This window comes from Leiobunum rupestre, chromosome 5 (assembly GCF_980474605.1).
Source record: "Leiobunum rupestre chromosome 5, qqLeiRupe1.1.hap1, whole genome shotgun sequence".
NCBI classification, from domain to species: Eukaryota; Metazoa; Arthropoda; class Arachnida; order Opiliones; family Sclerosomatidae; genus Leiobunum; species Leiobunum rupestre.
In genome coordinates this window covers 56,873,063-56,945,151 of record NC_143388.1, presented here as the reverse complement: position 1 = coordinate 56,945,151, position 72,089 = coordinate 56,873,063, and the positions used below count along the sequence as shown (strand labels likewise).

The following is a 72,089-nucleotide window of genomic DNA, read 5'->3' as shown; positions in this document are numbered from 1 at the left end:
CGGATTCGACGGAATGTGGGACGTTCAAAATGTCCCCAGTTCTACACTCTGAGAAATAAGGGAATATATTTATTCCTTTAGGGTATATTCAAAATTTCTCCAAAAACGAAACCCCATAAGTGTATTTTTAAAACCTTTTAGGTGTACTTTTATACTCCTTCTGTGCCAAATGAATGGTCATTAATACCTTAAGGTGTATAAATTAGACCCTTCAAAAAAGATAAGGTACTGAAAGTAAACCACTAAGGGTAACGAATATTCCCTCTTTGGTCGAATCTTATTCCCTTATTGAATAAATAGTATTCCCTTAGTCTATAAATAATATTCCCTCAAGGGTCGAATAGCATCACTTCTTTGGTCGACTGGTATTCCCTTAAGGAACAAATAGTATTCCCGTGTTGTATAAATAATATTCCCTCTTTGGTCGAATCTTATTCCCTTATTGAATAAATAGTATTCCCTTATTGAATAAATAGTCTTCCCTTAGTGTATAAATAGTATTCCCTTAGTGTATAAATAGTATTCCCTTACTGAACAAATAGTATTCCCGTGTTGTATAAATTATATTCCTTTAGTGTATAAATGATATTCCCTTAGAGTATAAAAAATAGTCTCTTACTGTATATATAGTATTCCCTCTTTGGTTTTATAATATTCCCTTACTGTACATATAGTATTCTCTTTTTGGTCTTATAGTATTCCTTTACTGTACATATAGTATTCCTTTACTGTACATATAGTATTCCCTCTTTGGTTTTATAATATACCCTTACCGTACATATAGTATTATCTTTTTGGTCTTATAGTATTCCTTTACTGTACATATAGTATTCCCTCTTTGGTTTTAAAACATCCCCTTACCGTACATATAGTATTCTCTCTTGGGTCTAATAGTATTCCTTTATTGTACATGTATTACTCCCACTTTGGTCGAAAAACATTCCCTTGGTGTGCAAATAATACTCCCTTAGCGTAAAAATAATATTCCCACTTTGGTCGAAAACTATTCCCTTAGTGACTAAATAATATTTCCTCCTTGGTTGAATAGTATTCCCTTGGTGTATAAATAATACTCCTTTAATGATTATATAATATCACCTCTTTGGTCGAAATCGATTCCCTTAGTGTATAAATATTAATCCCTCTTGGTTCATATAGTAATCCCTCTTGGTTCAAATAGCAATCCCTCTTGGGTCGATTAGTATTCCCTTGTTCTATAAAAAAATTTCCCTCTTTGGTCTAATAATATACCCTTGTTGTGTAAATATTATCTTTTTCGGCAAAAATATTTCAACTATCTATATTTCTTAATTTCTTTATTTTTCAATAAATATAATACTTAATCGTCCATATTTTCAATTTTGTCAATTACCTTTTTGACAACTTTTAAACATTTCGATGACGATGGCTTCTCGACTAATCGAAATTCAATAAATGTAAAAGTTTTCATTAAAGCTTTTGGATACTGTACATTAAATATCCAAAAAATTGAAAAATAACAATAAATCGCATCTATAAAAGTTTGTTGTGGAACCAGTTCCAGTAGATCTCTTTCTTTTCTGTACAACCCTAAAAAAACATTTCAGTTAAATGTAAAACAAAATTTGATAATCTTTTTAAATAGCTAAGTCCAATATCAAGAGACTGAGTCAAAGCAGATTTAAGGTTATTAACCCCCAAATATTAGCCCACGTTTCATTGACTACTATTGTTTTTTCACGCCTAGTTTGAAGTTTAATTTATATAGGGAATGGCACTGTGAGGTTGCAAGACAACACCCATGCTTTTTACCTCTCCGAGTGGACTATGTCCCCTAGGAGGGGTTATACAATCACCGTGTCTGTCTGTGGGTCTGTCTGTCTGTCTGTTAGGCCTGCGAACGCGTTCGCATTTTCGGTGCAAAGTGTAATCACTGCGTGCGCAGTTTCTCGAAGGGTTGGCAAAACCACCGTGTGACGGTGAGCGTTAACGGAATCATTTGAGGTTTGGTTTGGATGGCGTTTTTTCGCTCACCGTCGTGACGGTTCGGTGTATTACGTTTTTGTAATGTTTATGCGTAGGTTGTGAGTGTTGAGTTTGTTGTGTTTGTGTTCTGATGGTTGTGCATGTTGAGTCTGTTGTGTTTGTATGGGCGTTTTCTCTCCAACTTCTTCCTAATGACTTTGGGATGGACCGAGTGCTGAGTGTAATGCTACCTCTCAACGTCCAATGGCAGGGTTTCCACCAGTTGTACACGGTATTCGTCTTAGTATTAATTTGCGATCGCATCGGGCGGTATTTGAACCCGGGACCTCCTGCTTGACAGGCGGACGTTCTACCACAGAACCACCGACACTTGTTACACATTATTGAAAATTAGACCTTCAGCTTTATCGGAAGCGTATTTAATAGAGTACGAAATTTTGGTTTAATTGAAATAGAATTGAAATTGAAATTATTGCATCGAAGAAATTCTAATTTAGCGTTTCTCTATTGATTAAAAACAAATGCGCCACCCAGGTTTCGAACCCAGGCTATTCGGCTTGGCAGTCGAGCGCTCTACCACAGAACCACCGATAGCTGCTTAGGTTCATTGAAATTAAGACACGCATCGTAAGCATAATAGGTAATAAAGTCTTTTTTTATTAATGAATTTATGAAGGCCTAATCTGGTTTTTTTACGAATGAAATTTTAAAGGTTAAATCTTGTTTTAGCGCAGTCAGCCGAGATTAGAGGGTTAAAGGGGGACCCTGTGGGTGGTCCACTTTGTTAGTTTTTTATTTACGGGTATTATTAACGACCTATATATAGTTGTGTTAATTCAAAGGAGATAATTTAACGTTAATTTCTTTAAGAGCTGGCTTGGGTATTAGCCTAGCTGATTATTATTATTATTATTATTATTAGTCAAGTGGCTCTCTGTGCTTTGTTGATGGTAAGGTTTTTGCTTCTTGTAAATATATTTGGTGTGGATATTTGGATATCTACGATTTCTAACGCAGTCAATGATTTCCTGGGTGTGCGAATCATTATATGATATTGGAAATTGGACGGCATTGGTCTTTTTCATGCGGTATGTGTCACAACGTCCACTGGAAGTCTAAGAGCGTTGAAATAAAATGAGCGTTAAAGGGTTATGTTCCCTCGTGATTAATTTTACTTCCTCCGTATTAATGGAATGTAAAGGACCCCCCAGTACATGTTCTACAATCGCCTTGGGCCTTTTGAGTCTTAAGTCTGATTCGTGCTCTTTAATTCGAGCTGCTAGACATCGTTTAGTTTGTCCAATGTAACCCATTTGGCATTCACATCGGAGCAGATAAATACCACTTTCTTCAAATTTGGTGGCGCTGTCTTTTCTAGTTGGGAATACATTTAAAATTTTATTTATGGGTTTGAATATGGGTTTTACTCCATAGTTGTAGCAAATATGTCCAATTTTTTCCGTAAGGGTGCTAAACGGTAGTACAATGATATTGTCTTTTTTATCGAAGGGTTTACGTTTTGTATTGTTGAGGGTTTTAGATTTGTTTTGTACATAATTAATGATTTTTGATATAAAATTTAGATCGAAACCTCTGTTTATAGCTAGTTTTTTAATGAAATTAATTTCATAATTGAACTCGTTTTGGTCACTACAATAATTTAGGGCTCTTTCCGTATATGATAAAAAAGCGGGTTTCTTTTGGCAGAAAGCGTGCGCTGATTTATTGTGTGGTGGCGCTGCGATAGAAAATGGTTTTCTAAACACCGCTGTGGATAACACATTGTTGTTTTTGTAAATTAAAATGTCTAGAAAAGGAATTTTTTCCCCCGATTCTATTTCAACTATGAATTTGATATTTATATTAATGGAATTTAGATATTCAAGGAACACATTTATATCGTTGAGGCCGAAACTCCACTTCGCAAAGATGTCATCTACGTACCTTCTCCAAAATTGAATCTCATAAGGGGAATGAGCTAACACTTTAGTTTCCAAATCGTCCATAAACAAATCGCACAAGAATAGCGATTGCTAGTCCATGATTTTGTGTGTAAAATTTTCCGTTTACTTGGAAAAACGTTTTGGATATAGCTACATTCGTCAACATTAAAATTTCGTCTATTTCTAGTTCAGTGGAGTCTAGTTTACAGTTCATAAGAAACGATCCGAGCAAAACAATGTCCATTAGAGGGGAATGCATAAAATTACTAAATAACGCAAAATGTAAGAAGCAAGTCCCCAATCTAACACCAGGGGAGCAACTAGCATTGAAATCTTTAAAAAATGATAAAACCATCATAATCTGCAAAGCAGACAAAGGGGGTTGTACCGTGATCTTAGATAAAATGGAATATGAACTCAAAAAAAATCTTATTAATGGTTTCCACAGTAGAGTAAAAAATACAATAAAAAGTTGCTTACACCTAACCAAAGAAGAAAAATCAGCACTAACCCCGAGCAAATTCTTAGCCCCGAGGTTCTATTTATCACCAAAAATACACAAAGAAACGTTAAAATATAGACCAATAGTCCCTAACATTAACTCATCGACTGAACTCATTGGAAAGTACATTGTGAAGCGCTTCGGGTATCTAGTGCAACAGCACAAATACACAATAAAAAATCCCAAGGGATTTCTAAATGAAATTAGAAATTTAGATTTGAACGCTAATGACATTTTGGTATCTTTTGATGTAGTGTCTTTATTCACGTCGGTCCCAGTAGACCAGGCGTTGGCAGTATTTGAAAAAAGACTCAGGGAGGAGAGGTTAAATGAACTAGAAATAGGCGAAATTTTAATGTTGACGAATGTAGCTATATCCAAAACGTTTTTCCAAGTAAACGGGAAATTTTACACACAAAATCATGGACTAGCAATGGGATCGAGCCTATCACCATTCTTGTGCGATTTGTTTATGGACGATTTGCGAAGTGGAGTTTCGGCCTCAACGATTTAAATGTGTTCCTTGAATATCTAAATCCCATTAATATAAATATCAAATTCACAGTTGAAATAGAATCGGGGGGAAAAATTCCATTTCTAGACATTTTTTTTTAGAAGCTCGTTATGAGCGATTGTAACGGGTGGGACAATTCAGTCCGCTCGTCCATTTGATTAATCAGGTGCGAGATATGTGTTACGGCCATGCGGGGGGATACTTGGGGTTCTAGACATTTTAATTTACAAAAACCACAATGTGTTAACCACAGCGGTGTTTAGAAAACCATTTTCTATCGCAGCGCCACCACACAATAAATCAGCGCACGCTTTATCCCAAAAGAAATCCGCTTTTTTATCATATACGGAAAGAGCCCTAAATTATTGTAGTTACCAAAACGAGTTCAATTATGAAATTAATTTCATTAAACAACTAGCTATAAACAGAGGTTTCGATCTAAATTTTATATCAAAAATCATTAATTATGTAGAAAACAAATCTAAAACCCTCAACAATACAAAACGTAAACCCTTCGATGAAAAAGACAATATCATTGTACTACCGTTTAGCACCCTTAGGGAAAAAATTGGACATATTTGCTACAACTATGGAGTAAAACCCATATTCAAACCCATAAATAAAATTGCAAATGTATTCCCAACTAGAAAGGACATCGCCACCAAATTTGAAGAAAGCGGTATTTATCTGCTCCGATGTGAATGCCAAATGGGTTACATTGGACAAACTAAACGATGTCTAGCAGCTCGAATTAAAGAACACGAATCAGACTTAAGACTCAAAAGGCCAAGGCGATTGTAGAACATGTACTGGGGGGTCCTTTACATTCCATTAATACGGAGCAAGTAAAATTAATCACGAGGGAACATAACCCTTTCAAATTAAATATTAGGGAATCGGTGGAAATCATCAAATTGAAATTAGAAAACAAACTCATTAATAACATATATGGCCCTGCGCACGAATTGGTGTCACAATATAGTATGTTGTTCAATTCCAAACGCTAATATATTCCGTGTGTTGGTTTCTCGTTCTACATCGGTTCTTGTGGTGTTATCCTGACGGTTAACTCACTGCGAGTGTTACTCAAATTGTATTTACTCTGTCTATCGCCTCAGACGAGATCTTGTTATTGTTTAAATTCGTAATTAGCCTGACGACGACGACGCTGGTGTTTGGCGTCGAAACGGCCGTAATTGTTTTTTAATAAAACATTTTAAATTGTACAACAGTGTTTTTTTCTTATTTTTAAATTTCTAGATATTTACCATATTTAGTGAATTAACAATGTTTTTTAGGTTTATTTTTTTCCAATTTTTAGTTATAACGAATTGTTTTATTTTATCTTTGTAACGTTGTTTGAGAAATTCTAGGGGATTTTGGAGTGTGTTGTTGCATAGAGACAGAGAGGATGAAGATAGTTTGGCGGCGATTGTTATTGATCTCTCGTGTGGTCAAGAATCCAATAGTTTTTTTCATTCAGTCGGAAATTTGGGTCAAAGTTACGAATTATTATTTCTATGAAGTTTAAGAATTTTATAGTGGTTGGACAGGTAAAGTATAGTGTAGGAGATTTGCCGTAGTAGAGTTACAAAGGGGACAAATTTGGTAAGATTTTACTATGAGTGTTAACACCAGTAGAGGGCGCAATTTGGTCATATTTATACATTTTGATATTCCGTAGGGTACACGAAGATACAATTATTTATATGTAGACCAAACTAATGAGTTTTTTTATTATATTAAAGAGTGTTTAAAATTTAAACGGATTTTTCATGTGTTTTTTATAGCATTTTTTAGATTTTAGACCAAAGTAGACGAATATAGGGATATATCGAAGGTTTCATAGGTTTTTGACCTACAAAATCGATTTCGACTATGGTGCTTTATCGTTCTGCGGCTTGGTCTCTTTTATATATAACACATTATCCCACGAAACTATGCACCGTCTCTGGGCCTCTAAGCCAAGTGGACATGTTGGCTCTGTTACGCTCTCGAGCGCTTCGACGGCTGTTCTGCTTAGCGGTAAATGTAGTATCTGTCACGTTGCAGAACGCCTCCACAGCCGTTTTGTTAAAGATTATTTCTCTATGTTAAGCTTCTTCTATCAGTTTACTATTGGGTAGATTTTAGCTGGTTAGATTAGGTTAGGCTGGGTTGGGGGGTGGCGCCGCGCGCCCCTGACGGTGCCAATAAGGGGAGCAATTGAAAACATTATTTCAAAATAACATATTTCTAAAATTTTTGAGAAAAACATTTAATACAATATTTTATGTTATTGGCGAGAATATCTCCAACTGGAAGCCATTTGCAATCTTGGTTTTTGCCAAACATGGACAAGTAACAATACTCTGATAAATATTGTGCCACAAATTTGCTATCCTTGGATGAGTTAATATTGGATTTTGCCCAGCGATTGTTAATTTTCGCAGAACAAGCCGCAGAACGATAAGGCACCATAGTCGAAATCGATTTTGTAGGTCAAAAACCAATGAGACCAACGATATCTCCCAATATTCGTCTACTTTGGCCTAAAATCTAGCAAATGACCAAACAATTGCACGTGCATCACGTGCTCTACGTGCTCAAAACGCCAAAAAACAAATTATTGAGGTAATAATAATATAAATATTAATTAAATCTAAAATATTGGTATTCTCGTCAAGTACCCGTTTGTACCCTGAATTTTCGTTTTACAGGAAATTGAGAAACAAAAACGCCATCTAGGGGGGGCGACACTCATAGTAAAATCATACCACAAATTTTGACAAAATTTAGAAAGGCGTGCCTCGCCATACTAGGAGTTAGAATTTTACCAAAGGATAATCTATATATGAAGTTATTTTCTTGGGGGTTGAACGTAGTTGATCAGCAGCTATTCCAAGGTGTATACCTGTTGAGTCCTCACGCTTTACAATGTCAGGGATTTTATCAACAATATATACATGGGTGAAGCAAATAATAATTATTATTATTATTATTTTAAGTTGAGATTATAATACAGTAGATTACATAAATTGAGTTGCAAATACAGTAGATTACATAAATTGAGTTGCAAATACAGTAGATTACATAAATTGAGTTGCAAATACAGTAGATTACATAAATTGAGTAGCAAATACAGTAGAATTTATAAATTGAGGTTAAAATACAGTAGATTACATAAATTGAGTTGCAAATGCAGTAGAATTTATAAATTGAGGTTAAAATACAGTAGATAATATAAATTGATGAAAATTGAGGTACAAAAGAAATTAATAGGAAAATAGGTCAATTATCATTAGGTTAATTATTTAACTTTGAAATTTGTTTTCTAATTTAGGCTATTTGTCAAACTTTTTTAATGAAATTTTGGTTGTTTTACACATTGGCTCGTATAAATTATCCGGGATCAATTTCCTAGAAGTTATTTGTCTTAATTTCATTAAAAATATTCTTAAAATTATTTTTTTCTTTTGTTTTTCAAAGTTTATGTAATTACACATTTTTTCTTTAAAACGATGGTATTGATTTTTTACCTAACGATAGGGAATATAGGGTTAATTTTGCTACAGTTAAGATTAAACATTTGGTACAGTAATAAGGTTTCTTTATGGGGTACAAAAGCCAATAGAATTTACTACAGAATACAAAATCGGGATCCAGTGTTTTGATAAGAGTCTCTATAAACTTCAAAAATTTAATGGTCGTTTTGCATTCGAAATAAATGGACATCCGAGGCTGATATCCGGAATAAAGTCAGGAGTAAAAATTTTGCCGAAAAAAAACCGATACATTAATTTATTTTCATGAGCATTAAAAGTATTAGCCCAACAAAAGGACCAGTAAGGTTTGTCGTCGTGGTCGTTTTGAATAAATTGAGGATTTTTGTCTACAGGGTCGGTGGAACTTGAACAGATTTAACCGATTCGATTTTTACTCAGGGAAGAAAATAAAGTTGGTTGAGAACAGTCAGGAAATTTATAGTACAACCTATTCGAAAAGCCATTTTTTTGACGTTCCGAAGGCCTTGTAACGTAGTTTAGAATTAAAGGGAGGGAAGATATTTAATATTTGAGTGATTAACGAGTGGAGTTGTGATTTAGCGTTACGGAGTCTAGAAAGAGTATTTGTAAAAAGTTTAAGTATAAAATCTAAGACATAGCGTAGACCCTCATCTCGCCAATAGGGTGAAAGATCTACCGGGGGAAAAATGGTTTTCAAGTAGGGGTTCGGATATGATTTCCTGAAAGGTGGGAGGTGGGAAAATTTCAGGGCCGAGGGCGCGCCACGTAGAAAGTAGGGAGATGTATACGTGTTGGGAACTGTTCTTAGTTACGGGCATTTTGTAAATTAGACTTTCAATATAATAGTTTAAAGGCTGGGGTTGTTTAATCTTACAGATAAAAATTGTTTTTCTGTCGTATTATTATTTTCACTTAGAATACGTTTAACGTTTTGAAGTTGAAATTTCCGTTAAAGAACAGAGGGATCGAGCATTCCAATACCACCCTCCCTGGCGGCCTTACAGAGATGGTTAATGGGTAGCCAATGTCTTTTGTCATTCCACACGAATTTCGTGCAAATTGAGAGAACGCGTGTGATCGCGCTATCGGGTAGGTAATTGCTTTTGGTGAAAAGTACCAAAGCATGGTTAACTCGTTATTACATAGAAGGGCTCTACTTTTGTAAGATAAGTTTACGACGAAGAGTGATTTAGCTAATAATTGGATTTGTAAATTTTCGAGTAAAGGGGAAATTAAATCCGATTGCCAGTCACGGTAAGATAGATTATCGACGCCTAGGATTTTAATGTGGTAACTTGACCAAGAGAGGCCCAGTGGAGCGACAAAGTCCCCTAGGAGGGGTTATACAACCACCGTGTCTGTCTGTGGGTCTGTCAGGCCTGCGAACGCGTTCGCTTTTTCGGTGAAAAGTGTAATCACTGCGTACGCAGTTTCTCGAGATCTCTGCGTTCGCAGTTTCTCGAAGGGTTGGCAAAACCACCGTGTGACGGTGAGCGTTAACGGATTCTTTGAGGTTTGGTTTGGATGGCGTTCTTTCGCTCACCGTCGTGACGGTTTGGTGTATTACGTTTTTGTAATGTTTATGCGTAGGTTGTGAGTGTTGAATTTGTTGTGTTTGTGTTCTGATGGTTGTGCATGTTGAGTCTGTTGTGTTTATATGGGCGTTTTCTCTCCAACTTCTTCTTAATGACTTTGGGACGGACCGAGTGCTGAGTGTAATGCTACCTCTCAACGTCCAATGGCAGGGTTTCCACCAGTTGTACACGGTATTCGTCTTAGTATCAATTTGCGATCGCATCGGGCGGGATTTGAACCCGAGACCTTCTGCTTGACAGGCGGACGTTCTACCACAGAACCACCGACACTTGTTACGCCTTATTGAAAATTAGACCTTCAGCTTTATCGGAAGCGTATTTAATAGAGTACGAAATTTTGGTTTAATTGAAATAGAATTGAAATTGAAATTATGGCATCGAAGAAATTCTAATTTAGCGTTTCTCTATTGTTTAAAAACAAATGCGCCACCTAGGTTTCGAACCCAGACCATTCGGCTTGGCAGTCGAGCGCTCTACCACAGAACCACCGATAGCTGCTTAGTTTCACTGAAATTAAGACACGCATCGTAAGCATAATAGGTAATAAAGTCTTTTTTTATTAATGAATTTATGAAGGCCTAATCTGGTTTTTTTACGAATGAAATTTTAAAGGTTAAATCTTGTTTTAGCGCAGTCAGCCGAGATAAGAGGGTTAAAGGGTAGACCTGTGGGTGGTCCACTTTGTTAGTTTTTTGTTATTTATTTACGGGTATTATTAACGACCTATATATAGTTGTGTTAATTCAAAGACGATAATTTAACGTTTATTGCTTTAAGAGCTGGCGGTTAGTCAAGTGGCTCTCTGGGCTTTGTTGACGGTAAGGTTTTTGCTTCTTGTAAATATATTTGGTGTGGATATTTGGATATCTACGATTTCTAACGCAGTCAATGATTTCCTGGGTGTGCGAGTCATTATATGATATTGGAAATTGGACGGCATTGGTCTTTTTCATGCGGTATGTGTCACAACGTCAACTGGAAGTCTACGAGTGTTGAAATAAAATGAGCGTTAAAGATGCGGCAAGTATTTCGTAAGCGAGAAAAATACAATTACCATCTGTAGATATTTCTTTCATTAAAATTTGCTTAGTATTATATTCAACTGATAAACATGTACTGTAAAAAGGGTTAAATTCAATTGTGCATTGTTTTAGTAAGTCTAACTCGCTGTTGTAACTACTTAATTTATAATATTCTGAATAAATTAAACTCGATTGTTTCGTCTCAATTATTTAAATTAAAATTAAAATTTTATACCGGGCAGGGTTTGAACCGAGAATACGTTTTTCGTAAATAACTCTGAATTGCGGAGATATCTTTGGGGGTCGTGTCGAGAAATTAATACCACTAGGGACCATTCTTCCGAGGAGAGGTATATTTTGGCTTGCCAACTTGTTTATTATTAATTTTGTAGATGCCTCCTGGCGAAAGGTGATTTGTGTTTATAATTTACCATTTTTGCGTGGAAATGTGTTACAAAGTAGGTTAGGAAAAACAAGATAGAGTAGGATCGATGTTAGCAGATGATAATAAACTTTTATGCGTTTGTAAGTGTGACAATGTTAAAAAATTGTTAAAAACGCAATCTAAACTAGTTTTACAAGGTTGTTATGTAGTGGATAAATTCTACACGTGACGATTATCAAGGGATGGGTCATGAAATCATTTCTATAAGGTTGTAATGTTGAACCAGTTCTAGAAGTTTGTGACAACCAACATCTGAAGAACACCGCCGTAGCTATTATTCACGAAGTTAAGGATGACAATCAAATGGAAAACACCTCGCAAGATACTTCATCTCACATCAATTGTGTACACTGACACCATACTCCGATTAAAATTATCGCTGCTGCCCTATTCTCTATCCGCTGGTATCTGCAAACAGGGATCATTTTATCCAAGTCTTCAACGTTGGAGGAACACACATCAAAGCATTAATTGATACTGGAGTTTCTTAAAACATGATAAGCTACACCACTTATCAAGTTCTCAAAAGTCAGCCAGTTCTCACACCATCAAGAATTCACGTTAGTCTTTTTGAATCTTTAGAACCACTTACCTTCATTGGTAAATTTTCTTTAGATCTATCTTATCGACGACAATCGTCCCAAACAACGTTTCACGTACTACATCCTGAAAAATTTGAATACAACATCATTGGTGCCTCAAGCATTCAAAGTCTCAACAAACTTCCAACATCATGAATCTCACCGCTTCGTCAATAGGCACTTAAGAAAGCAATTGTACATCCATACTAACCTCGTATGAGCATCTTCTTCACGGGAAAGATAGAATGAATGAATTCAAGGCTCACCTTCAGATAGATCATTAAATACAACCAGTCGCTTTCCATCACCAACGAACGCTATTTAACCTTCGGGGACAAGTCAAGCAGGAAAATGAAGAGCTAGAACGTTTGGACATCATTGATCGAGCAAATTGGCCTACAAAGTGGTTGTCGCCGTTGATCATTGTACCCAAGGAACAAAATTTCAACACACGAACGCGATAAACTACATTTTTAACCGAAAATCATGACCATTAAAACATAGAACCGAATAACGTGATTAACTTGGAAAATAATCCAGGAATTCGATTATGTGTAGATATGCGCCTTCCGAACACGGCGATCAAGAGAGAACGACACATTCCACCGAAAATAGAAGCTCTTATGTACGTTATGAATGGCATGACTATATTTTCCCGGCTTGACTTGAACAAAGGTTACCACCAGATTGAATTGGATGAACAATCACGCGAAATAACAACATTTTCTATTCATATGGGTCCATTTCGTTATAAGAGGCTAGCATTTGGTAGAAATTCAGCAGACGAAATATTTCAAAAATAAATCGAAGTCATCATCATTGGTATTCCGAATACGATCAATACTAGCGACGACATAATAATTGGTGGGTGCGGTGCTGAAGATCACCATGCAGAATTAGAACAAACTTTTAAAAGAATATCATCTGCTGGACTAACATTAAATAGAAATAAATGTGAATTTTCAAAATCGATATTCCCAAATCAAACGTGAAACGCTTGGTATCGTTATTGGGTTTGAGCATTTCGATCTGTATCTAAATGGTGCATTATTTCAAGTCCTCACAGATCATAACCCATTGGTCGCAATATTTAATAATCCACGCACACTTACTTTCAACCCTATTCAGTGCTAGATATTGCGCCTTCAACATAACAATTTTGCGTTACTTATCAACCAGCAGAAAACAACCCAGCTGACTATTTATCCCGTCATCCATTCACAGCCATAAATGAATGCGGCAAAATTACTGCTTCAAACGTTCTAGCGGAAACCGTTAAATATTAATTGCTAAACAAAGTCAAAGAAGCGGTTCTCAATCCCAAAATTAAGGAAACTTACAAAGCCACCGAAAACGAATTGTCAATGTGGAACGCGTACAAAAAAACTCCTTCTTGAAATTTCTGAAGACAACGGCCTAGTCATACGGGGAGATAAAATCATTTTGCCCACATCACTGATTGACAAAGCAATTACCACCGCCCATGAAGGTCATCCTGCAATCGTTCACACAAAACCAATCATCGTTAATTTGGGATTTTACCTGTACCGACCCTCTCGCCCCGTCTTACTGGGCTTCTTCTTCTTCGGCCCCCCTCTGGGCTGCAACCCAGGCTGAAATGAAAAAGAAAACCAAGTATTCTGGCCTCGAGCATCGCTACATTTTTAAACCCGTTGCCGTGGAAACTCTCGTTGCGTTTGGCCGTGACGGCTTAGCCCTGGTACATTCCATTGGTCGCCGGCTTCGCTTAGCAAGTGGCGAGATCCGTTCCGTCGAGTACCTCAAGCAACGGATTGCTATCGACATCCAACGCGGAAACGTGGCTTCGGTGCTGAACACGTTCCCTCCCGGGGCCTCCCTCGAGGACTTTCTATCATCTCTTTAAATTTCTTGTAATCACTTCACTATTTGTACTATGTTAATTAAAAGATATTTGTTTATCATTAGTTAAATCTGGTTTCCTGGCATAAATTACAAAGTACAATCGCGTATTGATGCGTGCCTAGCTTGTCAGGCCACTATACTTAAAGTCCAACACTCAAAAACACTGATGAATTCTCTTCCTGGAAGACCATGGCACGCTACCGCAGTTGAATGTTTCGAGCCTTAGCTGTGGCTGATAAGAACAGTCGTTATCCGGTTGCAGCAACAGTCTCGTCCACTTCCTTAGGTCTGAATATTAAAGCTCTTCGCAACATTTTATCTTTGTAAGGAATACCAGCAATGGTCAAAATATATAATAGTACAATATTAAACAGTGGTGAACTTAAAGCATTTAAGGATGAATATGGTTTTAAACATCACCAATTCACCCCTCGATACCTCAGACTAACGGCTGAATCGAACGCCAAATATTCATGTAAGCTAAAACAATACGCACAGCTATTCTGGAACGCACGAACAGGCAGGACGTGCTACCATATTATTTGGTGAAATTTAGGGCCACAACTCATCCAACTGCTGTAAAATCACCAGCGCTTCTTTTCGTTCATCCAAAATAAACTACCTAAGATTATACCACCTTCTCTACAAGGATGTAAGAAAACATGACCATGAAAAGAAGCTCCAAATGAAAACCTACTCTGATGAGAAACGCAATTCATCCCCTCATGTTATAAGAGTTGGTGACTGTGTGTTGCCAAAACTAATACAACGCAACAAGTGTGATTCTATCTAAACCCCTACCCATCGACAGTATCGCCCTCAACGTAAGAAGTATAACAGCTCAAAACAAAGGGGGAACAGCCCAAGAGAACTGTTCTCTATTAAAAACATTCAACCTCGGACAAGGAAAGGAACGAGAAGTTGGTGTTAAATGAGACAAATGACGATCCATGTGACCATAAAAAGATTTTAACAGTCAACTGTCGCATCTACACCATTAATACCACCCTGCAGGGGAAAAAATCAACAATGCTTTCAGAATCCATACTTAAGTATGCGTCCAAACTTTCGTCCACGTGAAGTCATTCGGTGTCCGTAATCTTTTCAGCCATAACGCCAGGATCAAAGCATAAATGATTATTTGCCCATACTTACTTAAGTGATATATTTGTTTGTTTTTCTTTGTTCATTTTGCAAAGAGAAGAATGTAATATTATCTAGTTATTATGTGTTTATTTATACATTTGCTTGGAAAATACAGTATATGATTTAAATTCAAAATGAATGTGGGACTCGCCAGACAAAAAATAAAAGCGCGTGGAATTAAAAAAGCCAGTAAGGACTTAGCCTCCGGACTGTAATGATATACATAAAAATTCAGTGAACTAAAACTCTTAAACAGCTTTAATAAATTTAAACAAATAACAGTTTAAGTACATCATCTAACAATACAAGTTTCTCAAAGACATGAAACCAACCTTTAATAGCCATCACAAAAAGAGTAAAAACCAAATATGACCATATCTCCATAAATGTAACATTACCCGAGCTACAACTATTGACCCAGAAACCATTGCTTCTACATGAGCCTTAGGGAACCAAAAATGAGCTATAAAAGCAGGTTATTTAACAAAGATAGCAAAAAGATTAATAAAAAAATAATAGAGACAACTTTAACCTTAACTTCTTAACTTTAAACCAAAAAAAAATCCCAACAAATAAAGTTTAAGAACCAGAAATAATATAAAATATTACAGATAGACCAACCCCTTTTTTTCAGGTTGAGCACCATAACCCACAACAATTAGCACTTAAGAAACTAAAGATTCTTCTTAAAATTCAAATTCAAAATTCTTAATTTTTAATTTACGTATAAAATAGGATTATTGGGGATATAAGATATCTATAAATTATTAACGCTTATTCTCAAAAATAAAAACCCATAAGAACTAACCACAAAGAAAAATAACTCTTAAACTTAACAGAATAATCATCACAGTGATATTAAAGAAGAATATTTGGTATTGTCGAAACAAATAGAAATTTAGAATGTACGAATATAGTCTTTGTCGGGGTCGGTCTGGCAGCCCTTTACAACCGGCCTTTATTGTGTATAACCTCAACTTCACTCTGAATTTATACAGCCGAATCTAACGTTTCTTACATCTCTAATAGTACGCTTCACGTCTGAAACGTGTCTCGTGGGCCCGAGAGAGATAAATTTTGGGGGTTGCCTTCTCGAATTTTTTCCTTTAAAAACCTATACCATATTTTTTCAACGTCAGTTTCAGATCCAAGGGAAGAGTTTTGTTCAATAAACGCCCCTTTAGTTGCTGTCTTGACCACTCACTGGCGCTTCCGCCGAAATATTTTCCAAATTTTTATCTCTGGAGTTTGCTCTCCATACTAGCTCTGACGTCACGAAACCCAGACTTTAATACCCGACAGAGGCCCGGAATTTGTCTACTTAGAGAGAAGAATCCACTTATCGTACTAAGACGCGTCCGTTAAGTTTTACCTTGTGAAATTCCTCTAAGAAGCGGCCGGCCAAGTGAATTGGCATTGCACCCAGGGACATTGTTTTTAGCTTCAGCTACCTACTGATACCCCCTTAGTTACATCGGACCCATCCCTTTTTAACATCGGCAAAAGTAACATCCCCATTAGCGATATAATTCAAAGTTACTTCCTCCTTTCTTATATCTGACCTATTTTCATCGTATTTCGGAAATAAAAATTGTGCCATACACCTTGGGTACCATCTTACCTAGAAACATATTGCTTTTTGACAACGTAGTCATAAAATGAGAAATCAAAATCATCTCCATAGCTTTTCTTAATAGTTCTTACGTCCAAAGTTCTGTTAGCTATAGTTAAGTAATAATCAGCTAGGTTACTACATGAGGTACCACCTTAGACCTAAGCCATCGAGCGACTTTCAAAGCCATTAAATTAGGTGGCTCATCAAATTTTTAATAGATGCAAGTTAAACAGAGAACCACATTATATAAAATGCAATTTTCAAGAAGGCAAAGCCTAAGAATCCAAGTCAACTAAATACATATGGGAAAAATATATAGAAAACAAGGCTTGATTATTTTAAGGTCTTTAAAACAGAGATATAATATGAGAAAACCAACCAAATGTAATACAAACCGATTTGTAATAGCACTGTATCCAATATTATAAGAAAAAATATGATTCAGTGCATTATCTAAAACATTGAAGGACATATCGAACGGTGATTTTTGATAAATTCTGATTTGAATAAATCCTACGCCAATGAGATTGAAGAGGGTGCTATTGGCCAACATTCGTGCAATTTATATCGACATTTTGTTCTCCTTTTCTCATTATTAATGAAGCATTTTACCACTTAAATATTTAACTCTAAAATTATTTCTGACTTGACCAAATCGATCCATCAAAGGCAACCAGTCCGAACTTTCGATCAATAACCAGAAAGTAGGCGAATTCAACGGCAATGGCCGCTGCGGAAATTAAAACCCCGCCTAACCACACTTCGAAGATGGGCGCCAGAAAGTGGACCGACGTCTGATGAGGTGGAATATTTGAGTGGTCTCTGTTCAAACATTTAGTGGTATCAAACTCTTCAAATAAATCGTATGGCCGTATCTGTCTGGTCTCCACATAGCTCAAAACTCTGAAAAAAGAGTCATTATTAAATACAACGGACCGATTACGAATAACTTCAGGGGTTTAACAAAAATTACCCTAGTCATCAAATATTTCGATAAAAACCAGAGATTGTAGTAATTCCCGAAATTAAGTATAACCTGATCTTAAAATCAATAAGTTTATAAGGGTAAGCAGATACTCATTTTTCATAATCCGTGCAGGTTTTTAATAACCAGCGGATGGTATTGATAATTATTTTAAAAGATAAAATCAGAATTGATTTTTATGAATAACTGGCATATTGGAAACCAAATAAAGTAAAATATTTCACATTTGAAGTATTATTCTGTATATATTTTCTTCCATTTAAAAGGCTTTAGATAATTAAAATTTTAGAATATACGAATATTTCGTACAAAAATCATTTGCACAAATATAATGGGATGGCATTCATTGTAGCGAATCTTTGTCTGCTTTCCGATTTTTATGACACTCTTTGTTTGCGTATTAAGATTAAAAAACCCGAAAAAATAAATTTTCAAAGTATGCGAAGATATTAACCATTAACAAGGTTTTAACACTCTTGTTTGTACTCACCGAAAGTCAACTGCCTCTTTCAGCCACTGTGGCCGGTTTGCGGAGAGAACCACGAAACTAGGCAATTCAAAATACGTCTTTTGGCCCTTGTAAAAACTCCGACAGCGCTCAGTTTCAACATTTTCAATCCAATAAGGAAATTCTGATTCGGTTGCGAAGATGACCGCCTCACGAGATAAAACATGGTTGTCCTCTCCTATGAGTAGTGGATTTAGAGCTCTCTCAAATAACTGTAATGTTTCTGTGCCCTGTATAAACGGAAAACCATTCTGATCTTCAGTTTTGTCAATCCTAATTTAGTAGTGCCAACACTCAATAAAAATAAAATTTAACTTTAAAAGATATTTGGTATTTTATATTTCGAATATTCGAATATTTCACTTCATAGCTAAATTTTTAGTTGGCCCTTAAAAGTAGTATAAAATGCGCCGAAATAGGGGGTAGTTTTAATATAAAAGGATATGATATCCAATTATCTTAAATTAAAACCAATTGGCCTGCCAAAATATACATCTCCTCGTAAGAGTTTGTCCATGGAGAAATAACAATAGGGCTGACTCAGCCTTTGGAAAATGTAAGTTTATTTCGAAAGGAGATGCTAGCGTCACCTCTCTGTCATACTGTTCTAAATAGAGCGGTCAATTTAACGTATCCTGTTATTCCTCTATGGTTTAATTGTCAATGATATTATTTATTTTTCAATTTGAAGACGTGGAAGTCAATGACTCATCTGTAAGAGATCCACCTGCTAAGAATGTGACCCGGGTTCAAATCCTGGCGAAGACGGTATTTTAAATTAAATAATTTAATTTTTAAATATTAAAATGATATAGAATAAATTGACGTAAATAAGTGTTAAAAAGCGTAACTTTCTCCAAGGCTGTTTGTCTAAATATCGTTGTATCGTATTCTCAACCTTCTTGCGTTAAGGTAAAATAGCCGCTTGCTAAATATATCACTCGTGATCGAGTTCTGGTCACAGCCGTATTTAAAATTTAATCAATTAATTTTAATTAAATCTCTATATAACAAAAATCTTACAGAAAAAATTACCTTTTATAACCTTATTAACATAATTTTTTTATATAATAAATGGACGTTTAGTAAATAAGTTCATAAAAACGTAAATGAAGACTTTCCCCAAGCAGGATGACCCGAGTACAAATCTAGGACATCTTTTTGGTTTTATTTTAAGAGACAAGTAGCAACATTTGAAATACTCAACGAAATAATTTAAATCGAACACGAAATCCCGTTACAAAATGTAAAAATATTTAAACTTTTAATATACGCGTCCGCTTAAACGGAATTTCTAATTTTCAAGCAAGCTTCATATGCGTAGGTGGTTCCTAGGTAGAGCCCTCTCCTGCGAAGTCGGAGGGCCCGCGTTCAAAACCCGCCGGACGCTTTCGCAAATTGGTAATAAGACGTATACCGTAAACATTAGGAGGAAACCCGGCAAATCGGATTCGAAAACGTTTAACTTAACCCTTAGCGCTTGACTCGTCCCATAAGTCAATATCTAGTAGCAGACTGATAATATAAATACGAATACCTCAACTTACATACAGTCTGTTACAAAATACTTTGACAAAGGGAGTTTTTGCATTTATCTTAAATTTTCTCGAAACGTGAAAACGATAGAAAAATGATATCCGAAGCAATTTTTAATACTTTTTTATTTCCTTTCACGTGCAGTTGTATTTTGCTAAGCGATAATAGCTACGGCGGAAACGTCAGATGTCGTTTTTGACAACTTTTCAAATAATGGAGTTTCGCCCCTGAAACCGGCATTTTTGGATTCAGGGTGGTCGATTCAAATTTAAAAGGTGTCACTGTCATTGCTCTACCACCAACGGTTGAGGAGCTATAGCCGGTTGCAATTTTCAATTCCATTTGGGAAAAACTAAAAGACGTCAAATATTACTTGTGGCATTCCCCCGATATTGCAGAGCATTTCAACAACAATTGATATTGTATAGGAAAAGAGACGAGAATGGAAGCAATGAAAGTAGAAAATAAGGGAAGAAAACTCTAATCACTGTTGTAGCAAAAGGTTTCCGCCTTTTAAGCCCTCAACTGATTCTGCCTAATTTGTTTTTACCACAAGTAACATAATCTCTATTAGTATGATACTTGGCATTGTTTCAATGTTAAAACTTTTAGTCATGTGTCTATCAAAGGGTACGTTCAGCAGAGCTCATCGGACTCACCGATTAGTAATCGACTAATCGGTGACATCGGTTTCCTACTGTACGCTTTGTCGTGTTTCCGGTTTTGACGTAACGATAGTCAACGGTTACTCACCGAAGTCATCGGCTGGATTAGTCGGTTTTTCCGATGACTGACGTAATTTCTGACGTAAAACTACTATAAAAGCTACGACATTTTAAAAACACCGATGACTGAATATAAGCGTTCAGCAACTTACGACGTCATTGTGACGAAAAAGCTCATTGGTGGAAAATATCAAATCCATCGGGTTTTTTTCCGTTGACTGCTGCTGAACGTAGCCAAAATATTGTAAAAAAGCCATTCACTCGAGGAAAGGATGCTAAACCAGTAATTACAGTTTTCTATACATATTATCTACTTTAATTGCTTCCATTCTCGTCTCTTTTCCTAAACAATATTAATTGATGTTGAAATGCTCTGCACTATCGGGGGAGTGCCACAACTGATATTTGACGTCTTTTAGTTTTTCCAAAATGAAATCGAAATTTCCAACCGGCTATGGCTCCTCAACCGTAGAAGGTAGAGCAATGACAGTGACATTACTTAATATGAATCGACCACCCTGAATCCAAAAATGCCGGTTTCAGGGGCGTAACTCCATTATTTAAAAAGTGGTCAAAAACGACATCTGGCGTTTCCGCCGTAACTATTATCGCTTTGCCCAATACGACAACTCCTCGTGAAAGGAAATAAAAAAAAGTATTAAACATTGCTTCAGGTTTCATTTTTCTATCGTTTACACGTTTGGGGAAAATTTAAGATAAATGCGAAAACTCCCTTTATCGAAGACTTTTGTAACAAACTGTACACACATGAAGAAACACGGTTTTTCAAAAACTGCAAAACGCCGTAATTCCCTTTGCCTCGAAACTGCGAACGCGTTTGCAGCCCAGGCACACACACACACTCACCCTCACCCTCACCCAAACACACCCAGACGGACACGGTGATTGTAATACCTATCATAGGGAATAGTTCCCTAAAATAGGTAAAACTGGGTTTCAAATTGAGCAAAACCAATTCAAAGCGTCGTCACTGAAATAGCACAAAAATATTTGCTTCATTGCAACCTCCTCTAGTTCAGAATTGCGTAATTAGATAAAAATAGATGGTATTGAAAAGCTGGCGTCTTATTTTTTAAATGGCATGAGATAGTCTTATATCAATAAGTTGTTTATTCTACGCATATTTTTATTAACATTAATTTAGTTTCACGCTTGTTAATGGCCTTATTGTGGGGTACAAATAAATTATATATTATTAAATGTATAAAATAAACTTTAAGACAAACTCTAAACGGGCAGTGCACGAACTACGGAATGAAGGATTAAAGGAGGGGCTTTGTACAAAGCGAAACTAAATATTAGAGGGAAAAAGGAAATGGCTTTCTTAAATGTGACGTCATATATCAAAGTTTATTCCCTAACCTTCTTTACGAATTAATTTAATGTACAAAATAGTTAACAAATTGGTTTTTCAAGGTTAGGGGTTTTGGTGTTTGTACCGAAATCTGGTCCCCGAATCTTTTCATGAAAATCCCGTCGGGGACGGTTATTGTTCGGATATACATTTTTGGACTAAGTAGGGAAGTAGCGGCGCTAATGGTGGGCTGAAGTATGCTTTGGCCCCCCTGCATTTCTGAGAGAGGCCACATATTTATATTAAAGGGACATTTGGGAGGGAATGCCACAAAATTATAAGGTGCCACAATAGAATTACCCCACTTATGAAACAACCTTAGCGCCGCTACTAAACGGAGGAGATTGTTTTGTTCGTTTCGACTAACAACCAAACGTAGTAACGAGTGAATATTTTTTCAGTTCAGTAGACTGTAGAGCTCTGACCTAAAAAAAAATGACCTGAAGAGAATACCTGAAGAGAATAAGAATGGTCTTGAACGCATGTGGCCGATTGTTATATATAAATAGTCATTTTTGCATAATGCTTGAAGTGAGTCAGGGACTCGTTACTATTGTCTCTGGCTATCTGTTAACGAGTAGGTACCTATATTTTTGTAAATATGTTGATATTGACTCATTAATTTAACTTTATCCTAAAAGACTCAAAACATCGATTACTAAGGTATTTATTGTTTCTTTAGATTTTTACAAAATTTTATGTACCCGTGATCGACTTTATTTTAAACCCGTACGCAATTTATTAGAGTGATTTCAATTATTTTGTTCAAATTGGGGTTTTGTTCAACCTAGATATACATGTAAGAAGAAAAACGATATAGGAAAAGTTAGGCTTGGCTTCCGTTTTGCCATGGCAACCAAAAATGTCTGACAACTCCGAATGAAACAAGTTGGTGAACCAAAATAAAAATATCCTCGGCCGAGTTTGCTCTAATGCGTATTAACTACTGGACACAGCACTTATATAATGCAATATAACAAGTATTTGAACAATCACGAACCCTAAAATTTAAATGTGTGATAAACTTTTAAAGACTTTAACAAACCCCGTGTATTATAGGTCTTAAACAATCAAATATATACGAAAAACAGAAGCTAAAGCGAAATCAAAAATGAAAAGTGAAAGCACTAATAAAAACTGTTTGGGCTCAGCATGACCACCCAACGATGCCGGTAAAAATCAATGCAAATAAAAAAATATAGACATGATTTATTCCTCACATTATCAACACTTCCGATAAAGCAAGAAAAATAACAAATAGAAAAATATAATACAAACCAAACCAAGCAACAAGTTAACCCAAATACTTAGGAATCAAGTAAAGGTCAATCCGAATACCCAGAGTATAAAAATTGTAATAGAAATAAGCAATGCAAAATATATAATAATAACCCAATCATACAACAAAGTAATCCAAATACTTAGAAATACAGAAAAAGACAATCCAAGTACCCACAGTTATAAAAATTGCAATAGAAAAAAACCAAAAACAGCCGACCGTTAACAGTTCCCGTCTTATGACGCAAAAAAAACCTTTAACTGTAAAGTGAAGGTTAAACGATAGAACGTATCTCAATATAATAAAACCAACGTAACCTCATTAATGAAAATGTATCACACATTTAAAGTTGAAAAAAAAAACGTAATGCAAATAACATTTAAGGTAAGCAAAACGAAAAGACATAAGAGTGCGTAAATTGTATTCATAAATGACCCATAACAGCTCAAAAGTAAATACCGGTAGACAAACAACTTATTATCTGTACCACCCACGGGTTTTCCATTTTAACCCCTCTCATCTCTGCTGACTACGCTAAAACAAGATTTGACCTTTATCATATAATACGTACAAAATGTAAGACTTTATTTACTATTAATATACTCTTTCGAAAAGCTGAGTTTATAATTTTCAGTGAAACGTAACGTGTATCGATGGTTCTGTGGTAGAACGCTTACTGCTAGCACCAACTTCGCTCGCTCTTCTTTCGCCGGACCCCGGACTTTTCCTGCTCATCTATCTCCCGCCACTCCTCGATTTGTGCGCTCACCCGCACTTCACCCGCCGATCTCGCATCGCCCTCCAAGCTCTTGCCGCCCCTTCCAGCCGACTGGATGTCGCAATTGCGGCACTGGCCACCAGTTTCACCAATACTGCCCTGCTGCACAAGCCACCTGCTACCACTGCCAACGCAAGGGCCACTGGGCCAGCTTTTGTCGTTCCATCGGACGATCTACTCATGAGCTCACCACTGCTTCCACCGACACTCCGTTCTATTTATCTTTGTCCAATCCCCTTGACTACACGCATCATTCCACAACGGATCCTCCGGGTGAGACTCCCTATCCGGACGCCCACTACGCATGGTCCGCCTCTTCCTGCCCTGAATCTTACGCTACTGGACCGGAACCTTATGATCCGCTTGCCAACGGCGGCCTATGACTAGCCTCTTTGACGGCCACCCTCTACTGCAATACCACTGAAACCTCCCTCGTTGCCAGTGAAGAATTTCTTGACACGGTTTATCTCCAGAATCTACCCGTGATGTTCAAATTGGACACGGGTTCCCAGGTTAACATTATTCCGAACAGTATCTACCAGTCTCTGCCCGCTAAGCCGCCCCTGTTCCGACCCTTACATCGCATCTCTTCGTACTCGGTTCATACTGTTCCAATTGTGGGCATGATAACCATACATTGTGCATCTGAACATTGTTACACCACCTGTACATTTTATGTCACCACCCAAGAAACTGTTCCTATTCTCAACGCCAGTGCCACAGTGACACTTGGTTTTCTCATCCGTGTGCGGTCCAAGATTACTTCTTCCCATCCTGTACAACCCACTGACAATCTGACTTTCAAAGAGCCTGTCACAACACACATGGTCCACACCCAAGGGTCGCCATCCACCCAGACCTCGCCGTTAGCAGAATCTGCCAAACAGCTGATCGTCGAATATTCCGATTGTTTTGACGCCATCGGGAAACTTCGCGGGCAGCATCACATCGCACTAAAACCCACCGCCGTTCCTTTCGTCACGGTGGCGCACCAATTACCTCAGGCATACCACGGCCAGGTCTTTGCTGAACTCCAGCGGATGCAGCAAAACAATATAATTACTCCAGTAACAGAACCCACCGATTGGGTGAATGGCATGGTGATAGTAAAAAAACCAGATGGGTCCATCCGACTCTGCTTGGACACGAGAGAACTGAACAAACACATCAAAAAGGAACCACATCGCACGGAAACTGCTCAAGAGATTTTTGCGAACCTACATGGTACGGAATGGTACACTGTACATGATGCCAAAAGTGCCTTCTGCCAAATTGAGTTGGACACTGAGAGCTCGTACCTCTGTACATTTAGCACTCCTTGGGGCACATCACCATCTCCGTGGATGCGAGTCCTACTGGTGTCGGTGCCGTCCTTCTCCAGCACACCAAAGCCGTTGAGTACATATCAACTTCCTTCAACACGACCCAGCAGAAATATGCGCAAATCGAAAAAGAATTGTTAGCAATCGTATACGCATGTGAGCGGTTTCACTATTACGTGGCCGGCACTCAGTTCACAGTGCAAACTGACCACAAACCACTGACTTCCATCATACACAAACCTTTGCAGCTATTATCACCACGTCTACAACGTATGGTATTGCGGCTGATGAGGTACAATCTGCACGTAGTGTACGTCCCAGGAACACACTTGCCGGTAGCTGACACTCTCTCTAGGGCTCCTCGCAGAACAATGGAAATAAACACACAAGATATGGAAGGCCCAAGTGCAGCCGTACTCTCTTTAACGGTGCTGTCATCCCCGAAACAAGACGAATACCGACTTGCCATAACCCAAGACACAACATGTCAGGCGCTAGTAAAATACATACGCCACGGATGACCAACATGCCGGGACAAGCTGCAATTGGCACTCAAACCATTCTGGCCTTACAAGGAAGAGCTGCACGAGTCAGAACATCTTCTATACAGAGGAAATTGCCTATATATATACCAGATTCTATGCGTGCTGAGACTCTTGCTCAGATACACGTGGCTCAGCAAGGTGTCAACGCATGTATTTCCAAGGCGAAACTGAACGTCTTTTGGCCGTCCATGACCACTGACATCACAGAATATATAAGAGTCTGCCACATCTGCCGCCAACGAGATCCAGCAAACCTTCCACTGCCCATTCACCCCCACACAATACCTCAACTGCCATGGGAAGGGGTGGGCACAGACATTTTCCACGCGAACGCCAAGAACCTGATCGTACTCGTCGATTACTACTCCAAGTTTGTCGAAGCAGCGGAACTTCGCACAACCGATGCCGCCGCTGTGATACAGTTCTTAAACCCACACTTTGCTCGACACGGTGCCCCGCAGACATTAATATCTGACAATGGCCCTCCGTACAACTCGCCCGTTTTTCGGAATTTTCTAGCCCAATGGGGTGTTCACCACATTACCCCTAGTCCGCATTACTTAAAATCCAATGGGATGACGGAACGTACCGTCCAAACCATAAAGAATATGGTGATGAAGGCTACCCAAGAAGGGCATGATCTGCAATATATTCTAATGGAGTATCGCTCCACACCGATAGGCAAATTGCCCTCTCCGGCGGAAATGCTAATGGGCCGTCGAATAAGAACACCTTTGGCAACAACAGTGACACCACTACAGCCACATTACCCAACGCAACACATCCGGGAAACCCTTCTAGCCCGTCAACAACACATGATTTCCCAAGCACAGGGACGTCGCCACCTGACACCGGGAATACTCGAGGTAGGCAATAACGTACTGTACTATGTATCACAACGCACTTGGCTTCCGGCAAGCATTATACAACTGGCACCGGAACCACACTCCTATATCATACAAACTGAAGATGGAAAAATATATCGACGCACAAGAGCACATCTCCGATTAGGCCTGCAACAACAGGATCAACATCCATCCGACATAAATCCACAGCCAAGGCTCCCTCAACCATCACAGCCATACAGTCAGGCGACTCAGCAGCAGCTCAGCCATGTCAACACACCACACATACCTGCGACAAACGGTCACCATACTCCTGCCGCACAACCCACACTAGTCACTCAGGGTCCAGTTCCTCACCAATTACCACGCAGCTACTGTCCTGTTCCTGATCAACCCCCGGCCGCCACAAGACCACGCGTACCTCCTCCACCTTTTCCATCCAGACCAACAGCTCCTGCTTGCCCAGTCCCTCTCGCACAACGCAGGTATGGACAAGTCGTCGTTGGTAATTCCCCGCATCCCGACAATCTTCCGCGAAAACTCATGCCTGACCCTGTAGTTCCCGGGAACTCTCCACGACCCACGGATGAATCTCAACCTCCCATTTCAACAACATCTCTAATACCTCGTTGCCCTCCATTCTCGCCAACTGACGGATTACCGGGGACTACACGCTGTTCTTCCAAGGGTCGACCAATTAAACCACCGGCTCGTTATAGATAACAATAATGAAAAAAAAAATTAAAAAATAGAAAGTTGTTATAATACTTGTATAAGACCTCCGCTAGGTGGCGCCACTTAATATAGCGGGAGGACCTGAGAACGCGGAAGGAAACCTCCCGCACTTTTTACCTCTCCGAGGGGACAATCACCGTGTCTGTCTGTCTGTGGGTCTGTCTGTCAGGCATGCGAACGCGTTCGCATTTTCGGGGCAAAGGGTAATCACTGCGTACGCAGTTTCTCGAAGGGTTGGCAAAGCCACCGTGTGACGGTGAGCGTTAACAAACCGATTTGCGGTTAGGTTTGATTAGTCTTTTTTCGTCAACGCTCACCGGATATTTCGTTATTGTTATGTTGTAGGTCATGAATGTTGAGTTCGTGTTGTGACTGTTGTGGGTGTTGAGTTTGTGTTATGACGGTTGTGAGTGTTGAGTTTGTGTTATGATGGTTGTGAATGTTGAGCCTGTTGTGTTTATATGGGCGTTTTCTCTCCAACTTCTTCGTAATGACTTTGGGACGGACCGAGTGCTGAGTGTAATGCTACCTCTCAACGTCCAATGGCAGGGTTTCCACCAGTTGTACACGGTATTCGTCTTAGTATCAATTTGCGAATTATTGGCGCCGGCCGGGAATCGAACCCGGATCTCGTGCAAGAGATGTACTCTAACCACTCAGTCACCAACGCTTGTTAAGTGTCGGGTTTTTTTTAAAAAACCGCTTTGGCGAATGTCCTTTACAAAGTTATAACGTTAGGTACTATAATTTATTCTACATAATTTTAAATATTTATAAATTAAATTAATCTTATATTTAATTAAATATTTATAAAATAAATTAATCTTATATTTAATTAAATATTTATAAATTATATTAATCTTAAATTTAATTAAATATTTATAAATTATATTAATCTTAAATTTAATTAAATATTTATAAATTATATTAATGTTATTTTTAATTAAATTTTTATAAATTATATTAATATTATATTTAATGAAATTTTTATAAATTATATTTATATTATATTTAATTAAATATCTGAGTATTTTAATTTATTTGATCGTGTTCAGGAACTGAACTCGGATCGAATCGTTACAATGCAGATAGTTTACCGCCGAGCCATTCACTTCCTATAGGAGAGTAAAAAGTAAATAAACCATTATGATAAGGCGGGTTTTTTACCTTTTAATAACGCTAAGAAAAAGGATAATTATTCAAAACTCCCGCGGAAACTATATAAAAGTAATAATATAGCGCCACCGTGTGGAGAACTATCAATCAAACCGGGTAAAAAATATAATCTCTTCAATTTTTCGAACTTTAGTCAAATCTCGAAGGGTAAAAAAAACACAAAATAAGGGTATATAAGGCCGTTACCGTCAATTTAGTCTTTCTTAGTTCTTGGCTTTCAGACGAAATACTACAGGACGGGGTCCTGGTGTCGGGGAGAAGTTATGAGGTAACTTTGCGGTTTTAATTAGTATGTTCGGTCTTCGGTCAAGAAAAGAGTTAAATTGTGTTACGCGTTTGGAACGTGAGTGAATGGACTTAAGTGTATGAACAGTGCGTGCTTAAGAGTGAAAGTTTTAAAGTAATTGTGAACTAACTCAAGTCAGCTGTAAGATAAAACTGATTGTTATTTTTTTTAATTGGAATAACCTAATTATACCCTTGAAATTGTCAACTCAACCTGTGAGGCTAATTAAGTAGATTGGATGTAATTAGTAGCGAACAGCTCTCAGCTGTTAATTAAGACAAGAGTTTATAGTTAGGTAGTTTGAATTTAGTTAAAATTACTCAGTATAATTTATAATATTTACTTAAGTGTAAGTGTGTTTTGGTTTATGTTTAAATCACGATGAACTAAGACAAATCTAGTCTTAGACACTTGAGTACCAGTTCTGTACAATTACGTAGAAGGGATATATATTGTTGGGCTATTGATGAAACATAAATCAAGAATAGACTGTTCTGAATAAAAATAAACATTTATAATTTTGTATAATTCTGGTTGCCATTTTATTTTCTAATCACTTGCCCACAACATTACAGTTCTGGCAATACCGAATCAAATACATTTGCGATATAACGGCGACGGGAAATTATTCTCGCAAATTAATCGCGCGGCCTTAGGGAATATTCTTTTAACAAATTTCGATAAACTATCGTTGAATTAAAATTAGCCCGATTCCGTTAAAATTATAAACGAAAAAGCGAACGGTCGTTATAATACCCTCTCTAGATATTTCTTTCATTAAAATTTACTTCGTATTATACATGTATTCAACTTTTGAACTTGTACTGTAAAAAAGGGTTAAATTCAATTGTGCAGTGTTATAGTACGTCTAACTCACTGTTGTAACAACTAACTTATGATATTCTGAATAAATTAAAATTATTATTTTAATTATAATTAAAATATTATACCGGGCGGGATAGAACTGGGATACCATTTTTAACAAATAACTTTAAATTGCGGAGATATCTTAAAGAGCTATCTCGAGCACTTAATACCACTAGGGACTATTCTTCCGAGGAGAAGTACATTTTGGCTGGCCAACTTGTTCTATCCTCAACTAACAGAAGTCACAATAAATGTTACCGCCTTTAACACAGTATTAAGTCTTATAATTAACCAAATAATTAACCTTTACAATAACCAAGTAACAATAAGTTTTGATCATATTTAACATTAATTTTCTGGTTAAATGATGGAATAAGACTGAACTACATAGTGCTAATATTAATTCCTAGTACCACAAGAATAAACCAGTGGAACGAATTGAGGATTGTCAGACATTTCACCTTTAACACCTGCTGGTGTGCGAAACATTCGTTGGTCTCATCAAACTATTTTTATACTTCTGCCCGATTCTATGTTCACATTTTTGGTTTCATTTTGGTGCGATTTATTACCTTAAATTCATTGAAGTATCCTAATTCAGCATAGATATGTTTAATATCTCTCCTGCGCAATAACTGCGGGATGCTGTCGATGAACTTTATTTTATTCGTGACCAATTCTCGTTTCATATTGCACAAATAAATCCGATTTATGAGGAAAGCTGCCCCTAATAACCAGCCGGTCAGCATGAGTCTCCTGGTAGGGTCTCGCCCTCCACATTCATCAATTGCTGTTGGAACAAATGGAAAAACGTTACATTTGAGGGATTTCATTTGCAAAGTCTATAACCATTTCAACCAATTTCGGTCAAAAAATTGTAATATTTCCGTAATTTTTGGTTTAAATATGCACGACAGACAAAAGTCACCCTAATTCTAGTTGAAAACCCCGGGCTTGAACTATAGACCGCAAACCTGGCGCCATCTATAGTTCAAGCCGGGTGTTCTATTCAAGGTCAGGAAAGACCACCTTTGTTTTATCAACCCCTCCCCCCCTTTTTTCTCCTTAATTATATTTTTTAGTCAACGCGGGGGCAGTATATAAAGCCGTCCCGGTGATATTAAATTAAGAGAATCAAGTATTGGAGACGACTCAAGGGGCTGTCGGACTGCCCAGAGGGGCCGGTGAAAAGAGAGCCCGGAGCTAAAGTTCAGTTGAGAGTCAGTGGTGATTATTCGTTCAAAGTGTTCATTATTAACGTTGTTGTGATTACGAGTGTAGTGTTAAGTGCGCGGTCAAGACGACCAGAGGCAGAAGACCCTGAAGAAACGTAAGACTTATTTTTTTTTTATATAAATTGTAATTCTTGTGTTACCTGATCCTTAAGATCAAGAGTCTTGATAAATTTTAGTGTAATATCAATGGTTAAAGTAAGAGAATTATTATAAAAGAGTAAACTGATAGTAAATTGTAATCAAAGTCAAGGTTAACAGACCTAATAAAATCTCTATTGCATTAACTTGAACTGTATTGTTTTCACTCAACTCCTCAATTTATTAGCACGGTTATCCCGAATAATATAAATTTCGATGTAACGGCGGACTAGTGATTCTCGTTAATTTATTTGCGCGGGAGTGGCGAAATTTAAAGAACTGTAGATCCCTCCTACAACAATCGGCACGATTTCCTAAAATTTTCGCCCAAATCGAAAGCAGTCGTTATAAGTCTCGTCGTTTCGTACAAGATGGCGGGATACCTTGGGGAACGAAATGGGTCGAACATGTTTTACTCCATAAATATTTCTTCTGGTCAAATCATTGCGCTTCTTGCCCATCCTGAACGAAGGGCGAAACCTTTAAACCAGGTTCTAAGTACGAACTATGTAAAGATAATGTTATTCTCGCAACTGTTGTATCAAACAATCAACACCTATGTTAACAAACATTATATTTCTGACTTTCTATTGTAAAATCATTGGAAAGCTCGTAACCGACTAATCCAAACCATTTTAATTTATTATTTTTTAAACTAAACGGGAAATAACATTTTAAGTTCATGTGGTAGAATTTTAAAATATCTAGATTCAAAACTTTAAGTTATTGCAGCAAGATGTGGAAAAACTGATGTCCAAATATTTTGTATAAAACCACTTGCAATTTAATTTAATAATAGAATAGACTTAGTAAAATGTTTCACTTAAATTTACGTACGAAGCATTTTCAAGTTGGTCGTGAGAGGAAAGCAGCGAGTAGAGAGTAATTAGACTCGAAATCGTCTTTGTGGGTTTGGGTGTTTAGTCGTGATGCAATTACTACACTCGATTTATCCGTAATATTTAAGATTTAACAAAAATCACAATTGAGGTACCTATAGTTGCTTCTTAGCGTTTGGTGAAATTTTGGTAAATAATTCATTTCTTTTTGCCATCCACATCCACCATTGAAAATTATTCGATTTTTACGATATAACGCTAGATCGCACTAATGGTTGTATCGTCGATACAAGTAAATCTTAACTTTAAGAAAATAGGTTTAAGGGATTAAAATTCTAGTATGAGATCAGCGGGAGTTTTCTTAGTTCTGCGAAACAAAGTGGGTAGTAAATATATTACAGCATATGAAATTTTTTTATTTACGGTTCATAACGAGATGAGAGAAATAAACGAAGCAGCTTTTCCCAATCCTCTCCACAAGAGAGTTCGTTTTTCCATTTCCTTTGAGCTGGAGAACCACAGCTGAAAAGAGGGATATTGCTACGAGGGACACCAGAAGAAGCGTCCAAATTGTGGTTCCCAAGGCTTTTCCGGGCAGCAAAACTTGAAGAGTCTTTCCTTCATCTTCCAGACAACTGAAAATGTGGCGGAATTCGGAATTGTACGCTGGACTGAAATGCTTTTTCCTTTCTTGACCTCCAAGAGAGCGATAGGTCATGTGAATGTTTTCAGCGTTTACTGTCTATGAAAATTAATAAGTCAATTTAAGCAAGGACAAGTGCTTCCCATTAACATATTTTAAACAATTTGTGTATTTGCCTCTCGCACTCTGTTAATATAACAGAATTAAAATAAACTTTTTAGAGATTTTCAAAACCAGTTTTTATATTTTACGCTTAAAAGCTTTACCGAAAGTAATGTCAACCTAACGTTTACTGTCTTTTTTGATATTTCTCTTAAAAAAACTTATAATTTCGTTTAAAAAAAACAAAATTACTTTTAATTTTGGTAACTGTAAAGCTGCTATAGTCAGTTGCAAGCTAAGAAAGACAAAATATAAAGTACAATCGGTGCAGGGATGCCTCAGATCGTTCCAGGTTATTCCACCGCGCGAAATTTGAATTTGGCCATTATACGGTCAAATTCGAATTTTGCTCTTTTCGTCGTCTTTTAGTGCCATCTAGAGACCAAAATTGGAATCTTTATTTTTTAATTTCATAATTGTGGTGATGAGCAAATTTAAAAGATAAATTAAATTTAAAATATTATGAATAATTATTTAATTTTGTAAATTTATTTCTACGTCTTACCAGTTAAATCGGCAGTTTCTTTTAAAATAGTTATCACGCTTTCTTGGGGGTAACGTTGTCTTAATGAGATATAGATGTCTAAAATTATGTTTTTGTCTTTGTTAACAGTAAACCTTCATCATCATTTTTATAGTAACCTCTTGGGCTGTTTAATATATTTGGAGCTTCCATTATCGAACCTTCTTTAGCAAAATAATTTGGCTGCATTCAGTAATTAAACTCATGACAACATGAAATTAAAAACTAGATTCCAATTTCGATTCCTAGATGGCGCGAAAATACGATGAAAATTACGAAATTTTAAATTGACCGTAAAGTGGTCAAATTCAAATTTCGCGCGGTCGACTGGCCGGAAACGGTCTGAGGTATCCTTGCGCCGACTGTACTATATATTTTGTCTTTCTTAGCCTGCAACTGACTATAGATTTTAAATGCATACAGTAAGGAAAATGTTTAACCTGATTGTTATCAGACCAAATAACAGAAAACCTATCTCGGTAAGAAGCACTAATCAGGACATGTTGACTTACCTTGTCCATTTGATCTCGTGGTGCAAACCTAATTCGTAATTGGCACAAAAATATAAAACCTTTGTAGAGAAACAGTAAAGGAACTTTTCCGACAGTTGATTTAGTTCCTTATTTTCATTCTAGAGTATCTGTTGACCGAATTGAGATAATAACACACTTTTTTTTAATTGTGTCATCGCCCTTTGTTTAATAAGTTTTAAAACAACATGGAAGCGAAATATTAGTTTCTCGGTAACGGTTTTTTCTTGTTTGATCTAATGTATGCTGGGTGTTGAACGGTAAAAGCTATACCTCGGTATATTTGACATTTAAGTAAAAAGTCGGCGAAGTAAAAAATATAGAGCTATTTTGGGGATCAAAGCTTAAACATTATATGCCCTTGAAATCCTTTATTGACCATTACGAGTTAGATAAATTAATAGTGTAACCAGGGTTTTGGTTCCCCTGGTGACATACAATTAAAATAATAAAAAACACATACAAATTTAAAAATTAACTCGTTTTTTTTAAACGTTTCTTTGGCGTCCTCAGGTAACACAAAGCTATTGTCATCAGAAATAAGTCGAAAAACAAAAGTGAAAACGAGAAACGGGAGGAAGGAGGATCGCAAACAAAACAAATATCTAAAAAATTCAAAAAAATATTCTATTAAGGCGATCCAAATGTGTTCTGACAAATATCCAGAATTGCGATTCGAAGCGGGCTACTTTTTTTTAAAACAGAGAGATATATATATAGCTTCCTTAATCTTTCTTATACTGTTATAAACATAAGACTTTCAAGGTCACCCTAGGTTTGAAACGAATGGGATTTTAGCGTTAGACAAATGACTGGCCAAACTAGCTACAAGAATACATCTGGTAGTGAGAAATTGAAACTTATGCATAAATCCCCTAATGCAGGCAACCGGCAAGACGAAGTAACGGTGGTACGGGTGGCGTGTTTGGGAGTATCTGCTCTTTTTCTCCGCCTGGTAGCGTAGATCCTAATTTATTTTCCCCCCACACCTGTCATGTGCTGAATTTACGTTATTTTATTTCCAATTCAAACTTAAGGGGCCTTTGTAGTCTCATGGTATTCATCTCATGGCCAGTAATTGTGTCACCTGCCGCAAAACCGTTCCAAAAGTTGGCTTTTTCTACACAAATTTGGCGTTAACTCTTATTACACTGTCCTTGTGCAAGGAACCTTAATTGGTCAGAGTGTGCAATATCTGTTGGCTTAACCAAAGAGTAAGGGTACGGCTCTTGTAACCCCCCGTTGCTGCACCTTCTGCTGGGTTGAGTGGCTTGCGTCAATGGTGCGACCATCAGTAGTCGGGCTCTGCTACCCATTCTCGTTTTGTCACCTATTTGGGCTGTGGACGCTGGCGTAGGGCACTATGATGATAGTCCTCAAGTGATATGGTCTCTGTTACTAGGTGCACCGGGCTTTAAATTCTTACACGTGAACTGTCCTTATCCATGAAACCTAAATGGTCAGGGTGTGCAATATCTGGTGGCTTTACCGGGGAGTCGGGGTACCACTCTTGTAACCCATAAGGGCGGTGGTGCAGTCGGAGATAATAGCTATGATCAAATGGTTCTATCTCCAAAGGGCTTGGCTCTCTACCTTTCTCGGTAGGGTGTCGGCTGGCGTTGCTAGAGCATCCGTTCTCTATCCCACTGCTGTGCGCGAAGTGGCGAGCTGGTCGACCCATTGCTACGCCTTCTGCTGGGATGAGCGGCTTGCGTCGAGGGTGCGACCATCAGTAAGTAGGGATGCTGGTTTTGTCACCTGTCCGGGCTTGTGGACGCTGGTGTAGGACATTCTGATGAGACCACCGGTGTAGTAGGCTGTTTGATCGCTTGGAGCACCGGTATATAAATTTATGACCACGTGTATCCGCTATTGCAAAAACGTCACGATACTTAAAATTTTTGCTGAATAAAATTTTATAAGCTGGAGATTTTTGGTTTATTGGCTTCACTTTAATATCATCCCCATATAAATCAGAAAGTTCCATTGTCGGAATACCCACCGATTTGACTTTACTAAAACTTAGTGGAGTCCGCCCTGGTCGGCCTCTCCCACTAGTTTTGTAACTTGGGGGAGGGGCAATAACTGATAAAATGTCAAAAGCACAGCCGAAAGCAATTAAATAAAGCTCCGGTTCGTTACGAATAAAGTATATTGTTAATAGACGGCAGTGGCGTACACAAGGGGAAGGGACACGGTGCACGGCCCCCTCCAGGAAGAAGAAATTATCATATATGTCAGATTTAGCGACGGACGGAAGAACGTTGAAGTTGACTATCTAAACAAGTTTTGGAACTCATCCCCCCCCCCCCCCCCCCCACTGATAGACGGCGTCACTGCCTAATACGCCAGTTTCCAATCGGCTCGTGGTTAATTGTTCCTCATAACGTCGTTGGTAAAAGTCATTTCATTTCACAGACAGCCACAGTACTATTGCGAAACCGGTCTAATGTTGGATGATCTGGCTTTATACTAATTTTTAATGTCTTTACTCAGAGTTTCGCGCATTGATTTTTAGTTCAAAGACCTATCGGTCCCAATACGTCACATCCTTTTATAATGTTTCCAAATTTGTTAGGATTTAACTTTATAGCCCCCAATTTTGATGGACGTTTTATAATTTTTTTTTTACCAAATAGCAGTCCATCGGTCGTTTGTATCCACTTTTATTCAAATATATATAGGTTTAGTGCGTTGTAGAAATTTTGGGGAGAAGTAACGACGTCTACCAATCGAGTTTGAAATTAAATTTGTAAACGTTTCTGCTCAAAGTTTCAGCCTAGAAATATTAAACTCCAAATGTGGTCGGATATTTTTTCACACATAGTTGACAGGTCAAATAACGATTTAATAATAAAATTGTTGGGTTTGAACTCGTACCTTGACAGAAATGTAAAAAAAAAGTAATTTAATTTAGAAAATGAATAAATATAAATTGGTTAGGCCCTTAACGATGTTCAGCTGAGTCGAGCCATTGATAGACTGAATTTGAAGAACAGTGTTGGTTCAGGGTCCCCAAAGCTAGGACGGGGAGCCGTGAGAGAAAGGCTAGAAATCATCTCGATTTGGTTATTCACCTTAATTTTGAATAAATACATCCTTGATCTTGACAACGTCATCCTCGTATTTATTCTTGAATTTAAATATTTTCCATTTATTACAGATAGATGGCGAGCGTGAAGTTAAGTGATGTATAAATGTTCTAGTATTTGACTGGCAGCTCTGAATTGTTAGTTTACTCTTAAATGTTAGTGCGTTCTTCACGAGTCCCACAGTATTATATATTATATTACGCATTGAAGAAGGAGACAACGCAACAATATTAAAATACTAATAGGTGATTATGGAAAAGAATTGCGCGCAGAGGCTCACGGGAGTTGGTTATTTTTTTGACAAAGCGTCGGCTGCTTAAATTCGTCTGCACCTACCGAGGCCCGCGGTCGTCCGCGTTTTTAAAAAGCACCAACCATGGATTGATTGTTTGAAAAGTTAGTATTTTTCTATAATTTGAGGGGCTAACCACTCTTAGAAAGTCTGTACACCGGATTACGCTTAGATTAGCACTGCCAAAGGCAGGGACTTCAAAGATTACGCGTAATCCCATTAGTACAATCAAAGGTACACCGATTACGCGGAGTGATCTGCCCCTCGCTAAAATTATTAAAAATACATAAAGTTAACAAATTTATTATATATTTTTTTATTTCTTATAGTTCTAGACCAAGTATTGATAAAGAAACAACACAATTTTAGTTAACATTTTAAAGGCTGTAAAATAAATGACCACACTTATAATTAGGATTTAAATCTAGTATTATATTGTACGAACGGTTTAAACATCTTTAAACAAGAACTGGTACTAACGCCTATGGTTGAAAGGAATTAAACCTGAAAATGAATTAAAATCAATTTGGATAGAATTTTAATATATTTCATTTAATAAATCAATTACCTTAATTTAACGACTTTGCAAACTTCTCTCAAAACGAAAAACGAAAAATCCTTTCGATTGAACAATGAAATTAGAGAAATCTCGCTAACCCTTGCCCAACTAGCCAGACGAATTTACAAATGGACCAATTTTGAAACTTTCAACTTGGTAGTACTTAACCAAATCACGTGACCACCGATATTTTTCATAATCACCTATTAATATCTGAGTCGGAGAAAATAGGATCATCAATTTTATTTATAAAGCGTAATAATATAGGAATATCCAGTTAAAGCTAATTTATTATTATCATTAATATTTCTATAAAATCTAAAAAATATTTTATGAATCTTATAAATTGAATAACATAACATTTGGTGTATATATTTTGAAGTTTGTTAAGTTTCTCCTTGTTTGAATATTGTCATAAAAAACCTCCAATTGTACCAATTGTTAATAAACAAAATATATTTTGGAAAAAAAGCTCAAATACAGCGGTGGACACCCGAGGGTGTCAGCCTGCTCGATGACAAGTGGGCCATATTGGCTCCCATGGAATGCCACTTCCTCTTAAACTTGAGAGAACGTGTTCCACATGGTGGCCCCTGATCTGACAACCAATATTTCTAAACCCAGTCCGCCACTGCCCAAATATATTATATCGGCACATTTTACAAATCAGAACGATTAAAAACTCTTTTATAAAGGGCCCTTTTGATATCCCGCGGGGGGCCCAAAATTTGTGGTTACGCCACTCAGTGGGGGCCTTGAAGCCCCAACGGGATCCCAGTCGATGAGTTTCGATTAAATTGAAAAATAAATTCCCGAAAAAAAACGTTTGGGAATTAAACTATTGTAATAAAAGCGAATAATGAGCAAATTCCTTATTTGTGTTTGAAATTGGCGCAACGAAAGTGCACGTGCACTTTCAAACATCTCTACACGAAACTTCAAAATATCTCCCCACGAAACTTCAAAATATCTCCACAACGAACGTATTTTTCCTACCCCAACCCAGAGACACGGAGAGAGGCACGGTGGGTGAAGGCCTCGGGTAAAGCTTACGCTGTCTCGTGGGGGTATGAAAAATACGCATGTTGTAGGGAGAAATTTTAAAACGTTACAGAGAGAAACTTTTCGAAGTTACAGAGAGAGATGTTTGAAACTTCTCGTGGGGAGTAGTCATGCGCTCTCGGCGCGTAAAATTCGAAATTTAAAACAAAACATTAAATTATTTCCCCACGAGACAGAATATTTCTCCACGAGACAAAATATATTTCTCCACGAGACAAAATATATTTCTCCACGAGACAAAATATATTTCTCCACGAGACAAAATATATTTCTCCACGAGACAAAATATATTTCTCCACGAGACAAAATATATTTCTCCACGAGACAGAACATATTTCCCCACGAGACAAAATATATTTCCCCACGAGACAAAATATATTTCCCCACGAGACAAAATATATTTCCCCACGAGACAAAATATATTTCCCCACGAGACAAAATATATTTCCCCACGAGACAAAAGATATTTCCCCACGAGACAAAAGATATTTCCCCACGAGACAAAAGATATTTCCCCACGAGACAAAAGATATTTCCCCACGAGACAAAAGATATTTCCCCACGAGACAAAATATATTTCCCCACGAGACAAAATATATTTCCCCACGAGACAAAATATATTTCCCCACGAGACAAAATATATTTCCCCACGAGACAAAATATATTTCCCCACGAGACAAAATATATTTCCCCACGAGACAAAATATATTTCCCCACGAGACAAAATATATTTCCCCACGAGACAAAATATATTTCCCCACGAGACAAAATATATTTCCCCACGAGACAAAATATATTTCCCCACGAGACAAAATATATTTCCCCACGAGACAAAATATATTTCCCCACGAGACAAAATATATTTCCCCACGAGACAAAATATATTTCCCCACGAGACAAAATATATTTCCCCACGAGACAAAAGATATTTCCCCACGAGACAAAATATATTTCCCCACGAGACAAAAGATATTTCCCCACGAGACAAAAGATATTTCCCCACGAGACAAAAGATATTTCCCCACGAGCCAAAATATATTTCCCCACGAGCCAAAATATATTTCCCCACGAGCCAAAATATATTTCCCCACGAGCCAAAATATATTTCCCCACGAGACAAAATATATTTCCCCACGAGACAAAATATATTTCCCCACGAGACAAAATATATTTCCCCACGAGACAAAATATATTTCCCCACGAGACAAAATATATTTCCCCACGAGACAAAAGATATTTCCCCACGAGACAAAAGATATTTCCCCACGAGACAAAAGATATTTCCCCACGAGACAAAAGATATTTCCCCACGAGACAAAAGATATTTCCCCACGAGCCAAAAGATATTTCCCCACGAGCCAAAAGATATTTCCCCACGAGCCAAAAGATATTTCCCCACGAGCCAAAAGATATTTCCCCACGAGCCAAAAGATATTTCCCCACGAGCCAAAATATATTTCCCCACGAGCCAAAATATATTTCCCCACGAGCCAAAATATATTTCCCCGCGAGCCAAAATATATTTCCCCGCGAGCCAAAATATATTTCCCCGCGAGCCAAAATATATTTCCCCGCGAGCCAAAATATATTTCCCCGCGAGCCAAAATATATTTCCCCACGAGCCAAAATATATTTCCCCACGAGCCAAAATATATTTCCCCACGAGCCAAAATATATTTCCCCACGAGCCAAAATATATTTCCCCACGAGCCAAAATATATTTCCCCACGAGCCAAAATATATTTCCCCACGAGCCAAAATATATTTCCCCACGAGCCAAAATATATTTCCCCACGAGACAAAATATATTTCCCCACGAGACAAAATATATTTCCCCACGAGACAAAATATATTTCCCCACGAGACAAAATATATTTCCCCACGAGACAAAATATATTTCCCCACGAGACAAAATATATTTCCTCACGAGACAAAATATATTTCCCCACGAGACAAAATATATTTCCCCACGAGACAAAATATATTTCCCCACGAGACAAAATATATTTCCCCACGAGACAAAATATATTTCCCCACGAGACAAAATATATTTCCCCACGAGACAAAATATATTTCCCCACGAGACAAAATATATTTCCCCACGAGACAAAATATATTTCCCCACGAAACAAAATACATTTCCCCACGAGACAAAATACATTTCCCCACGAGACTTCGACATTTCCCCACGAGACTTCGACATTTCCCCACGAGACTTCGACATTTCCCCACGAGACTTCGACATTTCCCCACGAGACTTCGACATTTCCCCACGAGACTTCGACATTTCCCCACGAGACTTCGACATTTCCCCACGAGACTTCGACATTTCCCCACGAGACTTCGACATCTCCCCACGAGACTTCGACATCTCCCCACGAGACTTCGACATTTCCCCACGAGACTTCGACATTTCCCCACGAGACTTCGACATTTCCCCACGAGACTTCGACATTTCCCCACGAGACTTCGACATTTCCCCACGAGACTTCGACATTTCCCCACGAGACTTCGACATTTCCCCACGAGACTTCGACATTTCCCCACGAGACTTCGACATCTCCCCACGAGACTTCGACATCTCCCCACGAGACTTCGACATCTCCCCACGAGACTTCGACATCTCCCCACGAGACTTCGACATCTCCCCACGAGACTTCGACATCTCCCCACGAGACTTCGACATCTCCCCACGAGACTTAGACATCTCCCCACGAGAGAAAAGCTTCTCTCCACCAGACGGTTTATAATTTTGTCCCGTTTGGCGTGCCATATTAGGGGGTATTTCTTGAGATAAATGGTTATTTGTAGAACCGTTAGGGTATTTCTTGACAGAAATGGTTCTTCTTAGAACCTCGGGGCTACTCTTGGAAGCAAAGGGGCTTTCCTGGAACTTAAGGGTTCTTTATAAAACCAATTTTTTTTTATGGAACCTTATGGGTTTTGTCCGGAACGCAATGGGGTTCGCGTTGGAACCTATAGGGTTATCATGGAACCTTGGGGTTTCGACGTGAACACGAATAGGTTCTTCTTGGAACCTAAGTGTTCCACTTGCAGTCCCGGGCTTTTTATTGAAGCCAAGAGTTTTAAATAGAACTCCAAAAGGTTCTTTAAAATATGGATTTATTGAAAATTACAATGGTTTTTTTTTGGTTGTTAGAGTTTATTACGTTTCCTGAAAGGTTTATCTTTATACCACCCGGTTTTCCAGATGCTTTATAATAGGCCTCTCCAAATATTAAGTATATTATACTAACTTTGGTAATAAAGTTAAATTATATTAACGTATAAAACAAATATAATAAATATAAAATATAATATAACATAACATCACAAAACAATATCATCATATCATATCCTAAAATAGAATAAAATATAATATAATATAATATAAAATATAATATAAAATAATATAATATAAAATAATATAATATAAAATAATATATATAATATAATATAATATAATACAATATAATACAATACAATATAATACACTATAATACACTATAAAACCTTATAATATAAAAATGATATTATAACTCATAATAAATATATTATACGTACTTGTGGTAACATATATTATATCAAAAGTGACATAATTGACAAAAGTGTGACAATCCCTGTACTTTCGTATGCTAAAGGTTTAATGAATGCTCGACTCGAGATCGACCACATAAAAGACTATTGTCGTACTTTCTGGCTCTTTTTTTAGTCTATGGTATTATATCGTAGGAAGATGGCTAGCTCATCTCCACAGAACGACGAAAAATCATAAAATACACTAGCTTTGACCAGTGCTACTTAGTTCATCCGTTCCTCACTACATGGCGTTAATTCTTTGTTTTAACTTCTTTCCTCCCAACTTGTACTTCGCTCGTAACTTTCATTACGAAATAGGTTCGATTGACACATTTTTGGTAATTATGTCACTTTTGATTATATTAAATACACTGTATACTACTTTAAAATATCTAATATATAAATTTGTATAAAACGCCTGGGAATCTTCGTATGCTACTAGAGTAACATTAACTCTGTTCACTTCGGTGAGCTCAGCTTACAGACGACAATGGCACACGATATGAGACGAATGTTCCGTGAAGCCGGAGTGTGGCGCACTCTCGTAATCCAAAGCGTCTGGGAGTGAGATAATAAGAATGACCGCTAGAGGACGACCACCAATTACCCAACTGGTGGTTGTTATATTTCCGCCACCGGTATCCCTTCCCTATCCCCAAATATAACCCCGTTGGCGTGGCCCTGACATATATCTCGAACTTGATTAATTGCATAGCGGTATCGTGGAATATTGTCATATGTACGCTAATAACGTTTCTCTAGACGCCGTGCTCTTCGCTCTTGACTAATAGATCTTTAACATGGAAATTTACAGTCACTGTGGAGCGATTTATTAACGTTTAATATAACTTTAAAAAGATTTTGGTATTAAATGGGAGCGGAAAAGATTTAATTGACCGCACCTGACGAGAAGATCTGCGCACGCTTATGAGATAGAGAGACTCGGGGAGGGCAAAGAGCGGTTAAAATGTCTTGAAGCTGACTGTTGTTTCCCTTTCGTTTCAAAACGAAATCCTTTTTTTTACCTCTCCGAGGGGACATAGTCCTCTAGGAGGGGTATTACAATCACCGTGTCTGAGAGGGTGTGTGTGTGTGTGTGTGTGTGTGTGTGTGTGTGTGTGTGTGTGTGTGTGTGTGTGTCTGTCTGTCTGTCTGTCTGTCTGGGCTGCGAACGCGATCGCATTTTCGGAGCAAAGTTTAATCGCTGCGTAAGCATTTTCTTAGAATCAGGGAAAAGGTTTTTCCAAAAACGCTCTCTTTTTGTCATTGGGTGTATTATAATTTTCTTTGCGAATTGTGATTGTACGTGAAGAATCTTCGATGTTTGGGACCGACCGAGTGCTGAGGGTTACGGTAAACGTCTCAACGTCCAAATGGTTCAGCTTAAGCGGAAGAGTATATTAATAGTTTTTAAAGTCTACATTTTTTAACGTATGAAAACTTATAGGTCAAATCTTGTTATAGCGCAGTCAGCAGATAAGATGGTTAAAGGGTAGAACCCGTGGGTGGTTCACCTAGTTAGTTTTTTGTAATTTATTTCGTTTTTTCAGTCGTATATTTCTATCTATTCTGTGTAGCGTATTTAGTTTTCAAGCGTAATGGTTTATTTATGAAGAAAATTTCGAGCTGTATACATCCTGCTCTTACATTTATGTTGGTCTGGTTTTTAACTGGGTCGTCATTACGACGGATTAAGATGTTTACTGCAGTTGGGTTTGTTTGTTTTTATTTTTAAAGAGCCCTAACTTATCCGTCAACGGGAATTTATTGTACGTTGTAAGCCGTGTTTTGCTAACGGTAATGGTTTTTTTCGTTTTTCCTTTCACATAATTTTTTCAACTTTCAGTGTTTGGGTTTATTTATTCTTGATTTCGAAGTATTTGGATTAACTTGTTTCTTGGTTGAATATTCTTTTATAATTTTCTATTGGTAATTTTTGTTGTTGTTTAGTACGTCTAACTCACGGTTGTAACTACTTAAATTATAGTATTCTGGATAAATTAAACTCGGTTGTTTCGTCTCAATTATTTTAATTATAATTAAAATTTTATATCGGGCGGGATTGAACTGGGATTACGATTTTAGTAAATAACTCTGAATTGCAGATATATCTTTAAGGGCCATCTCGAGAAATTAATACCTCTAGGGACCATTCTTCCGAGGAGACGTACATTTTGGCTTGCCAACTTGTTTAATTTTTCTCTGGTCCAAATTCCCGTCTACGGTCTACAATTTTTGTTTCGCGGTTTTGGTGTTCAGTTAGATCGGCTTAGCGGCGTTTAAAGTTGGTGAAAGAATTGAGGGGACGAAGAAGCATTTTCTTCTACGCGGTAAGTAATTTACGAGTAATTACCTACAAATCAAATTTTTTTAAAATCAACGGCACTATAGCCTAAGCAAGCAGAAACTATAGTTGGTCTTGAACTGATTTTGATACTGTGCGAAATAAAAAACCTTCGATTTTCAAACTTTTAATAGGGACTTGGCAAGTTGCCAGCATGATGTCACACCTTTTGCTACTTCCGCCATGCTTGTATCCTTTTTTTTCTTCAATTGAAAAAAGCATAGGTGACCTACGTCATGCTGCCAAGTCCCTATTAGTAATTTATGCACAAATAGCCGAAACCAATTTTATTGAGTAATTTCTTAATTATCGTGTTAGTATAAGATTATACGTAATTAGGGCTATAAACGTACAATTTTTAAGTCGCCCATTTAAAATTTTGCTAAATAATTGTGTAATAAAAAACGCTCTTTATATCGGAGGGAATTTGTTATCAATGATGGATGACTCAATATCATTGATTAAAAAAACTCTTAGTTCATACCAAACATCTGATCTTTTTCTTTTAGGCTGAACCGAAGCACGTAACACCAACGCTATTGTTTCGGATGAAGATATCTCAAATTTAAAAAAATTAATTGTTTGTCTTTTTGCTTCGTACTTCGTTTTCCAGCTACAATACCCCAAAATATTTTGTAAAATCTTGGAGTACTTCCAAAAGGTAATTTTTGGAATATACCCCAAAAAAATGTCAATTGCTGTCTGCAACCTTGTTGGCAAATTAGATACATGAAAGAAAAATAAATACTATTATTTTCACTTACAAGAAAATTTTTTTCATGATTTATCCTGCTAATTGGAATAAAACTCATAAAGAAAGTAGGCTGACAAAGCTAAGGTATATAAATTAAAGCAAACCCAATACAATCTTATAGGATTTCAAGTAGAATTCTTTATGTTGAAGGACGGACCCGTACTTCTGAAAGTGCTAAATAGAACAATAGAGTGTTGAAATAGAAACCCTGGAGATGCTGGCTTTTCAAAATTAATACGTTTAGGTGGTACTTAGAACTGTGGAGGGCTTAGAAATGAACTTCTCCTCTTAAGCGAAAAAGTAGAATCGTTACGGGTTTAAAAATTAACCCTAGAGGCGCTTGCTAGAACTGTATATGCTTATTAAAGGACCTATGGGGTGTTGGGTAGAACCGTGGTGTGTTTGAAGAAGAGCCCTTGGACGTGCTAGATAAAAGCGTAAGCGGCTTAAGCTGGAACCCCTTTCGGCGCTAGATGGAACCGTGATGGCGGTCAAATCTAACCCGAGGCGGCGTCGGGTAGAACCGTAGGGGTGTGAAGAGGGACCCCTGACGGCTCTTGGTGAAACCATGAAGGGCTTAAAATTGAACCCCTGATGGTGTTAGGCGGAACCGTAAGCGGTATAAGCTGGAATTCCCTTCGGCGCTAGATGGAACCGTGGTGGCGGTCAAATCGAACCCGAGGCGGCGTCAGGTAGAACCCCTGACAGTGCTAAATAAAACCATAAGGGGGTTCGATAAAAACCCTTGGTGATGCTAAATGGAACCTTTCAAATAGGTTCTAACTAGGCCAAAAAAGGGTTCGAAATAAGGGACATTTTTGGAAACCCTTTTTCCGACCTACACGGAGCCTTTTTTTCTTAGTGTATATTATACGTTTGAACATCGTACTTTAAAATAAAGACGCAGCCATATCCATTTGAAAAGTTTAAACGTTTTTCGGCATGTTCGTGAATAGAATCCGAAGTTATTCGGATATCCATGCGCTATTACGACTACCTCACTTGAAATACCGTAGGATATACTGTAGCCCAAAACAATACAACAAATATTATTTCGAATTGTTTTAAATTTGCAACCAATTTCACCACCTCTCCCACCAATTTAACAAAGCTAATAGGGGCGTCGGTACATTTTTGGTGCTGGGTGGAGGAGAAATCGTTCAGGGACGAACCTGTGAGGCGGAAATTAGGATTCGCCATCAACTTTCCCGAAGATCACAAAACTAAGTAGAAATGGCGACATTTTCTGGGCTCTGAGTAACACAGTGCCGTATTTTTGATATATTTTCAATTGGTTTTGATCCCTAAGACCGTTCTACGTTACTCACCCTCGTCAGTACACCGCTCCCACAAAATTTAATATCCGTACAACTACGACCCCGCACAACGACGACCCCGTTACAAAATCAAACTATTCGTCAATCAATTAGACATGGTCATTTTCCCAATTTGGTGTATTCCCCCTTTTTTAGTCGATTGTGACGTGTGGGACAATTCAGCTGTCTCGTCCATTTGATTAATTTAGGCGAGATATGTGTAACGGCCACGCCAACGGGGGGATACGTGGGGACAAGGGTGAGGACACCCGTGGCGGAAGTATTCCGACCATCTGTTGGGGGATTGGTGGTCGTCCTCAAATGGCCATCCACAAATTCTACCACCCACACGTTTGAGATTACAGGAGTACGCCACTACTCCCGGCGATTCCCTCGTTTCTTTGAGATCCAAATTTGAACGAATTTCGCATTGTTACTCTCGAGCCGTTTGCGTTACAAAATCAAACGATACGTCCAATGGCGTAACGACATATTTTGCCCCCCCCCCAACCACCCGCAGGATATCAAAAGGACTCTTTATACTAAACAATGTTTATTTGCTATGAAGCCGTAGTACAATTTTCGTAAGTTTCGAAGTAAATTTTATGAAATATATTAATTATGGCTTAAAAATTAAAATTGTTTTTCAAATTAAAAAATTAATACTTAAAACGAAAGGGCCCCTAGTTTGTAAAAATGTCATGGGTCCCGTGGGGTCTGCGGTTCCTCAGATACGCCACTGGAACGTCAATCAATTAGGAATATAAAAACCTAATTCTTATTTTTAACAATTTTGAACTTAAGAAGAAGAAGTTGGTCATTTATTAATTTTAATGGAACGCAATTCGAATTTGATCGAATTTCATGCAAGTGTCAGCTTTAGTGTAATGGCGTTCTGGCTCGACAAATGACGACACCGTGCAAATTTAGACAAGTTGGTTAAGTATATTACCCAGCATAATTAACCTATATGGCGTGGACCAAAATCATTTATTTATTTATTTATTCAAGAAAAACACTTGGAAAGCCTCAGGGGCTTATGCCCAAGCTACAGAATACAGGGAGTAAATTTAAATTGCGGCGAATAAGACCAGCAATGTAGCATATGCGCTTAGTAATTTTGTGAGTATGAATCGAAAATTTAAGACTGGGATCCATTGTGATACCGAGGTCACGTTCAGAAAGAGTCGATGAAATAGCGGAGCCCATGATAGTGAAAACATAGTTTGGGTTTTTACGACCGAGATGGAGCACCAAACACTTCGCTGTGTTGAATGATAAGCCATGAGAGTTAGCCCAGGTAACTACCGCGTCGAGGTCAGCCTGTCGGAGTGTAGTTTAATTTTGTGAGACAGTTGTGTGTCATCAGCGAATAGTAAAACCAAGGCAACACACACAACAGCAGGCAGATAATTAATTAAAGACCGACCCTTGAGGGACACCCTGGTTCACAGAACTCCCAAGCTGAAGCCTGACCTTGCAGGACAACCCTTTGCTTACGGTCTACGAGGTAATTCTTTAACCAACACAAGGCGGCCCCCTCAATACCTGAAGCGCCTCGAGTAGAATGTTGTGCGGAATCGAATCGAAACGAAGGCCTTGGAAAAATCTAGGAAAATAATGTCTACATTATAGTCCTCATCAAGCCAACGAGGCCAAGTATTAATGGCATGTAGCAGGTTTGTCAGGCAAGACCGCTTGGAAAGAAAACCGTGTTGGGAGGGGGAGAAAAAAATTGTACTGTGCAGAAAAGAAGTAATTTGGTCATGGGCTAGGTGTTCAGAAAATTTAGGAACCTGATTGAGATTGCTAATTGGGCGGTAAGTTGTGGGGTCAGATCTAGAACCTTTTTTATGGATGGGGGTTATGTGGGCCTCTTCCCAAGGTAGTGGGAGTTCGCATAGAGCAAATGAGAGAGAAATGAGTATGTACAAAGGGAAAAACAGCTCATTAGCAAGGGACCGAAGCAGGCCCTGGGGATTTAGAAGCTATAAGCTGACGTAATAATCGGTCAATATCTAAAGTTATACGAATTCCGAGCTCTAGCATTACGATTATTTTTCGAGCTGTTACCGCTGACATATTTATCTTTCTTTTGACAGTTCAGGCTAGCCCTGCAGCAAATGTGATTAAAGAAACGTCGGCTTCCGTAATTTTAAGTTGTGTAACGGCTACGTTTATAGACGATGCGGAAAGAGTATAGGTCTATTGTGAGAAACATAACCACAATACGCGGTGCTCAAAGTCATTTGACTACTTAGAGGTATCATACACTTATAGAAACACGTAAACTTTCTATTCCAAAAGCATTCTCCCTATTTTGTATTCATGGCGCCATACTGTAAAATTTCATACAAAATAGAAAAAAAAATTAACAGATTTGTTCCCGGACACAGATGGCACCACCTATACAAACTAAGTTTTATTTGGAATGAGCATTTTCCAGTATTTTTTAATGAATGGCAAAATATAACTTCTGTTACTCACTTCCTTCGTAAAAGCCAAATCCGAATGTGTCCCATAAGAAACTACGCTTATTAATCTAAAATATATTTTAAACAAAAGCTGTAATTAAAAATTTTAAATCGCCAGGATGAAGATATCATTGAAATCAAAGTTTTTACAAATTAATTGAAAACAAGTATAAAAATTATCCTTCGAATTCCACGATTGAAATAAACTAGTGAATATGAAGGTTTCAAATCCATTTCGAAAACTACGATTTAAAAAATATTGAATACCTTGACTAAATTCATCAATCGAATATCACGAATTCAGTAAGCTTATTTAAAATCAAGTTAATTTGTTGATTACCACGATTGCAGAGAAGGCTGTCTTAAGTTGATATGGTAGTACCATTTTCTTTAAAATGTTCAACTTATTAGGAAATTGAAATTTTCCTGTTAATTTTTAAAATATTTAAATGTGCTTAGATATTTTTGAGCCGTTTAAACAAAGATAAAATTTTAGCTTTAAAACATTCTAGAGCATAAAAAACTAACAATTAATTTGTTATTGCTAATAAGAAATCTTTTTAACTCTTTTTTTTTAATTTTTAAGAAAAAAAGCTCTGTCAGACACTGTACAAAAGCTATACGATCTGTTGGGCCTTGCTATTTTTATTATTGATAAACATTTCTAGAATTTGCAGTTAAAACTTAGATTTGAGCTTAAAGCTAATTTATGATTATACCTTTTATTGAATAGATCCTTAAAAACGTTTATAAAACCAAAATGTACATTTTCAAATTGAATATTTCTGTTTTCCATCACACATTTAAAGAGGTATTGATTCAGCTGAAAGATATAGATATATTATTCCGCATTAAATTTACTTAAACTGAATGAGTTATTTTAAAATACCGCGCACCCTTAGTTATTTAAGGGGTTTTCCCCCAAGATCTTGGGTTTCCCCTTAAATTAAAACTTGTTGAGGTTAACGGTAATAGTTAGTGTAGGGAGCTGTTGGCTCGTGTGGCTTGCAGGGCTTGCCACCACCCTCCTACGCATTGTGACCCGGCCACCTGAATTAAAGGCTTTAAAAGTCGCTCGATGACTTAGGCCTAGGGTGGTGCCTTGGGTATTAGCCTAGCTGATTATTATTATTTTAACACGCTTCGCCCCCTAAGTTATTATTAAATGCTAAGTAGTCCAAGCTTTTTTAATGTGCGTTGTTATCTGATTTATTTTCAAATGCGTGGTTTTCTAAGCTGTTTTAAAATACAAAGTATTCGGAGCTATTTTACAAGGCGAAGCACCCGGAGCTTTAAAATGGGAGACAACTTGAGCTATTTATAACACGTGGCACACTAAGATATATAATTAATAATTGGATGTCTATGATAACTTGTTAAATGCCCTTACCATTACTTGCACAAGTTGACCAGAAGTAGAATTCATTGTTATTTAGTAATATCTGTTCAGATGAGGGCACTTTTGTTGCGATAAGTAATGACTTACAAGACTGAAAACTATGAAAAAGTTATATTTTTTGAGTGACTACTGTAAAAAAATTAACTCAAATAACTTCATATATGTATACAATCTTGCTAGCGATTGACGCGCAAAAGTGTCTGGATATATAAAAAGTAACGGTTGTCGATTTGTTGGCGGAAAGTTAGGTTGCGCTATATTTATATTAATATTCTCAAGTAATAAAAACATATCTACTTACTTTAGAGCTGCATGAATTATATTGAAAACACTTTATAATCATGTTTATTACCTACCAACAAGTGGCCACGTTTTCCTACACGCCCGCTGCAGCTGCAGCATCGCGTCGTTTTGTTTGTCTAAGCAAAACTCGTATCGGAACTTAGAAAAACCAGAAAAAGTGGTAGTTCTATATCCAGTAGCCAATTCTTAACCCAAGAATAAACTCAGCTGCAATTATCCATTTAGAATGGTCTCGATTAAAAGATTACTAACCTTCTGTGATCTTATTGTGTGATTTTACACTACTCTAGATTATTTTCAGCATTAAAAACAATAGGGATTTTTGAATTTCATTTCCCGTTAGTTTGATTTCCTACGCATACAAAATCATAGCCTCAAAATAGGTTGTTTTTTAATTATCGACACATTTAAACATTAAAAACATTTTTAAATCACTTACCTAAATCAATGAAATACGAAATAATATTTTGGCTCGTACATATACCGGGTTGAGTGTTTTTCTCATCATACCTATTAAATACTTCGTGAATCTCACAGATTTCCTTTAACCACGAGGTAGTCGAACACAAAGCTTAAGGGTGTCCTAATAAACATGATTAAATGATTAAAAGTTAAATAGTGATTTAATCATCTCCCTTACGTTATAGAAATTCGAATATCACTTTGATCTTTAAACCGTTAATTTATCATTTTATCATTATGTAAATCATATCATCGAAATTTTAACTGATTTACTCTTTGTAGGGAGCCCCGATCATCATTATAGTTATAGTCACCAGCTCTACAACATTCGTAATGTTGAACACAAGGAAATGTTTTTGCTAGTGCTGATAGAAACTCTTAATTATGATCGTACGACTGAACATTTCATTATAAAAGTAGGACAGCATTTACTTAAATTATAATATATAGTTTGCATTACTCTTAAATATATACTTTTGTGTTGTCACGGAATGAAGCCGTGAATTTATATTTGGCACGCGCGTTTCAAAGCTCACATCTTCGCAAGGCTAAAATCGATTAAAAAAACAATTCCTTTGTTGTTTAGGAACCGTACGAAGGTATCATTGCAGCAGCTACGCTTTTACATTCCCAGCTTTTATTATCAGATCATTGTAGAAGTGTTTTACGGAACCTTAAGGTTGCTTTGACAGCACTACCAAGTTAGTCAGCGCCCGTGAGAATAAAATATCGACCTTAATTCGTTTATGTGTTTATCATTAATATAATATTATTAATCCTTTACATTGCCGTATATAAATTTAATCAAAACCTCGCTTAGGTTAAAGTCTTAAATAATCCACTTGGCAGAGCATCATTACCGACCAGACTTTCGTGGTCACAATAATTCCTATTACGATAACAATGGATTAGAAGTAGGGGTGTGCTGGTGGTGCGTTTTGGAGATTCTTGTCAGGTACAGGTTATCAAAAATATTTCCCTTTAGGTATTGGGTCAGGCAGCTTGTTTTTAAGGGAACTCGGGTAATTAAGTTTAAGTGAAATTATTTAAGGTAATTTAATAAATTAAATTATATTTATCCAAAGTACCAAAAAACCTTTGATTTTCTATATATTGTTATTATCATTTGAATTGTATCACATTTTCGCTGTGAAACATGATAAAATATTATCAAAGAACTACAACTTAAGATCACTTTGATAGGAAAGACTAGAATATGACCAAAATGAAATGAACCTAAACGATTTATTTATTTGTCCTGGATGATTTGTTTGCCTAATTTTACTATAGTCCTGGATGGTTTGCTTAACATTATCTGGATATTCATTTGATCTTCCTCTTTAAATTACCATGGAGAAAGGTGAGTGGCTACAAATGTTCCGGTAACAGGCTCTATCGGCTTTCTGTCCTGATAATTTCACCGGTTGCAAACTCTCGCTCACTAGACCCTGAAGAATCTGGGAATCCTAAATAATGACGAGCTGACTAGTTCAGATATGGAAAATTAGACTGGTGAAATCTCCAGCATTAAAAAAAAACTAAATGTTGTCCTCATCGAAATGAAAAGCCACTTCGTCACAAAGGCTTCGTCAACTGTGACGTTTGTTAGTGTTTGTGCTTCACGTGCCACATGCTTCCAGAGCCCTTTGCGTTCTGGCAATGATTCCTTATTTTCATAAGATAATCCTTAAGTAATCACTTGTTTGAGCTTCAACTTGAAATTTGCTTACTTTAGTTTTAATTGAACCTGTTAGTTTCTTTTTCTCTTTTGAGTTAAGTAGGACACATTGAAAGCGTTTGTACAAAGCCATTTAAGTATGAAATTATAAAGTTCAAATCTTTTTTTAGCGCGGTCGGCATATTTAACACAGTTTGTTTTACTTTTCAAGTGTTCATTTATAAAAAATTCAAATTGTATACAACGCGCTCCTATTTATATTACAACAAACCCATTGTCGTTAAGCCTTCACTTTTCAGTTAGAGGTTTTTACCTCTCCGAGGGTACTATATTACCTAGGTAATCATCGTGCTTACGTGTACTGTGTATGAAGGTTGAGTTTGTGTTTTGTATTTACGGGGTTTCTCCTCTCCAACTTCAACGTACTGATTTTGGGACGGACCGAAAGCTGAGGGTTACCAAATGTTCACGGTATTCGTCTTAGTATCAATATACGATATCGTCGGACGGAAATCGAACCAGAGTCCGCCTCTTTGACAGGCGGACGTTCTACCCCAGAACCCGCGATACACGTTACGCTTTACTGAAGAGTACATTAACAGTTCATATACTTTTACACTTTCGTTCTTCTTTTAGCTTTACGGGATATCGTGTAAAATTTCATTTACTGCTTAAAATTTATTATACTTGTTTTACGTATGAAATTATAAAGGTCAAATCTTGTTTTAGTTCGGTCGGCAGAGAAATTGAGATAAGAGGGATAAAGGGTAGAACCCCTGGTTGGTCTACAAAGTTTCGGGTCTATCGGTATTTAATCTTCAAGTGTAATGGCTCATTTAGAAAAACCGTTGCAATTTGTAAATATTTCAGTCTTATGCCTTTTCGTTTTGCTTACCTTACTCGTAATTTCGTAATTTATTTTACGTGTTTTCTTATCGGCTTTTAAATGTTTGATACATTTTCATTAATGTGCTAATGTCGGTTTTATTTATATTGAGATACGCGCAGTTATTTGGCCTTCATTACTCAGTTTAGGGTGCGTTTTAAGCCGGGAATTATTAACGGTAAAGTGTTTTTGGTTTTTCTTTTACAATTTTTATTGCCGTGGGTAAATGGATTGACTTTTTTAGATTTCTAAGTATTTGAATTACCTGGTTGTTTGATTGGGTTGTCATGATATATTTTTTATTGCTTATTTCTGAACATTACTACAATATCTATTACTGTGGGTATTGGAATTGACTTTTTCTTTATTCCGAAGTATTTTAATTAACTTGTTACTAAGTTGGGTCATTATAATATATTTTTCTATTGGTTATGTTTCTTGTTTTATTTCGTCTATCGAAAGTGTTGATAATGTCAAGAAGATTGTGTCTATGATTTTTTATTTGCATTGATTTCTACCGGCTTTGTTGGGTTGTCGTGGTGAGCCCACGCAGTATTTATTATTGCTTTCAGTTATAGTTTTTCTTGTCGCAGTAACTTTAGTTTTCCGTATATAATTGATTGATTAAGACCTATAATACAATGGGTTGGTTTTTGTATTTAAAAACGGTTTTCGAACGTATGTATATTACTTTTCGTGAGCGTTCTAATAATTGTTACTTTTGTATTTCATTTCTCATTTTTGTTGCTTTGTTAATTTAATAACGTTTTTGGTCTAAATTTGGTTTTTAGTTCTATTGATTTTTCAAATTTGTTTAAGGCAATAATATTTGTGATATAAATTTTAATTATAATAAAAATAATCTACCGGTTGGGATTGGACCGGGATAAAGTTTAAGGAGGATTCTCTGAATATGGCGGTATATCGTTAGTTAATACGTCCAAGGGGAAACTTTTCCAAGGAGAGGTATATTTTGACTCGCCATCTTGTTGATTGTAAAGAGAGGCCCTAAAGTGGTCGGAGTGTGTAATAACTAGTGGCTTTACCGGGGAGTCGGGGTCCGGCTCTTGTAACCCATAATGGCGGTGGCGCACTGGGAGATATTAGCTCCGATCAAATGATCCTATCTCCACCTCCGACTTCGGTCAGGTTTGGGCTGGATACTGAGCTTCGGCTCAGGCTAACGGAGAGGGTCCGGACAAACTGGCTGCCTCGGCAGATTGGGTAGCCTGCTGTGGGGCGGCGGGCCTCCATATGCGGGCACGGCGGCCCTGTTTCCCAGCCTTTTGGAGTGCACCGGGATCTCCGGTGCCGGGTTATGCGGGCTGCAGTGTGCCCACCGTTCCCCTTTAGGCGCTCCTTCCAAAGGGCTTGGCTCTCTACCTTTCTAGGTAGGGTGTCGGCCGGAGTTGCTAGAGCATCCGCTCTCTATCCCACTGCTGTGTGCGAAGTGGCGAGCTGGTCGACCTATTGCTGAACCTTCTGCTGGGTTGAACAGCTTGCGTCGAGGGTGCGACCATCATTAGTAGGGTTCTACTGCACATGCTGGTTTTGTCACCTGTCCGGGCTTGTGGACGCTGGCGTTGGGCATTCTGATGATAGACTTCCGGTGGTGTGGTTTAAATCTTACCTGTACACCGGGCTATAAATTCTGACACATGTATGTAAAGAGAAACGAAATGTTTTTCTTGCATCGAATATCACCATCCTGGTACCAGTGTTAACTAGCAATTTAAATACTTGTATTTTAAATACATTTTGTTTATTTAGTATTTAATTTTAAATACTTTTTTGAAAACATATTTATGATTTCATTTTAAATACTTTTTGAAAAAGTATTTATAATTATATTTTAAATACATTTTTATTTAAAATTAAATACTCCTTTTTTAATACTTGTTAAAAACCGTAATTTTAAATAAAATACTTTCAACAATAATTATTTTACAGTCCAACATATGACGGTATTTTTGGGACTCTCCCTGAAATATTAATTATGGATATCAAAGATTTCAAATGTTTTTAAGTACGCAGGAGCGCGTGTAATTCCAGTGACCTATCTACCGAGTGAGATGTAACCAATTTCGCGCCGAATATGTCGGTGCGGAAATGAGCGGAAACAAGACTTGCTTCACAAATTCGCAATTCACCACGAAATACGTATACTCAGTTTCATTCGGGCGCAAATGTACGCGTTATCTGGTTTGGCTTTGCAGAACACAAAATGTTTCGTTGCGTGTGGTGTTAGTGACTTTGTATTTCTAGACCTTGGTTTTAGAAGAATTCATCCTTTTTACCTCGCCGAGGTAACTTGGTCTCTAGAAGGAGTTTTTAAATTACCGTGTCGGTATGGGCTGCGAACGCAGTTTCTAGACAAACTGTAATCATTGGCTGTAGTATGATCTTGTTTTTGCGTATTAGCACCTGGACTTACTTTTACTTCTCCGAGGGGACGGATCGAGCGCTATGGGCTTCGTTATACGTCTTAGCATAAAAGTGAAAGAATTACCACCATATGTTCAAGGTGTACGTCTTTTTTTTAATTTGCGATAGTGTCGGTCGGGATTTGAACCCGGGCCCTACTGCGTGACCGGCGAGTGTTCTACCAAAGAATCACCGACACTTTTCACGCTTTACTGAAAATTAGAAATTCAGTTTAAGAAAAATCGTAAATAAATGGTGTTTATGTTTCGTTTCTTATATAAATTAACAACATTTTGTAATTCAGTAATCATAATTAGTAATAATATAAAAAGATACCTGTGAATATTTCAATAAAATAAAATGCTGTACCTTTTAAAAATTTTAATGTGTAAATAAAGTAGCTATTTTTCTATTTATCCTAACTAGGTCTTAATTTTTTGCGATATACTAATTTTTGATAAAATAAGTAACTGGATTCCCAGCAAACGTACGGTTGAGTATTTATTTACTAATCGAGATAACGCGTTGTTTTTCTTTTCCGATTTTTTGGTTTTGTTGGCTAAATGGTTTTTTTCCCGGTCGTACCTATTATTTTTTAGTTAAAATAGTTAAATTTAAGTGGTTTCGTTAGTTTGACTTATATTGATATATGCGCGGCTGTCGTTAAGTCATCAATATTCAGTTTAGTTAATTTTTTTACATTATTGGTGAGTTGTTTTCGGTTTTTACTATTACATTTTCTATTGGTGTGGTTATTTGGATTGACTTTTTTTAAATTCTAAGTATTTGAATTTATGTTGCTCGATTCGGTTATTATTATAAATTTTTTTATGTTCCCTAGGAGGGATATGGTAATCACCGTGTCTTTCTGTCTGCCTGGGCTACGAACGCGTTCGCAGTTTCGGGCAAAATGCAATCACCACGTTCGCAGTTTTAGGGATTTGATAAAACGTTTCCTATAACGTAATTTTTTCTAAAACCACGTATCTTTTTTTGGAGTTTGTTTACATGGTTATGTGGTTCCGTGCTGTTTAAACAAGTTGGCAAGCCAAAATATACCTCTCCTCGGAAGAATTGTCCCTAGTGGTATTAATTTTTCGAGATAACCCTTAAAGATATATCTCCGCAATTTAGAGTTATTTGTTAAAAATATTAACCCATTTCTATCCCGCCTGGTATAAAATTTTAATTATAATTAAAATAATTGAGACGAAACGACCAATTTTAATTTATTCAGAATATCATAAGTTAAGTAGTTACAACAGTAAGTTAGACGTACTATAACAATGCACAATTGAATTAAACCCTTTTACAGAACAAGTTTATCAGTTAAATATAATACGAAGCAAATTTTAATGAAATATCTACAGAGGCTTTTTGGAATTACTCGCTTACGAAATACTTGCCGCATCTTTAACGCTCATTTTATTTCAACACTCGCCCTTGATGAAGATACCGTAGATATCTGGTAGTGGACGACTCGTTCACTTCCTGTTGACGTTGTGACGCATACCACATGAAAAAGACCAATGCCGTCCAATTTCCAATATCATATAATGACTCGCACACCCAAGAAATCATTGACTGCGTTAGAAATCGTAGATATCCAAATATCCACACCAAATGTATTTACAAGAAGCAAAAACCTTACCATCAACAAAGCACAGAGAGCCACTTGACTAACCGCCAGCTTTTAAAGCAATTAACGTTAAATTATCTCCTTTGAATTAACAGAACTATATATAGGTCGTTAAGAAAGTGGACCACCCACAGGGTCTACCCTTTAACCCTCTAATCTCGGCTGACTGCGCTAAAACAAGATTTAACCTTTAAAAAATACCAGATTAGGCCTTCATAAATTCATTAATAAAAAAAGACTTTATTACCTATTATGCTTACGATGCCTGTCTTAATTTCAGTGAATCTAAGCAGCTATCGGTGGTTCTGTGGTAGAGCGCTCGACTGCCAAGCCGGATGGTCTGGGTTCGAAACCTGGGTGGCGCATTTGTTTTTAATCAATAGAGAAACGCTAAATTAGAATTTCTTCGATGCAATAATTTCAATTTCAATTCTATTTCAATTAAACCAAAATTTCGTACTCTATTAAATACGCTTCCGATAAAGCTGAAGGTCTAATTTTCAATAAGGCGTAACAAGTGTCGGTGGTTCTGTGGTAGAACGTCAGCCTGTCAATCAGGAGGTCTCGGGTTCAAATCCCGCCCGATGCGATCGCAAATTGATACTAAGACGAATACCGTGTACAACTGGTGGAAACCCTGCCATTGGACGTTGAGAGGTAGCATTACACTCAGCACTCGGTCCGTCCCAAAGTCATTAAGAAGAAGTTGGAGAGAAAACGCCCATATAAACACAACAGACTCAACATGCACATCCATCAGAACACAAACACAACAAATTCAACACTCACAACCTACGCATAAACATTACAAAAACCGTAATACACCAAACCGTCACGACGGTGAGCGAAAAAACACCATCCAAACCAAACCGCAAATGCATCCGTTAACGCTCACCGTCACACGGTGGTTTTGCCAACCCTTTGAGAAACTGCGTACGCAGTGATTACACTTTGCACCGAAAATGCGAACGCGTTCGCAGTCCTGACAGACAGACCCACCCACAGACAGACACGGTCGTTGTATAACCCCTCCTAGGGGACTTTGTCCCCTCGGAGAGGTAAAAACGGAAATGGTTTGTTCATTGCGTACGATATTGATCCCTGTGTATTGTCGTGTGCTTACATGTATCATGCTCGTGAGTCCAAAAGGTTCTGTTGCGGATTAAAGGCGCGAACTAGCTTTTGGGAGAGCTTGAAAGTTTCGAGTTAGAACAGCGGACTGAAACACCACCCTAACTAGCACTGGGTAAACCGGGACCTAGCACGTTAAACCTCGCGGGTAAATAATAAAAAATGGGTGAACTTTTCATATAACTAAAACAACATTTTATTAATATTAGACTGCACGTTAGTCTTAAAGTTACAAATCTGATAAATTATTTTTTTTTGCTAGCCGGCGCACATTGCCTAGACCGAACAATATTAATCGTTTAGAACTTCTGCCCTTCTATATTTTTCGGGCTTGGGACCCGTTAGGATTTTCACTCCCCCGCACATAAAATTGTGGACACTCGGAAAAACCCAAGTCCCTTCCTTTCCAACTCTACATACAAGATGGCGCCGTAAGTCGAAGGGCTAACAACTCGTCGGTAAAAATAGTTCGGGGTTTCTTTTTCTACCTCGCTTTACCACTAATCCCTTACAAGAATTGACAAGGGAAAACCCTTTAGTGGCGATTGCCACATTCAAAGAAAAGAGTAAAATATTCCCGAACACTTTTTGAAATATATACAACAAAATACATACAATATTCACAACATTCTATTCTAATTGAAAACAAATATATTTACAGTATACAAATCAATTTGATTTTTAACACCCTCCCCACTTTTGAACCTGGTTCAAAAAACGTTAAATTTCTAAAGGGTAGAGCATTTGGACTGATCGTTTTATACGGTTTCCATTCGGCAGCCGCACTACGTATGACCGCACAATAGTATCCCTGCCCATCTGGACTACTTCAACTACCGCCATCTTCCACCAATACAACGTCATTTATCTTTAAAGGTTTGGATGGGTTGCGGGAAAGTGTGTGATGGGCCGAACGCAATTCTAACAAATAATTTGACTTCCATCGCGACCAAAATCGATGGAAAAGAGTGTGACGATATTTTATCTTTTAAGTTAACGCTCACTGCGTTACGTTTTGGAACCCTCCATCGGAAAACACTCTTGATGGAAGGGAAGTTAATCTAGTTCCAATTAAAAAATGGGCCGGACACAATGGAGCCGGTTCCCCCGCTCCTTCGTATGGATATGTAATGGGGCTCGAGTTTATCTTCGCCTCGACTTCAATCAAGAGGGTCTCTAACTCCTCGTACAATAGGGAGGTGAGACCCAGGGTTTTTCGGAGGGCCAACCATCCGCTCCCAAGACACTCCCCACCAAGCCGCCCTAACCACTATATACTGAGGGATCCAAAATATTTTGTAACGTTCGGGTGTCGATTGTTTTTTATCAGTTGTTTTTAATCGTGTTCGGTCTTCCTAAATGTTTTCGCATTGCCACAAATCTCCGAAATGACAATAAAAAATTATCGGTGGTTAGATCGCTAATCATCTCTAAGTGTACGGCACGCGTAACACCGCAGGTGTATAATGCTATGTAACACTTTTCTGCGGAATAAGGGGCCCAGCAAATTCGATACCGCACACCGAGAACGGTGAGGACCGCGTTATTCGGGCCTCTGGCAATGGTGCCATAACTGCTACAGGCGCTTTCGCCTTAAATGATTAACACCTTGGGTAGCTACCTAATTCGCTTTTAATTAGTCGTTTAGCCTTGATCACCCAAAATGTTTCTCTTATTTCAACTAATACATGATCAACGCCAGCATGTTTCAATCTAATGTGGCAATCGTCAATAATCAATTTCGTTCATCTGTGTTGGTCCTGGTATGTGATATTGGCCGCGTCTAGCCGACCCCCTACACGCAATAGACTATCTTCGTCTAATCAGGGTGACAAGGTGACAATTTTTGAAATTTTGGGAATTCCAATACCATTTTTAGGGCGTTGATTTCGTTAATGTAATCGTCTTTCTGAGCTATTTTGACCCAGTATTTTTGGGCGGCGTTTAATTCCTCCGACGTTAGAGGTCCAGTAATCTTATCCAAATTTTAGACTTATTAAAACAATTCTTTACATAACGCTTAATTTACGCCGTTAATCTAAAAACTACATTAGCAGAGCTATATCTATTCACGTCTATGGTTTCATCGTTCCTTTCCTCAATTGAAAATGCTAATGTCGCTTCCACGTTCGTTCTCCTCTCCACTACAATCTCAGGGTCGTCCTCATCTACAGGTATGGATTTCACCTCACATTCACCGTTTTCCAATAACCAAGGGGTCCGTAAAGCCACAGTCGGGATGTTTTTAATTCCTCAACTGATTTACGGCAAATCGGCCGGGTTTTTTGCGCCAGCAACGTGTTCCCAAGCGTAGGGGTCGGTCAGATTTTTAATCTCCTTTACCCTGTTCGAGACAAAGGGTTTCCACCTGGACGCGTTATCTTTCAGCCAATGCAGTACCATTGTGGAGTCTGTCCACATTCTAACAGCTTGAGGGGTGTAATCTAACGTTTCTACTATTGTTTCCACGAGTCTAGCCCCCAAATCTCCTCCCATCAGCTCTAGTCGTGGCAAGGTCAAGGTTTGCAGGGGTGCTACTCTGGTCTTAGAGGCCACCATTGAGGTGACTACTTCCCCATTTTGATACTGTCTTTTTAAATAAATTACGGCCGCGTAAGCATCCTTACTCGCGTCTAGAAATCCATGAATTCCTATTTGGGGTTCTAAATCAGTGGGCTCTCTAGAAAAATAATATCGGGGTATTTGTATTGTCGCTATCTCTGGAAGCTCCCCACACCACGCTTCAAATTTTCGGGCCGGATCACTAGGTAATGGCTCATACCATTGCCACCCTCTACTCCACATTTCTTGGAAAATAAGCTTCGCTCTTATTGTGAAAGGGAACAAAAGACCCAGGGGGTCAAACACTCTGGGTACAGCTTTCAAAACCAAACGCTTAGTATTCTCCTTGTTCGATAAAAAATTGATAATTTCTACCACGTCCAAACTAAACGTATCTAATCCTTCGTTCCAAGTCATGCCCAAAACTTTGGTGTGTTAAGTGAAGCTATAGGGGGTATCAACTCGTTGCTCGTCCTCCCTCAGATTATTTTCCCCCACTTATCGCGAATTTCCCTCGAATTATTATGGAACTTCCGTAATTTCATTCCGGCCTTTTCAAGCATGCTTATTGTCCGACCTATAAATTGGTCGACCTCCGCTACCCCTTTTCCACCCGAAACTAAATCGTCGACATAGAGGTCTTTTTCTAATACCGCGCTTGCATGTGGAGAAGATTGTTTAAACTGTTTAGCGTGATATTTAATAAATGCTGCCAACAAAATGGGCAGGCCGTACAACCGAAAGGGACCCTCGTGAATCTATAAGTAATAAATTCGTACTTATCTACCCCTGTTAAACCTTTAATTCAAAAAAATCTAAAGGCGTCCCTATCTTCTTTAATTACTCCAATTTGGCGAAAGACTTTTTCTGCATCGCCCGTTTACCTGACTCTATGCGTCCGGAAACGCACTAACAATTTAAAAAATTCTGGTAACACATTTGGGCGAAATTCTAAACAATCGTTTAGAGAGGGCGTGTCCTTGGCGTGGGAAGACGCTTCGTACACGATCATCAATTTCATTGTTTCGCTACTCTCACGGGTGACCCCCCTGTGGGGCAAATAGTAACAATTTTTAGGCTCCCCGTTAAATTCTTTTCCTTCGACTAGTTCCACTATCCCAGTTTTAAGTTGTTCTTTTATGGAAGCGTCATATTTTTATATTTCATTGGGTTTACATGTAGCTACTAATTTTCGTATTTAATTTACAGTTCTTCTTTTAGTTACTTCTAGGCTATTCCCTAACTGTTCCATATTTGGCTTCCAAGGTAAAGCAACTTCATAGCGCCCATCCTTTTACTTAATATTATCCTCAAAATCTCTCAACGTAGCCTCGATTTGGTTCGATTCGCTATCCCCATTGTCTATTATCCCCTTGGATTCTAAATTCCAAAAATTGCGTAATCGCTCTGAAACTAATTTTTCTTCAGACTGCGGTACGACGTGCACAACAGCTATGGTATTTACCCCTATAGATGAGTTTTCTCCGCCGGACCTACCCTGTACCGTCCAATCTTAAACAGTTTTAATGGCCATTAAATGGGGGGACAACCTTTCAAATTGGTCAGTGCAAACTTTCCAGAAGTAATCAGCCCCAATTAAAATTTCAATCGGACAGTTTATCTCCGCGCCCTCTAGACCGACCAAATCTGAAAGTTCTAAATTTATACTCCTCATCTGATCCTTCACCTGGTCGTCGGGCATCGCGAATACAGCCCCGTTAATAGAGGGAGTCTCAAGCGCTAAAATTTCTACTTCTTCCCCATGCTTTACGTTTTTAAGAGTAACCCTCACTTTTCTGCTCATTGATCTAATAGGGACCTCTCTTTCAAAAGGGAACAAGTTCATATTCTCGTTTCCAACAACCTCCAACTGTGGCTTTCGGGACAGTTCCTCTTTAATGAAACTACGGTGACTGGCTCCATCTAGGACGCACCTTACTCTCACATTATTTTTAAATTGGTGTCTAATTTCTGCCGGAGCTGTTTGTAAAAGGATGACTTTAGAACTATCCGCATTTGTGACTAGGGTTACTGAGTCTTGGTTACTAGGGGGCCTTTTATCTTTATCGTTTTAAACGGTTTTGGCATCGGTCTGATCCGATTTCCGATCGTCCGCGGGCTTCTCTATAATTTGATCGCACACCGCCGAATTATGCCTACGTCTACAATTTTTGCATTTTTGGATTCTGCCCCTGCATTGGTGGGAGGAATGCCCCGACCTCATGCAAAGGAAAGACAATCTCTTTTGTGTCACAATAACCCTCTTATCTGGTATTGAAATTCCCGAACAAATGTAAATGAACAGATGATCAGTAATGTTACAAAAAAACGCATGCCTCAATACTACTCTGAACACTCGTATTTAGTGCGGCTGCCGAAAATGATTTTTGATTCCCGCCTTTACTAGAGCTTTGCCCGCCCTTAGAGGTTTTATCTAGCGTACTACTTGCCTTAGGTTGCGAGAGACCCGCTCTATGAACGGCTTGGGCTCGTTCACGACATTGGATTTCGTCATTTAAAGAAGACAATAGTTCGACTATCCTTAACGGCCGAGTCTGGCTGCCGCCTCGATTGTATAATTCAAGCAGGAGTAATGGCAGCAGGCCTCCCACAATATGGGCCAATAGTTCGCCATGATTATTTGTCATATAACCCAAAGATGTCAAACCCCTAACTTCTATTTGACACGTATCGAGCAGGTGCCTTAACACCCGTTACCAAGTCTTCGGACGTAGCGGCCTTAACTTATAAAAACTATTCAATCTAGCGCTAAACCGGGACCTAGCACGTTAGACCTCGCGGGTAAATAATAAAAATTTGGCGAACTTTTCATATAACCAAAACAACATTTTATTAATATTAGACTGCACGTTAGTCTTAAAGTTACAAATCTGAGAAATTACTTTTTTTGCCTAGACCGAATAATATTAATCGTTAAGAACTTCTGCCCTTCTATATTTTTCGGGCTTACACGAAAGCTCGGATTGGGACCCCTTAGGAGTTTCAACCCCCCCGCACATACAATTGTGGACACTCGGAACAACCCAAGTCCCTTTCTTTCCGACTATACAATACAAGGTGGCGCCGTAAGTCTACGAGCTAAAAACTGATCGTTAAAAATAGCTCGGGGTTTCTTTTTCTACCTCGCTTTACTACTTATCCTTTACAAACATTTACAATTAAAGGAAAAACCCTTGATGGCGATTGCCACATACAAATTAATCAGTAAAATATGCCCGAACACTTTTTGAAATATATACAACAAAATAGATACAATATACAACTTTAATTATATACAAAATTCACAACATTCTATTCTATTTGAAAACAAATATATTTACAGTATACAAATCAATTTGATTTTTAACAGGTTCCTACCAATTGTTAAGTTAAAGGGGACCACCTATAGAGTGCAATCCATAGGTGGTCCCTTTTAACTTAACAATGCGTATATACCACTCTCCCCCTATTCGGCTTTCCGTTGCTATGCAACTCGTTTTGAAATTTTTAATGTTTATAGGCTTAGTTTCTTTTTTCGGTGTTATAGTCGCAAGCCAGATTTCCCGCACGGTACTGACGAAACCGATCTACCGTTGAAATTTCTGGCTATTTTATTTAATTTAATTTAGTTTTTCACTCGAAGATCTATTTGGTCCGAGTTTCGCGTCTTTTGTTTGCTCGAAGACCTATCGGTACGAGCTTTTAGTAAGTTTTTAAATTTCTTCAAATTTGTTTAGGGTCAACGTCTTTTATCCACTCTCCACCTTCTACTGGTCATTGACCTTTGAGACGAACCTAGTACTGAGGGTTACAGTAATCGTCTCAACATCCAACAGCTGTATTCTGCTCGTCTCCAGTTAACCGCAGTTTTAGGTTCTCATAGGCCGTGACGTAAAGGGGAAAAGGTTTCCCCCGGAAGTTGATGTTATCTCTGGGATGAAAGAGCTTTGAGGCGCCTTCTGTATTTGAGCGCAAAAACTAAAATCATTAAAATTCGAACGAAAGTGAGCTTGTCAAAAGGCCACGGTCAACCGGAAAGAGTGCTAAATGTCATTTCAAATTGGCGTGTGAAGCTGTGGAAATTGTCCCTCAAACATGTATGCTTGTGTCCTGTATTAATTTAAAAGTTTGATCAAAAAATTGAGCAGATAAGTTTTTTATTTTTTTAATTTTATTAATCCGTCAGATTCCCATGTTAATTTCAAATGAAAAATATTCATTTCGTGTTGTCAAAACCATTTTCAGTTGCCTTGGCAAAACGAAAGCCCAGCGTAACTTTTCCCTTGCAGGTTTTTCAGTTATGATACCTGAGTTTGACAGCATCGGTTGGTAACACCTCCGGTACATTCCTTGTTAGTACAATCGCTAGAATGGGAGGGGCTTAGTTACTATGACATTGCGCGTTGGTCAGGCGCTGCTGATTAAAATTTTATTTGAAAGGCAACGTTTGGCACCTTGATTAGGTTTTAGTGCCTGGGCTAAGCGCAAAATTTTAATAGACATCTATTTAGTTAAACGAAAAAAGTTAAAAATATTATGATATATAAGTAATTTCGTAAAAATACAGATTCTTTTCAAAGAATCACGAGTCATTTTCTTCCCCGATTAAATTTCGCAAACCCAGAATCGTTAACTAGCCCAACACCTGTCTCCTGATTGGCTGAAGTGGTTACGTATAATGCAGAAAGGCACTGCCTGACTTAGCCCCAGATGGTAGAATGGGTCATGATATAGTTCGATTTTCATGGTTGAAATGGATACATTTATTAAAATAAAACAGTAAAATGCATAAAATTAAAGCCTAGGCTTATGCATTCAAAATTGTTTTTTCGCGATTTGGTTATAGGCTTAAAGTCTATATGCACTGTCTCCTATTTTATCGGTGCATCTCATTATAGCACCTTCAATAGAAATGAATTCCGTTTTTAAAAGTGCGCATGACTTATTTGATAGTATCACGGAGGTCACAGAAGTTATTGTTATATGGTAAAAATATTAGGTGTCCAGTATTTGACTGAACCCTAGGATGGGGTATGAACATCCACATGTTCGCACTGTACTGAATTCATTCAATGCACGTAATAATCTATCTCCCTAGGCGAATCTGATTTAAAAAAACAATCAAATGTCATATATATTTCCGAAACATATTTCGGAACTTGAAATACAAATATTGTCACTTGTTAACATATATTAAAATCGAGATATATTACATGAACTCTGATTTATTAGCCAATATGTGTTTCAACCCATAAATTATTCAAAGTATTTAAAGAAATAATAAAAATTGAATAAATTTACCTTTAACAACTACACACCGAACGACAGATCACTGTCCACGCGGTTGTTAAAGGAGTAGATCCTAATCCTTTATAATATTTCTACAGATAAAATTTACTTCAAGTTAAAGTACATTATCATATACAAGATAAACATTGCTAGCCTTTTACATAGCGTACCTTTAAGTGATTTTGAATATTTTACTTATTAGTCTTCCCAGTCGAAAACATTAACTTCCTCTGTATAAACCTATGTAAAACCTATGAGCCGTCAAACTAAACTTATGTATCTGAAATTGAGAAACATTGTTTTCAAAGGATTTAAAAGTTTAATTTTCCAATTTCGGTTTCGTAAAATACAACAAATAAACTTTAGGGATCAGAGCTAGTATTCCTACTTTAATAACATATATAAATTAACAAATGTTTCGTGTTTTTGAGTATAATATCGATGGCACTTTTGGCTTTCTCAATTTATATCCCAGGCTCGGCTATTAAGCGACTTTAATATACCCGCAACAGCTATAAACATATTCGTGATTTGGCCCAAAGTAATTGCACGGTATCAATATTACTCACATTTACTGCGATCGCAATATACGCATTACTGTAGTTTTTGATTATACTGGTGGTGCTAGCTGAAAAAGTGCCCGAACGAAACCTTGATTCAACCTTGTCGGCTTTCGCCACACATATAGTTGAACTTAAACTAACTTAGATTTATCAAAGAATGGTAAATATTGTAATATATGAAGTTTAAAATGGCGTAAAATAATGGGCTCTCTTTTCATGTCTACCATATATTATTGGCAACTCTAATAACATACTGTAATTACAAAATGTTTCGTGTATATCCGATATCATTCGGAACTTAAATTACTTTCTATAATCACAAAAGTTTCGTATATAGTGGTAAGTTATAACGAAGTGCCTCAGTGTCTCTATATTGTTCATTTGCCACTACCCCTAGTTATATTCACCTGGGAATGGAGTTTTAGCTATTGTTGTATAACGCAATGTAAAGGCACTGGATCGGTAACAAACGGGTCCCTAGACGCTCAACGCCAACGTCAATATAAGACGATCCCTGGAATTTATTTACAGATAACAATTTATTTTAAAGTCTACCTGCACCGAAAAAATTTAATTTAATAATTTATTAGATTATGTATAGTTGTCAAAACTGTCAAAATTTCATATTAAAATATTAATTATTTTATAAGTTATTAAAAAAAGAAAATGTGAATTTTAGCAGACAAATTTCCGCTTCCAATTCACCCGAAAACACGAAATCTTGAATGTATGTCGTAGAAGAAGCCAAACAAAATATATTTTACTCAAACCGCCGAATTGCATAACTCATGATTACGTATGGCAACGTTTAGCTACACCCTAGAAATTAAAAAGCCAAATTACCAGGGCAAGTTATGTCGCGTTGTACGATGAAAATATACTAATCATTAAGTAATAGAGGGCTCTAATTACCGTGTCATGGATTTAAATACCAGCGTACGAAACTCTCTTTACCCCATCTGTATGGAAGAAAAATTTCTAACATTGAATAATTATTTCACCGTTGGCGCTGCTGTAGTCTAAATGAGTACATTAGCGACACGAATTAAATCTTAAAAACATTCGAGCCCGCCAAATTAACAAGCATCTGTGACCTCAGTGATAAATTAAGTCACGCGCACTTTTAAAACGGAATTAATTTCTATAGAGGGTGCTATAAGGAGATGAACCGAGGAAATAGGAGACAGTGCATATAGACTTTAAACTAATTCCTAACTCCAAACTAGATTTTTAATGAATTGTGTAGCGTAAGCGGAGCTGCACATTATAGTCCCGTTCTCTCCGTGTGTGGGTGTGTGTGTGTGTATGTGTGTGTGTGTGTATGTGTGTGTGTGTGGCCTGAGAACGCGTTCGCATTTTCGGGGCAAAGGGTAATCACTGCGTACGCAGTCGAACAACCGTTTTAGCAGTTTGAAGGTTGGCATAACCACCGTGGACGGTAAGCGTTAACGGATAAATTTGCGTTTGCGTTGAGTTTTTTTTTCCTTAACGCCCATCGTCGCTACGTTTGTTATGGGTGCGTATTCTTCAGCTCCTTCTTATTGACTTTTTGGACGGACCGAGTGCTGAGTGTTATTGCAACCTCTAAACTTCCAATGGCAGGGTTTCCACCAATTGTTTACGGTATTCGTCTTAGTATCAATTTGCGATCGCATCGGGCGAGATTTGAACTCGAGACCTCCTGCTTGACAGGCGGATGTTCTACCACAGAATCACCGACACTTGTTTCGCTTTATTGAAAATTAGACCTTCAGCTTCATTTAATTTTTAAAGTCTACTTTTTTAACGTATGAAATTATAAGGTCAAATCTTGTTTTAAAATATAAAAAGTATCTGGGTTTCAGGCAAAGTAAGGGTTTTATGTTATTTTTACTGATCGAGATAACGTTGGTTTTTGTGTATATTCTTGGGTATTGTTGGTTTTTTAAGCTTAAATTTCGAAATAGTTCAGTTTTAGTAGAACCTTTAAAGTGGTTACATCGTGGCTTAAAGCTAATCCGGTTTCATTATAATAACGTCGAAAAATCGTAATTGTGAATGGTAAGGTGTTAGAGATAAGTGAGTGTGTCTACCGATACGGGTCCCCGCGGGCGGGGGAAACGGGGGTGAAACAGGCCCCTGTGGGGGTAAGCTTTCCCCCTTTCCCCCCATTTTGCGTACATTTTCGCTAGGTCAAAAGGTTAGCTGATTTACGAGGTCAATAGGTTAGATGATTTACGATGTTATAAAACCTAGGTGGTAACCCCCCATTTTAGGTCAATAGGTTAGATGATTTATCACCCTATTCGGTAGGTAGTGTGGACTGACACGATGTTATGCAAACAGCTATAAACCATTAAATAGGTCCATCAAAACCTATCCGTCATAGTTAATGTCTGGCCTAGGGCACCTGTCTTTCGAGGCGGTAATAAATATTTTGATTGTGTTTTCGCCGACAAACACTTTCCGCCGCCAAACACTTTCCCCATTATTTTCAAACACTTTCGCTGTCTTACGGCCCTAAGGGGTAAAGGGTAGCTTGCCCGAAAAATAGCCACAGCGGGCGTCTTCGCTAAAAGTGTTGGGTAAAAAAAAAGAGCCGAGTGTATACAAATTATAGGGTTTTCTTATTGCTCCCAATCGCTAGAAATTGGCTTTCTTTCCCATTCACTATAAATCGCAGCAGTTTGCCAGAATTAGTTTTATCTCTCCGAAATAATTAATGTACCCAAAATTAGACCGCCAGTTTATTATTCTTTTTAGGGGGATCTCTATGGGCGTTTAACATTACAATAAAGCTAAAAGGTCCAATTTGGGGTACATTTGGTCGGAAATGGGGTACATAGGGGCGAGAATGGTGACTTTGGTCGTTTTTAGGGTACATTTGGTCCATTTGGGTCCATTTTTGGGTGCATCCGAATTGCAGTTGGAAAAACGAAGAGCCGTAATTTTTCCACCCATCCCTAAACTTCATAAATTTATTGCTATAATTTATTTATCGCTGGCGAACCCTAGAATATAATTAATAAGGACAAGTTATTTAAATTTAATTTAGAACTTTTGTTTACATGATTACGACTAATCCGATATGATATATAATCCGTTTAAATCGTAATTTATTTATATAATTGTAATTAATTCGACATTTTAAAGGGTTGAAACGAACTACCTTCTGGAACTTGTATAAATAATTTAATTAAAAGTTCTAACTCACGTATTTGTAGTGTCTAGCCGCAGTATCGTCTGACATACGAGGGACAGCGACTTCCCACCCCACCACACCCCACAGTCGCATTCGAATCATCTTTAACTAAGAACTCTCTGCATAATTAATTTTTATAAATTAAAAAAATAACCTTATTAATAGTTAATTAAAAAGCTATATAAATAATTATGCTTTATATGCTTTACGTAATGTGTTTACTTCTATATTAAGCTATTTTAAATATCATTGACAATATAAATAGCAAAACAGAAAAAAAAATAACCTTGTTTAGCGTTTTACGAGTAGAAATTTATTACCAAGGATCTTTATATAGTGATATACCATTTCTTATCTTGAAACGTTTACAGATAGATGTCACCATTATTACGTTACAATGCGGTTTTTGTTATGGAACCAATGACAATACGCTTTAAAATTTGCTTATCTTTGAAAAAAAGTCTCTTATTTCCAAGAAATTGTATAATTATCTAGAATGTACTAGAGCTATTAGATATTTTGGATGTAAGGCGATCTAACATTTATGCTTGTTTACTTAATTATTTCATTTAAACTCATTTTGGGTATGATCACTGTAGTACAAACATTGATCATAATCGATATCCTTAAACAATCATCAAATTGATAATATTATATTTTTAATGATTAATTAATCGCTTGTTTTATTTTTTTATTACCTTAAGACATTTTCTTGTTATTTAATAAATTAATTGTACATTATTTATCGTTATTTAGTTTTTCGTTGAGCAAAGTTTTTTGTCTATGATTATTTGATAAAAACGTCTCTTATTCACAAGAACTTGTATATTTATCGAGAATGTACTAGCGCTATTAGATATTTTGGAGGAAAGGCGATCTAAAATTTATGTTTATTTACTTAATTATTCCATTTCACTCTAGCCTTAACCCAACCAGTGTTTATTCTTTATATTTAAATAAAGCATATGATGTTTTTATATTGACAACATTCAGATTAAACAGAAGCGAAGATATAAGAAAAGGTTTTTATTGGAATATCCATTTTAGAAGACCAACGTCAGTGAATGAATTGGGCTAAATTTGGAATGATATAATGAATAAGGGAATTATACATAACATAAAACTTAATTGTTGGAAGATACAGGGTTATATCAAATGAAGGTGCTGAATAAGTAAACGTTATCTGAAACACTTAACTTGGAAGAAAATCAGAATAGGGCTGATATTATTTCTACCCTCAGAACCCACATTTTATACTTTATATACGGAGATCCCTCAAAAATCGAGAACAGTTTATGAATAGATTCGGTTCGAGTAAATCGTATGTGTTTGTCCTCTTCGAATATAATC

General features: G+C 37.4%; 3 protein-coding genes across 5 annotated transcripts; 1 reads left to right on the top strand and 2 right to left on the bottom strand.

The window, feature by feature from the left end:
- The first annotated feature begins 4,144 nt into the window (after positions 1 to 4,144).
- Positions 4,145 to 4,924, top strand: LOC149945359 (uncharacterized). Its single transcript, XM_090176536.1, has one exon. It carries the CDS (start codon positions 4,145 to 4,147, stop codon positions 4,922 to 4,924), a length of 780 nt encoding a protein of 259 aa, XP_090032662.1.
- Positions 4,925 to 17,066: 12,142 nt separating this feature from the next.
- LOC149945358 (uncharacterized) lies at positions 17,067 to 51,716 on the bottom strand. 3 transcript variants are annotated; one of them, XM_090174747.1, is made up of 11 exons: positions 51,565 to 51,716; positions 51,364 to 51,507; positions 51,177 to 51,276; positions 50,978 to 51,109; positions 50,613 to 50,719; positions 49,942 to 50,045; positions 49,236 to 49,290; positions 32,316 to 32,634; positions 30,253 to 30,470; positions 18,194 to 18,441; positions 17,067 to 17,621 (listed from the first exon to the last, which is right to left on the bottom strand). In XM_090174747.1, exons 5-11 carry the CDS (start codon positions 50,646 to 50,648, stop codon positions 17,354 to 17,356), a joined length of 1,248 nt encoding a protein of 415 aa, XP_090030873.1. In that variant the 5' UTR covers positions 50,649 to 50,719; positions 50,978 to 51,109; positions 51,177 to 51,276; positions 51,364 to 51,507; positions 51,565 to 51,716; the 3' UTR covers positions 17,067 to 17,353. The 3 variants fall into 3 exon arrangements, with proteins under 3 accessions (XP_090030873.1, XP_090030871.1, XP_090030874.1); XM_090174745.1 differs by lacking the exons at positions 50,978 to 51,109; positions 51,177 to 51,276; XM_090174748.1 differs by lacking the exons at positions 49,236 to 49,290; positions 49,942 to 50,045; positions 50,613 to 50,719; ... (2 more) ...; positions 51,364 to 51,507; positions 51,565 to 51,716 and adding an exon at positions 33,733 to 33,843.
- A 9,690-nt stretch (positions 51,717 to 61,406) lies between these two features.
- Positions 61,407 to 62,123, bottom strand: LOC149945357 (uncharacterized). The gene has a single exon (XM_090176535.1). The coding sequence runs from the start codon at positions 62,121 to 62,123 to the stop codon at positions 61,407 to 61,409; it is 717 nt and encodes a 238-aa protein (XP_090032661.1).
- Between the last annotated feature and the right edge of the window lie 9,966 nt (positions 62,124 to 72,089).

What these genes read in the sequence shown, in the direction of transcription:
- LOC149945359 (XM_090176536.1), top strand. Translation starts at nt 4,145, where the DNA reads ATGTCCATTAGAGGGGAATGCATAAAATTACTAAATAACGCAAAATGT.
- LOC149945358 (XM_090174747.1), bottom strand. Translation starts at nt 50,648, where the DNA reads ATGAATTCTACTTCTGGTCAACTTGTGCAAGTAATG. An exon ending in GATACTTCAATGAATTTAAG is followed by an intron (nt 18,442 to 30,252) that starts GTAATAAATCGC and finishes CCGTTTATACAG; the next exon opens with GGCACAGAAACATTACAGTT. An exon ending in AAAGAGGCAGTTGACTTTCG is followed by an intron (nt 17,622 to 18,193) that starts GTGAGTACAAAC and finishes CTCTTTTTTCAG; the next exon opens with AGTTTTGAGCTATGTGGAGA.
- LOC149945357 (XM_090176535.1), bottom strand. Translation starts at nt 62,123, where the DNA reads ATGACTTGGAACGAAGGATTAGATACGTTTAGTTTGGACGTGGTAGAA.